Source organism: Trachurus japonicus, chromosome 8 (assembly GCF_045865225.1).
Source record: "Trachurus japonicus isolate A0001 chromosome 8, Traja_1.0".
Lineage (NCBI taxonomy): Eukaryota > Metazoa > Chordata > Actinopteri > Carangiformes > Carangidae > Trachurus > Trachurus japonicus.
Window position 1 is genome coordinate 7,527,605 of NC_140914.1, and position 69,410 is coordinate 7,597,014.

Consider the following 69,410-nt stretch of genomic DNA (forward strand, 5'->3'; position numbering starts at 1 on the left):
AATGAAGTGCATTGATGGCTAGCAGGGTGAAATATAAAAGTATATGTATAAAAATATGAAAAATAAAAGTAAAAAATAATGAATATAACTATAGGCTGTCAGTTCATATTTACATTCAGTATTGTAATGGCTACAGACTAAAATGAATAGATATTAAAATTGAACAGCTTTAAGCTGAGATATTAACAAGGATATTATTTTTTGCTTCTCTCACCTCCTCTCTTTCATTTTCTCTCTGTTCATTTGGTTTCTGTAAAGAATAATAAGACAGTGAAGGATTCAGGATATAAACAGTCAGCTGATATTCAACATTGTCAGAGGCCTTTTACCTGGTTATAATAGATTTTAAATGATGAACTTCAATTTTAACTTTTTAAAAAATAATTAATATTTGAATGATTCATCCATAAAACCGTGAACATGACAGAGTTCCTGGGTCATTTGTGGAATAAAGAATATTTATTATCTAATCTTATTCTTTATCTTTTGTGTCTTTTTTTCCCATAATGCCTTTTAATGTACTTTTGCATTGCATTGAACTGATTTTATTATCTGACCCTGTGTGTGTGTGTGTGTGTGTGTGTGTGTGTGTGTGTGTGTGTGTGTGTGTGTGTGTGTGTCCTGCTCAGTCAAGTCCAGCTGCATCGTCTCTCCTCTTTAATCCCTGCGAGTCCTGAGTCAAGTCCGGCTCTCCCTGACCCCTCGGCTCTGTGAGGTTTCTGTGGTTGGCTGCTCCCTCGCTGACCTCTGACCCCTGCTGGAGGTGCAGCGATGGAGGTGGGCGGAGATAAAGAGGACGACGTCCGTCTGAGGCCGGTCGGCCCTCCCTCTGACATGAAGGAGTCTGTCTGGTCTGGTCTGGAGCTCAGACCTGTCAGGGTTCGAACAATAGGATGAGAGGAACAACAGGACACAAAGACACAGAGCAGCAGCACTGAAGCTGAGTCAGTGAGCGGACTTCACCTCACAACACGTATAGACGTTGTTTGTAGTGGTGTAAAGGGATGTGTCTATTCCTGTCAAAGTTTCAGGACAGAGAAAATAGTATGTAAATAAATAAGAGAGACCATTACATCACACGTCACCTGATTCATAATTAACACACTGCAAAAACTCAAAATCTTACCAAGAATATTTGTCTTATTTCTAGTCAAAAATGTCATTTCTAGTCAAAACAAGTCTCATTATACTCAAAATAAGACTCATCACATTAATAAGTAGCTTGTTTTTAGACACGTTTTACTTCTTTCAAGCACATTTTCACTTGAAATAAGTAGAAAAATGTGATAGTCGATAAAGTTTTTCTTCCTTATTACATGCACAAAAAAACTTGCTTTCAGTGGCAGATTTTTCTACTTATTTCAAGTGAAAATTTGTTTGAAAAAAAGAAAATTATCTAAAAACAATTTCATTTTCAGGTGATGAGTCTTATTTTAAGTGAAAAGAGTTTAGCTTTGACTAGAAATGAGACATTTTGACAAGAAATAAGACAAATATTCTTGGAAAGATTTTGAGTTTTTGCATTGCACAACCACAACCACAACAACAATAACAATAATCTAATGTGTGTGTGTGTGTGTAGAGGTGTGTGTGAGTCACTGCAGGCAGCGCTCGGTGCTCTGCGTCAGCCTGCAGGAGGAAGCCTTTTTATTGCTTTACAGTTGTCTTTGTGAGGGGCCTCAGGAAACCACTCAGCCACACTAATACAACGTTCAAGGGGCCAAACCTTTTTGTTTCGCCTTTCTCTCCCTCCCTGTCTTATGAACAAAGTGCATTCCTTCACACATACCCCCCCCCCCCCCCCACTCCCACCCCCCAAACACACACACACACACTCCCCTGTAAGTCCAAACAGTGGGTTCAACTTTTATATTGTCACTGATCCAGTGGATTCAGAGGTGACGCTGCTGCTCATGGTCACATGTGAAGGTCAGAGCAGCGGTGGTGTGTTCACTGAACGGGAAGTAGAAGAAGTACAGTAAAAGTAAAGTGTTGATATCAAAGTGCCACAGCGTCTGATGCAGGTGGAGCTGGGTTTAAATACTAATTATACTACTTAAATACTAAAGTAAGTTTTTGAGGTTTTTATATTTCACTTTTTTGTGACTTTATTCTTCTGCTAATGTAGATTACTGATGGAAATATTTGCTTATTTATTGATGGTTGTCAGTATCAGCGGAGAGAGAAGGATGGTTATAACATCTCTGACTTTTAATCCAGTGAATTCAACGTTTAACACAAAGTAAAATGTTTGTTTATTGTTTAAACCGTGCTGCTGTTACCCATATGCAGCTAAAACAACTAAAGCATTAGCTCTGGCAACTGATATGAAAAATATCTATCGAACATGTGAGAGGTTTTAATATTTTAATTACAGAGCTGTTACACAAATAGTAATATACCAAAAGAGTAACACTTTATATGACACCTATCTCTATAACGCAGTATAACCATACTTATAATGAGTTATAATGCAGTCATAGCACTGTATAACTATAGTTATAAACACTCATAAATGATTATAACGCACTATAAAGCATTTTATCATGACAGGTCAGGTATTATTACGTTATAATTGTTAGTAACACACACATCGATATTGCATTATAAATATAGTTATGTGCTATAATTGTCTTATAAACGTGTATAACTCTCATTATAAACACTCATAAATTATCATAAGACTTTATAACAATAAGCATAACACATCATAGAGCATTTTATAATGGCTTATAAGTTCAAGTATTATAATAGAGTTATAATGCTCTATAATGTGTTATGTTTATTGTTATAAAGTCTTCTGATAATTTATAATGATAGTTATACACGTTTATAAGCCAATTATAACACATTATAACTATATTTATAATGCATTATCGATGTGCAAGTTACTAACAATTATAACATATTATAATACCTGACCTTATAAGTCATGATAAAATGCTTTATAATGTGTATGATTATTGTTATAAAGCATTATGATCATTTATGAGTGTTTATAACTATAGTTATACAGTGCTATAACTGCATTATAACTCATTATAGGTATGGTTATAATGCGTTATAGAGATAGGCGTCAAATAAAGTGTTACCAAAAAAGGTTAGAGAAGAAGAAAAATCGGACCTCTAAAACAGTCAGTGTCTGTCAGTTACCCTGTAAATTCACATTAACACAAAATTGATAAGTAAATTAAGACATATTACTGTAACCTGTCTTGTTATTTTAATTTACCCCCCAGTGTCGGCGTCAGGCCCCTCTGAAGTGCCATCACATAAACCACGAGAGGAAAGATACAGAAAATATAATTTATATAGTAGCTGAATTAGAATGCATAAAATACAAAGACAAATGACAAGACACATTTATTTGTATAGCCAATTTTTTTACAAATGCTTTGTCTCAAAGGGCTTTACACATCATCATAACAGCATCTTCTGACCTCTGACCTTCACATCAACTGAGAAAAAACTCAGGATGAGCGACAGAGGAGGGATCCTTCATCCAGACGTGACATAGATGTTGTGTACAGACAAGAAAACAGTTAAAACATGGAATATAGGATAATGGGGATTGATCAGTCAACAAGAGGCGATGGAGGCAGCTTCTGGTGGGACGACTGGTTTCTTGAGCAGGGAGTGCAGGCCGGTTTATCAGCAGAGGAAAGGAGGTGATGCAGGCGGTGGTTGGTGCAGAGGGATGGAGCTAAATAGAGGTGGAAACAGAGAGTGCGAGACACCAAGGCCAAACTGAAAATTACAACAGATAAATGACAGTTCAAAAAATGTGCAAATTACAAAAAATACACAGGTTTTGATGATGCAAATAACAGCGAGAGGTCCCAGATAAAAGTAAATATGTTCACTCTGCAGTATAAATGTGAGAAGATGTGAAAAGTGACAAATGACAAAACTGCTTTAATCCTGAACTCTGTATTTAATGTGATGAAGTCATGTGTAGTTCAATGTCTCAAGTTTTACTCAAGAGTCTGTTCTGTGTTTTATCAAATTAATCGAGTTAAATCTCAGTTAAATAAGAATAAAAGAGACGTGAGCTGGTGCCCTGCAGGGTCCCCGGGCCTCAGCTTGAGAACCTGCAGCACAGTTCACTTGAGAGTGATTAAAAATGAAGCGCTATAGAAACCAGCAGGCCAATGGAGGAGCGGGAAGCTGTTTACAAGGGGGTGTACCGTTTCTATGGTTGCTGGACAAACCTCCTGCACCAGGTATTAAACTGCCTCCCCGACGGATCCTGCAGCCCGCTGACACCCGCTGTAAAGACCTCACCGAGGAGCAGAGGCGGCCGACACAGCGCCAAAATCCCTCCACAGGAATTTCTCTCTTTCTTTCTTTCTTTTTTTTTTCTTTTCTACTTTTCTCTCGGTCACCAGTGGACGACAGGTGCTGAGCGGTCAGACCGAGGCTGGACGCTCATCCAGGGGCTGATCGTTTGGGATTTAACGGATCAACAGCTCAACGAAAGGTGAGTTTAATGTTTATTCTGAGTAGATAAAAAAAAAAATTCTCCTGAATCTATTTGACCTGAGTTCAAAAGACCTGAAACTTCCGAGCCAGCATTAAACACTGCACTTGACAAATTAAACCTGTCTCTTAGAATAATTCTTTAGGCCTATTTAATAAGTACGTTTTAATACAAAATATACACATATATAATGCATCTGACATTTATTTATTTGATATAATAATATATATGTTTTAAGTTTTATTTTAACGATTTAATCGCCTGCTATTGGCTGAGCGCCTCACAGGTCGTTAAGTGCGCTCCTGTGCGCGTCAAGTGCGCAACGGGAGTTTTTCAGGAATGTTCTGTGACCTGAGAGAGAAAAGAGCTGCAGCTCGACCAGATGAGAGGTTTTAGATTTCCACAAGTTAGACTTCTAGTGTTTTCTCCTCTCTCATGGCTCCATGCAGCCAGGTGACAGACGGGAATGAGAATTGAAATCCACAGACGTGAGAGTCTGTCACTTTACGCACACACAGGGCCTCTGTTTTCAAATAAGGCATCATTGTCCTGTTCCTCTTCGCACTTCGTTGACGCTGGGTGTATATTTTCGGTCCTGTCAGGCGGTGGCAGAGGAGGAGGAGGAGGAGGAGGAATTGGAGATTAGAATAGATTGGATGCAACTTTATTGATCCCGATGGAAATTAGCTACACGTTGGTCAGCTGCTCATTCACACAATAAAAAACACCACAGAATCAACATTAATAATTAATAACAAGTTAAAAGAATAAAAAAAGTTATAGTCCAGCTCAAAAGTGCTCTAGTAGTGCACCATAAAGTGCCGTAGTGTCATGTCATGTCTCTGTACTTCCCCAGCCTGTCCGTGGAGCACCTCTGGGGCAGCAGCAGTCTCTCACTGAATGTGTGAGAGTAGAAGGAGCTGGGGTGACAGAAGAGAGCGGAGACACACAGAGGGAGAGAGAGGGAGCTGGACAGAGTCATGCTGTCTCTGAGCTGCGCCGACCCCTGGCCCGAAGGCTCGGTGGGGCTGGAGGAGGAGGTGGTGACCGCTGCGGCCCAGGCGGAGGAGCGGGACAGCGGCGGCAGCATCCACAGCACTGACAACAACAACATCAGCAGCATCAACAGCCTGGACGACAGCCTGACCAGCCTGCAGTGGCTGCAGGAGTTCTCCATCCTCGGTGCCAACGTGCCGCAGCAGGCCCACCACCACCACCACCACCACCACGGGCCGCTGATGGGCTCCGACGCGCCGGCCTCGCCTCTGGCCGGAGACCCCGCCTCCATCGGCATGCCCCTCACCCCGGGGAAGCCCACGGCGGCGGCCTACAGCAGGATGCAGCCGCCCCCTCCTCCTCCTCCCCTCGCCGGGATAGTGGCCCACGGTCACTGCCCCGACGAGGTGGACTACAAGACCAACGCGCACATCAAGCCGCCGTACTCGTACGCCACGCTGATCTGCATGGCCATGCAGGCGAGCAAGAAGAGCAAGATCACCCTGTCCTGCATCTACAAGTGGATCACTGACAACTTCTGCTACTACCGCCACGCTGACCCCACCTGGCAGGTAGACACACACACACACACACACACACACACACACTGGACACATAATACACTTATACAAAATGTAAAGGATGCTAATTTCCATCACAATTTCCACTGTGTGTAATTGGCTTCTCTTCTCTCTCTCTCTTTCTGTTTTCTGGGGTCAAATCTCAGCTTGGTTGCATGGTTTTAAAAAAAAAAAACTTTAAATGAATCCACTGCAGCACTGACTGAGCGCTCTGGGCCCGCTGCCACCCTCTGATGAAGTATTAGTGACTTGGCTGTGTGTAATTAATAACTCCTGAGGGACAACAACACCTCCACCAGCTGCACTAAAACCCTCTCAGAAAACCTTAAACACAGTCGCTATTACCCTTTAAAAAATGCATATGTGGTTCCCTGGTTTTTCTGCTTCAGCAAAGAGAAGCGATGGAGGAAGGTGGAGGAGGGGGCAGCAGCAGATTCCCCCCTGATGAATGTGCAGGAATTTTGAAGAAAAGTTTAATTTTGCTGGATAAATGATTGATGGAGCCGTTAGCTGTACTCCCGTGTTTCAGCGTCTGGCTCAGACATTTCAGAGCGTTCTGTTATTGTAAGGCCGAACATGGAGCAGATAATATTTAACAAAGGTCAGCAGGTCACAACTCGACTTAGACTTCAGGGGATGAGGCAGGAGAAAGAAAGGGGGAGGGGGGCAGCAGGGTGGATGTAACGGTGCATAGTGCATTAAAGCAGAAATAAGCGATCCGGTCGTTTTGGCTAACTTCTTGTCAGCCGATGGAGTTAGCAGTCCCCGCCCTCGTTCCTACGTCACCACATTCACACGCATCCCTTGGCTGCACACACAGAGAGGACCGCCCCTTTATGCCGTTCTCTCTCCTCATTGGATAAAGGTTGTAGGATACAAGGAAAGTTTTCTCCTGGGCTTACAGCAGAGCAGAGGGACTGACAGACCCGTGTTTCAGACCAAACACTCTATATAAGTGATTGCTGTCGGAAGATATAACTATTTAAGACTTAGATTAACACAAACATTCTGCTTACTTCTGCTTTAATGTGATATATCTGTCAGTTTAAAGGAGGTAAATGTGTAAAATCTGTGTTTGCAGAACTCCATCCGCCACAATTTGTCGCTCAACAAGTGCTTCATCAAGGTGCCGCGGCAGAAGGACGAGCCGGGGAAGGGCGGGTTCTGGAAGATCGACCCTCAGTACGCCGAGCGCCTCCTGAGCGGCGCCTACAAGAAGAGACGGATGCCGCCGGTCCAGATCAACCCGGCCCTGCAGAACCGGCTCCGGGTGAACCTCCAGCCCCAGTCCCGAGGCCCCTGCGGCCCCATGGGGGGTCAGATCGGCCTGAGCATCAACCCCGAGTCCCAGCGGCTGCTCCGGGAGTTCGAAGAGGCAACCGGCGCCGACCAGAACTGGGATCCGCATCTGGCCGAGGGGACCATGCTGGGGTCGTGGCCCGTGGTCCGGGGAAGAATCGGGCTCAAGAGGAAACAGTCGGTCAGAGGCGGCGCCGCCAAAGCCCCCCGGCGCTCCAGCTCCCCGCTGCTCTCCGTGGACGAGCAGAAGGAGATCGGACCTCTGAAGGGCGACTTCGACTGGGACGCCCTGCTGGACTCGGCCCTGAGCGGAGAGCTCAGTCTGGACGGAGGAGAACCGCTGAGTCCCATCATGAAAGAGGAGGACCTGACGGTGCGGGGGACTCACATCTCCCCCGTCGAAGCTCCCGCAGGGACGGCGGACATCCACGTGCTGGTGGAGACCCAACGGAGTAATGACGTGTCGGACTTTGACGAGGAGACCTTCCTGGCCACGGCCTTCCTGGAGAGCCCCTGGCCCGAAGAGGAGGAACAAGGCCGCAACGATTTCCTCTGTAGCTCCACAGTCAACCTGGACCAGCTGTTTGACCTCGGAGACTCATTAGGTGGAGACCCCAGCACACGGATCGACACCCTCCTTTGAGGAATAGTTGCTCCTTCACCCTGAAAACTCTTCACAGTGACACTGAGGAATAAGAGACTTGTTATTGTTTTTTTTTTTACACTCGATCAGCCCTTGTTTTCCTTTTCAAGTTGTATTTTTAGACATTTACGTTTTTGATTCATGCAGGAACTACAAAGACTCCCGACGTCTCCTGAACAAAGATGCCACAACCTACAGCAGCAGCTCACATCATCACCACATCAACAGGGAAAACTGAACTGTGCCGACTGTTGGTGAATCACAACATGACAAAAACACAAACAAGGTTTCAGAATAAAGGCCTGATCACACCAGCAGGTGGCGCTGACATTAACCCATGTCTATCCCATCCATGGACTATCCATCAACTCTCACGACTGTAATCATTCCACTCAATTATGAGTTTTACTGAAGAGAGAAAAGCTAACGAACTGGATAAGACTTTGCCAACTCATCCCTGTGGCCAACCACGGTACTGCAGCTAAATAACCCTCCGCAGCTCAAATAGCGTTATAGTACAAGACACTGTTGACTAGAGCTTCCAATTGCAGCAAGGCTAATGATTACTATAATGATAGAGCCGCTTAGAAAATGTGAAAGAAGTAAAGTGGGAAACCAGCAGGAGAAACACTAACGAACATTCGCTGCTGCAGGAAACCCCAAATTAAAAAACATTTGCTCAATTTTATAGCCGATATATGGCCCATTTCCACTACACAGTTACAGCATACCAGGCTTGACTCGGTTAAAGTTACATTTCCATTACAACAGAGTAATTCATACTTCCTCCTCAACGTGGGTGAGGTTGTCCGCTCCGTCTAGCTCTCTTTGTTCAATCCTCTCGTCAGCTCCAAACTCACTCGATTGCACCTCCTGGTGTGGTTTCCTGTGCAGCAGCCATTTAACTCGTGTGAAAGAATAACAACAGTCTCAAACAGTCTAAAATATATTCTTGTGTCAGACATCATGCTCGCAACTCTGCCAGTGACGACACCCTCTGGTTAATCAGTGGCCGGCAGTCGGTTGACATCACATTTTATCGGCTCTGCTCGCTTGGGACCTCGGCTGAGGCGTTATAAAAAAAAAAGTACCAGGTACCAGGTACTAACCCTAGTGGAAAAAAGCAAAATAAAACAATGAGTAGAGTCGAGTCAAGTCGGGTAGTGCTGGTGGAAAAGGGCCAATAGACTGTTTGCATCTGGTTTCACTTATTAGCAATACAATACAAATACACAACACAATAAACCAAGTTCTTCCACTTGCACCGGTGTGACCAGGCCTTTAGGAGAGAAACAACGTGGTCTCTGTTTACGTTGTTAAAAGTGTGTGTTCATGCATTAAGAGGAGGATTTATGGGCAGGTTTAAGTTGTGGTGTTTATTGACATTTCATGCATTTAGAGTCAAAACACACTTGTGGCTGAGACTTGTTGAACAGACTGAGACGGCAGCACTACAATGATGACACATGATGAGATATTTGCCAAATGATGTTTGGTGTAGGAGTGATTTACTGAATTAGCTTTTAGCTTAATTTTGCGTGGGGTTTTTGGTACTAACTATTCTCTGTATGCATTTTTCAAAAATAACTAGGACCAGTCTAATGAGATTAATAATAATAATGATAAACATGCAGGATATGTTTGAAACAGAGAACTCTTTTTTTTTCATATCAGCATATCGTTAATATTTCTTGTAGTTCTTAGTAGCAGCTTCCTTTGATCCTTTCTAGCTGAACAGTAGATGTAAAGCGAAGTGGAGGGCACACCTGAGCTTCTTGTCTTCAAAGTTTAAATGAACACAAAAAACAGCTTGAGGCTTAATTCTCCAACAAAGAACTATTAAGAAGTTAAAATGTTCACTTGAGAGAGGCTGCGGTGCCTCGTCAATGAATACCTGACCTTCTATGTGCCAAGAACAACACTTGGGAGTCGACGGGGTGGCAGTGTTAAAGAGGCTGTGTTTTTTTTTTTTTTTTTTTCATGATGAGGAGGAAATGTGTTGTTTTTGTATTGGTGAAAATGAGGGAGATTTGAGAGTGACGGGGAAAAAAGATCTAACATAGCACGGACGTGTCGTTGGATGTGGACTTACTAAACCAAATCACTCCACAAGTAGAGCCTTAACGTCATAGATGCAATAATCGCTCGTGTTTTCCTCTAAATTGTGTGAAAGTGCAATCAATGTACAGTGATACCTGTTATATTTTACATTCAGTTGTAGGAGTGTATCATGAAGTTTACTTTAGACAAACCAGTTTCGCAGTTATGTGTTTTATGAGGTGTCTGACTGGAGAAAGAAAACAAAGCAACCACAAAGCCTTTGTGTATTAGCTCTTCTTGATCAAATAACATTGATAAACTACAATAATGGCGTCTTACCTCATGATTGGTTCTGTAAAGTCAGAGACACTGTATGCATCCTTTTACTATGCTGTTTTTATTTTATTTTCCACTTCTCTTTGACAATAAAAAAATAAGACTTACTGGAAGTTGCCTGTCAAGATGTCACATTTTCTGCATCACATTGGTTGGATTGTCTTTATTCAAATATTCAAAGTACATAAAGTGAAATAACTTTACATTTACATGACTTCCCGTACCTCTGACCCTTCCATTAGCATTGCCATGAGGTTGCCATTTTTATTGTTATTAGAGATGGATTATCATGAAATTTACTCCAAGATATTTTTGTTCCCCTCAGGATGAACTGCAATAACTTTGGTGGCCATCTGACTTTTCCTTTAGCATCGTCATCCGGTCAAAATTTGTGATGTAATACCTGCAAAACTTCCACCTGTGTACTTTGAGCTCTCAGCAGCAATTAGCAAATGCTAGCATGCTAATGCTAACAAGCTAAGCCAAAAGGGTTAAACTAGGTAAACAGAAAGTTAAATGAAAGGTCAGAATTTACTGACAAAATGTCAGAATTTAGTTCAAATGAAACGTCTTTGAGCTAAACGACTGGATGTTTCTTGATATGCTGACGACACCCTGATCTATTCGTCCAAATTCACTGAACGAAAAACAACAACAACAAATCTTCTATCCAGTAAATCTGAAGTCATGTCATTTGGGCCACAGTGTTTAATCCCTTCTTATAGTTCAGGATTCAGTCAGTCCCACATTGTCTCCAAACTTAGATCACTTCTCTGAATCTCCTGAGATGGTGAACATATTTCACATTATAAACCATTTTAAGTCTCACAGAGCTGCGAACATGGCTGGAGCACTGTTTTCCTCCCTTTGCTCTTCCCCCCACCTCTTCCCCCTCTGCTTTACTGTGCCTGTGTGTGAGATTTACGTTGGTCTTTTCCTGCTCATCTCTTTGGGGCTCTTGCTGTGATCAGGCAGTGGATGGGTAATAGTAGCAGGGGGTGGCTGGGTTTCTCTTTCAGGGCTTTGTCTGTGCTCAGTCAGACTCTTGTTCCCCATAGCGCTTGGATCTGTGGTCCCTCATTGGGTCGGTGTGGGGTCTAACAGGGACAAGTGTCCCACGGCCCCATATATCACCGCCTGTCTGCCCCGCCGTAGACCACACCGTCTCTCTCTGACCCTGCCGCAGATTAGCAAGGTGGCTCGCGTTCAGAGAGTTCAGATGAATAGCCGCAGTAATCAAATGCAAATACGTAGAATTTAAGAAGCCGCCGTCCCCCCGGGGTCGTGGACAGACGTGGCTGTCTGTCAGCGGGTCTGTGGTCACTGGTGAGGTAACGATGGCTCAGAGATGAAAGGCAAAGATAAAGTGTTGTAACGCTACACCGCTGTATGATGGACACCCAACACTCTGCTGGAAAGGCAGGATCCTGCATCTTCATGCCCAGCCAGAGAGCTTTTTTTCCTAGAGGAGTCCTGACGTTCCCCCTTCCCCCCCCAGCTTCAGCTCCCTGCAGGCCCCCCTGGACAGCCAGTACCTGCTGGACCCTGTCTCTCCAGCTGGATTGCAGGGCTCATAATCATAATGTGGCAGGCTGGTTAGATGAGAGGCCCGTGGTAACCTGATGCAGGTATTATTCCCTGGCCCTGCTGACGGCTGCAGGTAAGAGGAGCCTCCTGGTGAAACGCTAACCCTCACTGCTTGTTCCAGCCATGAAACGCTGCAAACTGAAAGTGCTAAACACCAACACCCAACGTGGCTGGGACAGTCATGGAGTTCAACTGATGGGAGCTATGGAGGACTGATACCGACACCGGTGTTTTGACATTTTGTGCCCATATTTAATATTTTTTACATTCATTGATTCAGCATTTCTATCGGGTATCATGTTCACTTTCTAAAACAGTGAACAGTCCCACGTCAAGTCTGCACGAGTCACTGTGTCCCTTTTGAGTGTGTGCATTAAAATATGTTTTGATATGAGGCTAGCACCTTCTTTGTTTCCATTTTCTCTGATGTGATTTGCTGTTTAATATCTCCATAAACTCAGAATTTCTAAGGTTCTCAACTATTAAAGGGATCTGACCTGCACATTCACCACGCTATGAGATAATAACAGAATGTTACCAGACAGAGTTGTTTTAGAGGTAAATTCATGCAAAACCACTGATGCACGTTTCTGTCGGGGGCAGTTTTTCAGCAAGCAGTCTCTGCATTTACCTCTAAAACAACTCTGTCTCATAACGTTCTGTTATTATCTCATAGCGTGGTGAATGTGCAGGTCACAACTTGTCCACCAGAGCATTTTGGAGTTGTTGGATTGTGTATTTGATGAGTTTGATGAGGGAAACCAAGAAATCCCATTAGCCTCCATAACGTAGCTCTGAGCAGCTCATCGCTCTTCTAAAAATAGCTTGCACCGAAAAATAAAGGTAACAAGCCTACTCCTAACACTATACAGATTATGGCAATGGGCCAATTTGCCAAAATGTCCAACTATCACTTTAAACAAGATGTTTAAAGACTTCATACCATGGGTTTTCAGATATGTTTTTATGGATTTAATGGTTTATCCTTGTGAAAACTGATGACAGTATCAGTATCTAGTTGCCCCCACGACTTCACTGGTATTCAACTGGAGAAAGTATCACAAAATGAAGGTTGGACTGGGAGCTGCTGGGAGCTGCTGGGAGCTGGGGGTCGGCTCTGAAGCTTATCAACAACCAAGAAGTGAAAAAAAGTGGACGGGGAAGAGACGAGGAATACGTCTTTTTTATCACACAGCTAATGAAAGGCTTGTTTCCTGGGTAACTGCTGGTACCATTGTCATGTAGGGCTGGTGGGGTGGGGGGGCGGGTGGGAAGGGGTGACTTTTGCCGGTCTTACCCAGGCTCTGAGGGTTGATTAGGGCTGAGGAGGGATGGAGTAAGCAGAGAAAAAAAGAAGCTGGATGGAGGAGCCCCAGATTTATTGCTCTGGTGGTTTTGTGAAAGTTCACTTACCTTACCAGAGTGAGGCTCCACGGACTCCCCGCTGTCAGAAAAACACATCACACAACGACACTGACCCAGTTACAGATCCTTTGCTGAAGTAGAAGAACCAGTACTTTAATCTAAATAGGTCTCATTTCAGCATCCTAGATAAAGTAAGAGTTTATTCATTTATTTAATTTAAGTATTTCTCAAAGTGTAACCAGGGAAAACTTAGGGTCATCAGGTGATACCAGCATCACAAAGTTTGAACTTCCCTCCAGTGTCTGCTGTTTTGTCTTTGAAATCATGGATAATTTGATTTCTTTATGAATATCTGGTTAATACACACACACAACAATGACAAAAGCAGCTTCTTGTTTCCAGCTGAGCCGTGATTTTACTTGAAGACTTTGTTGTAGCAGGTTAACAGCCTCCATTAGTTCACTGGCAACTGCTCTGGATGGCTGAAGATGCCTGTAGGTCAAAAAGTCACTGTTCCTATTATGTAGCTACCATATCAACACATGTGGAGGCACTGGACTGTGGGAACATAAGAACAGCTCCTACAGTACATAATATATTTAGCTGTAAGAGATTTTTGCTCTTGTATAAAGCCTAAAAAGTCTTTTTATGCGAAGCATCTTTTTATTTCCTTGCAGTAGTTTGTTTATATTGTTTTGTTGTCCAGTAACAGTGAAGGAAACAGATGTGAGCTCCTCCTAACATCTAGACAGTAACAGCTCAGCTCACGCTCTGGGTTTTGTTTCCCTCCTTGTTTCCCTCCAGAGCGCTCGTGTTGCTTTAGCAGTGAAAACGCGTTATCTTAATGTCACGGCAGCGCATGTAAAATCAACATCATAAAACACATGAGAGAAGCTCTCAGCTTTTATGGGCTGATTCTCTGTTTACTTTAACTATACTCTGAGGTGACCTCTGAAACAAGGACGACACTTTACCGAACGGTTTTGCGGTGCGTTCAACAGTTTCAAAACGCTTCAGAGATCCTATCAATCAGCTGATGTAAACATTAACTCTCTCCTACATTCACAGGCATCTAATGAATAATTACGTTCATGTGTGTGTGTGTGTCCAATCTCTTTGGGCCCGTTTCCATCAAAACGCTATGAAAACATCTGCTCACCATAAAAAATAAAGGTTGTGTCGTGTGGATGCTGATGTGTCCGTGGCGTCGGGACAATGATTTGTAGATCATTGTATGCAGGATCTTTAGGACGATGGTGGGTGTATGTTTGGGGAGTGCGTGAGTGTGTGTGTTTGCATGTTTGCCTGTGTGTGTGTGTGTGTGTGTGTGTGTGTGTCCTGTGTGTTGCAGTGCAGGCTGATGCCTTCTTTGTCAGGAAGACACAGGCAGAGGGGTAATCCGACATCCATCACAGGCTTAGTGAGCAATACACACTCTGTGTAACAACAAGGAAACAATACCCAGGGAAACAGTGGGAGGGCCTCTTTATTCATTACACAGGGATGGGGTGGGGGGAGACAGAGGTGGGGAGGGTGGGGGTCTTTTGTAGGTGTTTCAGGGGAAAGAATGAGGCAGCAGAGGAGCAACATGACAAAGCCATTTCTACAGTGACTGGTGAAACCTCCCCAGTGAAGTGGGAGGCTGCAGGAGGAGAAACACTGAGCTGAGGTGATGGAGAGGTTCTCCACCTCCACCTGTCTGTCAGAGCGCTCACAGGTGATAATACACGAGACGTGGTGTTTCATAAGGAGCCTTCAAGTTTTCAGTGTCAGCATCAGTCCTCAAGTCAATGAAGCCCCATTATCAAGTGTCATACATCATCACATGACCTCTGGAGTGGGAAAAAACATCCATAAAACGAAGTATTGCGATATGTTGTGTGGTAATATTGTTTCAATACAAGGATGTCAGTAGCCTAATGTTTATGACTGTGTCCTGTCCTGTTTTGCAAGAATAAAACTGGTGACATGAACAGACTGAGAACTTGAACTACGATCTTGTTGGGTAAAACAAATGTTGACAGATTTTCAGTTTTTTCTTTCTTTTTTTTTTAAAGTTTATTTAGGGGATCTTTTGCCTTCAATAGACAGGACAGCTTAGAGACAGAGAGTGGGAATGGCATGCAGCAAAGGCTCACCAGGGGAATCAAACTGGGGGCTGCTGCAGTGAGACTATTGCCTCTGTATATGGAGCATCTTAACTTTAAGGACACAGTTGAAAAAAAAAGAGGTAATAAATCAGTAATCATGTAATTATGTATCACAGGATATCGCAGGATAATATAATGTCACTCAGTAGTTGAAACTCAGTGACAACAACATCGGTTTAAAATGTTCTCATTAGTTATTGAGCTTGTTACATAACAAAACATAGGCAGGTTACCGTAATTGAACCTATCAGATCCAAGACTGTCACTCCACAGTAAGTGGATTCTTCCTGTTGCTGGATAAAAGGTGTCTAATAATAAATTTAATTGAATCTTTATTACTAGATTTTTTTTTTTTAATCTATCATATGGAGGGTGTGTCTGTTAGAAATGTTTGACTTTGGTCTGGGTGTTTTTCCTCCCTGTTGTCTTCCTCGGCTCAGCAGTGTTATGCTGTCCAGGTAACATAAAGGTGAGTGACTCACTGCAGTGACAGAACAATGGTCTCTAAATACCAGAGTCAGTTACCAAACATATTCTCAGCTTACACTCCCGTCTACGACATTTCACACCAGCTCTGTGCATTGTTGGTCGGTCATCTCTCATGCAATGACGTGGCAAAAAGGAAAAGGACTTCATGCCATTAGTGAAATAACTCATAGATTAATGAACTTAAACTTGAAGCTCCAGTATAAAGGTAGATGTTTGTATCAAAGCTCCATACGGTATAAAGGTAGATGTATGTGTTAAAGCTAAATACAGAATAAAGGTAGATGTTTGTATTAAAGCTCCATACAGTACAAAGGTAGATGTTTGTATTAAAGCTCCATACAGTACAAAGGTAGATGTTTGTATTAAAGCTCCATACAGTATAAAGGTAGATGTTTGTATTAAAGCTCCATACAGTATAAAGGTAGATGTCCATGTGTAGTGTGATTATAAAGCAGCTCTAGGTTCTATATTAATACTGTGAAAGTATCAAAGCCTCAGTCCAAAGAGAAATGCACACAGCCTGTATTCAGAAACTATTCAGCCTTAATATAAAACCAGCCGTCAGGACTTCCTGTCACTTTGTGATGTCACAGAAAAACAGCCACTCAGAGCCTCCTCTCTTCTGATTGGCTGACACCAACCTATTGTTACTAGAGCTCTAGAGAGAAGCTGAGAGAGGAGATGGAAAACAGTTTTTTTTTTTTTCCAGTTTTTGGCTTAAAACTACAAATACATCATACACATACCTTTTATGGATTAAGCCATTTCAACATTTTAATATATATTATATATATTATATTATATAATATTGATTTGTTTCTTCCATATTTTTTTTTATTGTGCAACAAACCTTTCTTGAGGCATTTGCATCAACGGTTTTTGTGTTTCAGAGTAAAACAAAACAAATTTCACTTTCAAAATGTGATATAGAAAGGTGGTGGTGGTCATATATGCATTTGGGGTGTAAAGTATCACATATAGTTTTATATTAATATCCATTAATGCACTCTGTTGGTCCTTATATAAGATTATTTATAAGGCAGAGTTGTTGTTGTTGTTCCTTGTTTAAAAAATATGAGTCTTTTAAATTCTGTGTCCTCAAAGACAGTCGACTTGATGTCTTTGGTAACATATACTGATGACCTACATCCAGTCAGTGTGATACTGAGACTGAGCAGCACCACCACCACCTCACCTGGTTCTGGAGGAGCAGGGCTGCGTAAACCGATCCATCCAGAGAGCGTGAGCCCGAGCTGAGTCGAGGCAGAAGGAGGGAAACGGACAGAAAAAAACAAAACAAAACAAACATAAACAGAGCGGTGGCAGCTGGGGGCAGGCTGAGCCGTGTGCGTGTTCTTGGCGGCCACAGTTTGACCTTGGCTGGGCATGCCCGGGCCTGCCTGTCAATGCTGGGTGGGAGACTCACCAAGCCGCCTGCAGGACTTGGACCGGCTCAATGAGAAAAGAAAATACCACTTTGGGCAAACAAGGGCATAGCAGCCTCCCTCCACCTCGCTCCGTCTTTTTAATGATTCCTTTCTTTTTCCATTTCTCAACACTCATCGGATTCCAACACATGGCTTGGCCCAGCGCGTAAGCATTTAACACAGAGGATACTTTCTCTCTTCTTCGTCTCTTTTTTACCGCTCTTTACTCACTCCTTTCCAGACTTTAATTTGATTTCTTTATTTCTTTGTTTGTTTCACAGCGGAGGGAAAGCTTTGAAACGCTGCTGCTTTACATATCTTAGACTCTACCCTCAATAGGTGAGCTGCCGTGGTGACAACAGTGACAAAAGCCTCCTCTGCACACACCCGGTCAGGCCCGGTCCAAGACCCGGACCCCCTCGCTGCTCGGCACAGCCAGGGATTTCTCCCAGCAGTCTGAGGCCGCTCCATTCACTGGTGCAGCCTCGCACCCCCAGCAAAGAGAGAGAGAGAGAGAGAGTTCCTCTGTTGTTTCTGCATCGGGTGCATCCACAAAATGACTTGATGAGAGTGGACGTGGGACAGAGCGGCAGAGCGAGTCTCCAGGACGGTTTCCAAACAGCTCACAGTCGGGATGTTTCTGGCAGAGCTCTGTCTGCAGCCCGCTCTCTTTCCCTCCGCTATCGCTCCGCTGCAGCTCGGCCCGTTAACGGCAGCTGGATGGATTTACGATTTCACACGTTTCACAACCAACACAGCAGCAGACGTCCAGCGATGTCACATTGAGTGTCTCTCTCTGGGTGTAGAGGCGGTCAGTGAGGCCTTTCCCTCAAGTGAACCAAAAAGTGAAAGTGAAAAATCAAGATACAAGATTTACTTTTTTAACGTCCATATGATGTTTTTAATACCGTACAAGACACATGATGAATGAAATAATCAGTCAACAACATGATTGAGGGTTTCCATCCTGAACTGCAGTGACAGACATACCTGACCGATGAACTTGCAACTTGCAATAGGGGGGAAAAATTGTATTATTTTGGGTCATGCATTCACAGTTGAGAGAGACAGGGCATTTGGAAAGAGAGAGGAAATTTGACAGGCAGCATATGGTCAGACAGGATGGGAATCAAACCCAGTGTTAGAGGCTATAAAAAAACCCCCAAAACATAATTAAACAAAGAGATGCTAACTAGGCCTATGCTAACCACCGTTCTGGTACGTCTGCTAGTCTCTGATTTTCAGGAACAATCAGATTTGCTCAAATTTGTTGAACTTTAAACCTCAGCATTGTGGGCGGAGCCAATCACTGTAACTGACCAACGGCAGACAGAGGAGACGACACTGGACATTGGAGCATTCAGTCTTTTTTTTTTTTGCTGTAGTATAAATCTAACTATCCATGAGTGGTTCTCAAACATGTTCACCACGCCGCCCTTCAGGAGTGACCCCCAACCCCACAAAATTTTATCTATCGTTATCAATAAAAAGAGAAGCAACTTTTCTGTGGAATAGAAATCAGAACGACAGAATCAGGAAAGTCTTGTTTGTTCGTTTTCCCCATTATAAATTGTTCTACTTTAGTTTTACCACAGTTTTTCACCCCTGAATAAGGAGGAGGAGGTTTCATAAGTCTCAACATGAATGGTCCCAGTCCGTCCACAGGTGGAAACTGGTCCCATAACCTGAGCCAGTGGCCACAGCTGGAGACTGATCTTCTTAAAATGAGGCTTAAGCAGCTCCAGGTTTGGGTTTAATATGTGATCTAATAACCTCTGCAGCGGAGGAATGATTGACTTCACAGGAGGGAAGTGAAGCTGTGGCCAGTTTGAAAGGTTTTCAGCTGCCAACATGTTCATCATCATCCACACAAGGAAGCCGTGTCCAGTTGTGTTGATGTGTGTTGTGTTTGTTATTGTGCATATGTGACAAGTGTGTTGCGGCCTAAAAGTTAATGGCTGAGCAGCATGTCTATGAAATTTACGACCGCCTCGTCTCCCCCTCCTCCTCCTCCTCCTCGTCCTCCTCTCACAGCAGCATCGCTCCTGTCGTCTTTACAGCTGGGTGAGTCGGGGCGGGGTGGGGTGGGCCGAGTCGCTGCTGTGTTTGTGTGGGGTGATCTTTACACCCCCCGCCGGGGATCAGACAAACACTTATTAACTGAGAGGAATGCAAACAGGCCGGAGCTGCTAAGACGCGGAGCAGCGGTGCAGGGTGGAGGAGGGTGAGGGGTCAGGGTGGGAGGTAACGGGGAGGGAGAGGGTGAAGAAAGGGAAAGGAGAAAGAGAAGAAGACAAGAAGACAAGACGACGACCCCCCCTCCACTTCTCGTAAACTCCCCACCCAGGAGACTGATCCAGAGTTTTCTAGAACAAAGCAGCTCCAGTGACAGAGACCTTATGGACCACAGACCTGAAAACGTATGGACAACTGACCTGAGACCTTATGGACCACAGAACTGAAAACGTATGGACAACTGACCTGAGACCTTATGGACCACAGAACTGAAAACGTATGGACAACTGACCTGAGACCTTATGGACCACAGAACTGATAAGATAAGATGAGATTACACTTTATTGTCAGATCACTCTGAAATTTGTCTTGCGTCCCATGACGTCCAAAGTTTCACACAAATAATAACAAAATACCAAAAGCATAACATTTACAGAAAGCATAAATGTTACTCTCACATTTAAAGAAAAACACAAACTACCTCCTAACTCTATTCACAACATAAATCCAACATTACAATGTGTCTTTGGTGCAACACCCAGTGCTCAGTCTGTACATGAACCCTGAGGGACCTTATGGGCCACAGACCTGAGACCTTATGGAGCAAAGACCTGAAAACGTATGGACAACTGACCTGAAACCTTATGGTCCACTGACCGGAGGCTGCAAGACCTGAGACCTTATGGGACGGCAGACCTGAGACCTTATCGGCCACAGACCTGAGACCTTATGGGCCACAGACCTGAGACCTTATCGGCCACAGACCTGAGACCTTATCGGCCACAGACCTGAGACCTTATCGGCCACAGACCTGAGACCTCATGGGACGGCAGACCTGAGACCTTATCGGCCACAGACCTGAGACCTTATCGGCCACAGACCTGAGACCTCATGGGACGGCAGACCTGAGACCTTATCGGCCACAGACCTGAGACCTTATCGGCCACAGACCTGAGACCTTATCGGCCACAGACCTGAGACCTTATGGTGCCACAGACCTGAGACCTTATCGGCCACAGACCTGAGACCTCATGGGACGGCAGACCTGAGACCTTATGGTGCCACAGACCTGAGACCTTATGGACCACAGATGGATTTGGACTTAAAGACAAGGCCACGACTCATCAGTGTTTTGACTGTTGTGCATTTAAATCTGACTTCATTAACTACTTCCTGTTACTATCAATATTAACAGTACTGTACCTTTTTGTACCGTACTTATATCTTACCTTACCCTATTGTACCTTACCTTACCTAATTGTACCTTACCTTACCTGCCCTCTAGTGAAGGATCAGTGCAACACAAGAAGTCGTGGTCTGATTATTTGCCACAGTTTAAGACTGATTGTTGGATTTCAGCTTCACACCACCCCTCAAAAACATTTAGTTGTGAAATTCATCTTATTACACTTTTAATGTCACATATCTACAGTGAATCCTGAATGTTTGCATGCAGTTTACTGTTAAAACATTTTTAAAAAAATGCAATCTATTGAAATTAGCAAAAATAAATATGATGTTTACAAAATGAGTAGATGCAAAATAGATGTAATAGATATAAGAATTCTTATTTAAACAGAGAGAAAGGAGGAAAGCTGAAGTAAAAATCAGTGTCACTGGGGAAAAAGTTGCTGCTCATGTTCACCCTCACAGTGACACCCTGGTATCTCCTCTGACCTCTGAGGGGTCTCGATCGTTTGCAAACAGATCTGAAGAGCTGCTGGAAGAAGCCAAACCATTAGCAAACAAAGCCACCAGCACCTGACATCCTCCACATCATTCACTGCTCCGCTCGCTGCAGCTTCACCGGCACTAATCTGCTAAATCTGTTGTCATTTGTCCTCAGTCACAGAAACACCATCCCACCCCTCTACCCCCACCTCCCCTCCTACACCCACCTACTCTCTCCATGTGTCCTAGTAGTTTACACATGGACGTGAGGACACAGAAAATCACCAATAAAACACTCACCTCTGGACTTTGGGGTGGTTAAAGTACATGGACTTTTCCTACCGACCGCTCAAAGAGCTTTACAACGCACGCACACACGGTTTCTCAGTAGTTTAAAACATATATTTGCCTCTCTGCTGATACGATGAAATGAAATAATATGAATGACTAGGGTAAGATAATATAAGCTGAGTGGAGATGATGAGATAATATGAGATGCGATGAGATAAGATGAGACTTAATTTATCCCTCAGTTGGGAAATTTACAAGTAAAAGGCAAATAAAAGGGAAAGAAATGAGAGTATGATAACATAAAAAGATAAAACTACAAAAACACATGAAGTTCAATAAGAGAAAATAATATAGAAAGTACTGATGAAAAAGGATTATTACACCAAGTAAAGATCAGGACAAAGGTGTTATAATATTGCACATCACTCTGTATGATGAGCTGCTGTTGAAAGGTGTTACTGGTGCAGCTTTGATCAGCTCTTATTGATCAATAATCTCAGTCCAAACCCTTTAACTCGTTGTCGTCTCCGGTGCAGATCTTGTTCCTTTGCACTGTCCACATGTATGTTGAGCGGTGCGACTGACCTTTCGCCGTGACCTTGCTGGCAGTCGCCCCCCTCAGTGGATCAGTCACTTGGCGTGTTTTGCAAGTCAACAATTCACATAAAAGCAGAAGCACCCCACCACCCTGGGACTGAGCATACAAATGGCCGAGTTATTCAGTGCCTTAAAAACCAGAGGATTAAGGAATCAGGGCTCCTGAAAGGCCACAACGCAAACTCGGACTCAGGAGTTAAGCGGCCGTGAATGAGATGTGGCGACTCCAAGACAAAGCTACTGTGTCACTCTCGTAGCGCTGAGGGGAATGCTGACGTCACGGCTCACAAAAGAGGGGACGCTGAGGCTGTAAAATATAGTACACCATGATCACAAAGTGAGTTTTTTTTCTCTGTTTGAGGCTGGTTCTCCAGTCAAATATGCAGCTGAGTCGCTGCCAAGTCTTTTCTTTGGGGGCACAGAGAGGAGCATTTACACTGCGTCTCAATGGAGATCCACATTTTGATCCATTTTGGGTAAAATAAAATATAGACTGTCTCTCTCTCTCCTCATGGGTGGCCTGGTTTGGCCCGAGGACACAGGCCTGCAGACTCTCGTAGTGGTCTCCATGGGGATGAGCAGGACTTGGGGAGGTATCTGGCTTACTGGAAACGTGGTTTATTGTTGACTTTCAGGAATGGGGAGGGGGCTGCTACTCTGACTGGAGCAGGGAGGGGGGGTGTTAGTGGAGATGGAGTTTGGTGCAGCACTTCCTGGTAATGTGAACTTTTACATTATAGTCCAGCTCACCTCAGACAATCAGGTGAGATGCTCATGATGGTGGTTGTACACAAATACTTCTTGTGGAGGAAAAAAAAAGCAACTGGACTTCTTTTCTTGCTTGAAGACTTTTCACCCCTACACAAATACTCTTATACAAAGCAGCCAAATACTTCCACTTTTGTATTTATTGAAGTACTTTTACTTTTTTCTATCTTTTATAGTTTTAGTAATTGTTTTTTTAACACTATAACAACACTGAAGTGTGAATTAATGTCTTTATTAACAACTCAAACTCCTGTGGACACTCATCAGTCTGATGTATTAACAGCAAATGAACAACAATGTAATTAAAAACAGCTGCATTATTAACATGTGTCTTTGGAGAAATGATCATTGTTGACAAATATCAAATATTCTACACAGAGTGTCAAAAGGGATTGCATTTATTAAATGTATATTATATACATTTAATAAAACTGCATTTAATGCAAATATATGATATCCACAAATACTGTAGAAAATATCTGGTAAAATTTCCTTTGGTAAAATTTTATACTATATAATATGATTTATAGTTGTAAGTATATACAATATAAAGTAACAGCAACATTCAAACATCATAGTCAACAGATGTCAGGTCAGGTTTGTGGGTGAAATGTTGTTTTATAGCTCCATCTGCTGACCATGTTTGGGAGTTAATTCAATACAGGTAAAAGCCATGTGTTCAAACCACTGCTTCAGTAAAAGTACACAAGTATCAGGTACATGTAGATAAAGTACCAACTGTAAAAGGAAAAAGTATCATAAGCTTCATGTAGTTTATGGTTCTGTAAATATTGTTGATAAGGCACTGGACCATCAGCATCTACGACGTCGGTAGTCAGTAAGTGCTGAAGTTGAAGGCAACTGGACTTAAGTCACTAAAGTTGACATATTATTTTTTAACATACATTGAGGATCAGATGAAGTGTGATTTTAAACATTTGTAGGAGGGACAAGATGAGAAAAACATACAGTCCAAATGTTTTAAAATCTGAATAAATGTGTCTAATTAGCAAACAGTTAAGAGATAGACATCAATCATACGCAGAAATGAATATGGCTAATTGACATAGTTGATCTGACACCCGATCATAGTCCCAGAACCTGCTAAAGCACTACTGTATAACACAAGGCTGTGTTTCATCATCCACCTCATCACCTGCAGTTTCATCGTCAGTGTCATCTTCTTCTGGATAAAAATGTGCCTCCAAGAGAGCTTCGTTTCTCTTTGACGTCTGCAGACCTTCAGACAGAGAGTCGTGGATCTTCTGCCATGAGTCCATCTCTGAGCTCCAGAGAGCAGATCTGGCTCTGATGAACTGTGAGACTTCAGTCTCGCTGCCTTGGGCCAATCCGATACTGTCTTTACAGATGAAGAAGATATCCACGCCCAGGAAAAGAGCGTTGACAGCAATGAAACCTGCCCTGGCCGACTTGGAGAGAGCGAGAGACCCTTTGGCTGCTGCCTGACCAATATCTGGGATGTCTGCAGCCACGTTACCAACATTTCCCAATGACTTTGCAGCAGATGCAGCATCAACTATTGAATCAATGCCTTTTCCAATAACACCAGCTTTACCAATAACCTTCCCCACCCCCATCAACACCCCAATACTATCTGATTCCATTTTGGAGACCGATTGACTGATCGCTTCCTCCAATTGATTTTGGAGAACCTGCACATCCTCCATGAAGACTTTCAAGACTTCATTGGCTTTATTTTGTTGTGTAGCGTTCACCCCGAGCTCTGTGGCTGTGGTGACAACACTGTTGACTCCACTGGCGATTCCCATTCCCGCCCCTGTTATAGTCAGACCCAGAGACACTCCTGCTGTAAAAGGAATTAACGCCAAACCAATAATGGAAAGCACACTCCCAACTGCCCCCACTGAGCTTCCTGCCACACTGGAGATCTTTGACCCCAGATTCATCCTGTCGAGCTGAACAGCACACTCCTCCAGCTCCTTCAGAAACTCAACCATTCGGGGATGTCGCTCCTCAAACTCGCTGATGAAGGGAGAACAGGCCTCTTCCTGAAACATGAAAACTGTCCGGAAGTGTTGGTTCATCCTGATGGGGAAAAACAGAGGAAAGTAAGCATATTTTCTTAATTGACCGATCACTGGCTGGGTTTCCTAAGGGAGTACGTCTCATGTTTGAAAAGCTCCGAAACACCCAATGACCCAAGGATACATCACTGATGATGCACCCTATTTAACAAAACGAGTTTTTCTCCTCACTGTGCATCCGTTTCACCAGATGGAAATTTCACACCCAATTCTTTTTGTCTGTAGATGTAGGTCTTCTTTGTGGATAAATCGATACCTCCTGTCCATAATACTTAAATTTTTCCTCTGATATCAATACTTTTTAAAGCCCCAGTATGTAGGAATTACCTCCATCTAGCGGTTGTTGTTGTTGTTGGACTATTTGTAGCTTGTTGACTTGCTGACATGGGTTTGAACTGTTGTTGTCGCTACTGAATAAACAAATTTATTTAAACAACTTAAAGGTATAATGTGTAGGAATTCCCCCCATCTAGCGGTGTGGTTGCATATCGGAACGTATTCTTGATGTTGCATTCACGTGAAATCGGGCAGACGTCAGACAGACAACAGACGCTGCATGTAACAGGATAAACAAGCGTCTATGTAAACAAGTGGTCCGCCAGCACGAGGCAAAACAATACAGGCGTGACAACATGTTGTCATGGTGATGTCGTATTGTTTACCTGACCCACGTTTTACCGTCTTTCTCTCGTCGAGTAAAATGACATCCGGTTGGTTTGCCGACGGCCGTCTGCCTGACTGCACCTGAATGCAACACCAGTGCCTCCGTCCTTCCTCACACTACAAAGTGGTGACAGTTTTAACAGGCGTTACCTGGAAAACTTTCTCCCCGAGCCGACAGCTCCGGTGAGTTTCCGTGGTTACCTACGGTCACGCTGCCACTCAACATAAAAAATGGCGATGCAACATGGCCGCCTCAGTTCCGTGCGCCCCCCCTTGTATATTTGCAACGACTTGTAACAACTCGTTCTAAGGTACGAGAAACCTTTCATTTGTATGTGGGTGTGATTCGACTTCAGTGAAATACGTATTTATGAAAGCAATATTGGATTTTTGCTAATAATAAGCCAAATAAGTTACATACTGGGGCTTTAACACGAAGAGCTGTGGATCTTTTCCCATGACCCATTAGCAATTCAGGGTCCAGAGCTTTTTGAGGTTGTATCTGAAGACCGATTGCATCACACCAGTGCCACGAGACTGACCCATTTCGGAGGCCCCTTCAAACACGGCCTTAATTTCCTTGGAAACTAAGGATCCAACTGTCAAATCTCAAGTTTTGTGTTTTGTGAGGAAAAAAAACTACATTTTGTCATGGCTAAGTGACAAACACACTTTGTTCGTGATGCAGTAGCAGTAGCATAGGTAAGTTTGTCTAAGTGTGTCACTAGTATCCTAATTTTGAACTCAAATCAAAGGATTATACTTTCAGCCTACTTTTTATATACAAGACTAGGTTAAAGTATAATATAATAGCGACAATAAAATGAAATAAAATAGAAATGTGAGAAAATACTTGCCTGATTTTATCCAACTGATTGATGTGGTTAAGCATCCTCTGTATATCGTCCTCAGACACGTCGTCCACATCGAGGTCAACCTGAGTTTCAATAGGCATCTTCAGGCTAAAGTCACCAAAGAAGCTGCAAAAGAGATTTAAATTTAGTTTCTACACACCTACATCACTGAAGGTCCTTTATTTTGTTTGAAAAATGTCTGTTCACCTTTTTGCTAGCTCCTGGCAGATTGTCTGGGTCGTCTCTATGTATATGTCCAACTGATTCGACAGCACCTCCACATTCTGAAGTTTGGGAAGGAAGAAGACTTGTGCATCTCTTTTAAACTTGAGGAGGAGAGGGCAGATCATTCGTGCAACACTTATAACGATCTGAGCGTGTTGTAAGCTGGTGCCATCAGTCAGGTATAGCACCTGGTTCTCCATGAACACATTAAGTGAGGTGACCGCCAGCTTCTCCACTGCATCCAGGAAGCAGTGGAGCTCCTCCAGGCCTCTCAGAGTGTCCTTCAACACGACAGCAAGCTGCTTCCCCAGGTCTGTAGGTCTGCTGTCTGCATCCAACTCAGTCACTTTACTCTTCATATATTCCTCAAAGGCCTGAACTTCATCTTCTGGCTGGTCAACACTGGCAGCCTTGTTTTTAATGTGTGTCATCATTTTCCCTTCTGTCTTCCTCATGTTCACCCATTCAGAGATCTTCTCACAGAAACCTCTCACTGAGTCGATGTAGCTGAGGGTATCAGCGATGTAGCAGCACAAAGCCTCTTGTAGCTGCTTTCTGTAAGACAAAGCATTGACCGGTTTGTGAAATTTCAAAATAACTTTTTGTTTTTCTTTGCATTTACACTGGCCAGCAGATGCCACCAGAGCAAGCATAGCTTCACAGCTAGAAGCAGCTAATTTGAGTGCTATAAGCCTGTGTATATTCTCATTGGTCCAAGTCATAGTATCTCAAAGGAATTTTAAATCGAAAGCAACTGGACTTGGTTATTTGTCTAGGAAGACGTTTCACCTCTCACCCAAGAGGCTTCATCAGTTCATGCTTGCATCTGACCAGGCTGGGACTGGTCCAACTATCGGGTGTGGAGACCCAGGTATTTAACCTCTGGGAGGGGCTTTCACAAGGCTGACGATGTCACTGGTTCCCTTTTGTGCTCCAAGTGCCAACGACAGTCGTTTGAGCGACTGTCTTCGGTGGAAAGTTGGTTTCGACTTCGTTAGTGCCCTATTGTGTTATAACGACAGTCGTTGGAGTCACATGCCACGGGCAGTCCCAGCCTGGTCAGATGCGGGCATGAACTGATGAAGCCTCTTGGGAAACGTCTTCCCAGACAAATAACCAAGTCCAGTTGCTTTCGATTTAAAATTCCTTTGAGATAATTTGAGTAATTTTAATTGTACTATCTTTGTGTAATATTCTATAGATACGCTGGTCAAGATTATGCATTATGACAGTATTTATTTCAAACAATTAAATAGTTTTACAGTGATGAACAACATAATAATTAGAATGACAATATAAAATCAACAAGGCAGTTGTGTGTGTTTGCATGTGTTTTCTGAGGTTATAGTGTGTTGAGCCCTCACAGCCTATGTAGTCCGTACTATAATGACATAAATTATCTTGTTGATTGTGTGATTGAGCAGTGGCGTTAAGGAAAGGACGTGTTAGGACAGGAAAAACAAACAAGTGTGAGTCACTGAGGAAGTAACAAAAGTATGAAACTGATGAGACCGCGAAAGTGCAGCAGAAACCTAGTGTTGTTACAGCTCGTACAGTTTCACATACAAATAAACTCATTTAATATATGGGCTTTGTGAATTACCCATAGTCAAAACATTGAGGAATACTTGATCATTTTATACTTGGTGACCACTGGCTTAGGTATGTGTAACTAAAATGTCTAATTTATTCAGACAAAAACAAATCACATGTGCAAAAAGAAGTGAAACTATCAAAACATGTCACATCAGTCAACCACTTTAACACTGTGGAATCAAACTTAATCAGACACAAACTGTACTACAACAGTAACATGTTAGAAAAAGCAGCTTAAAGTCAGACTTTACCTTTCAGACATGTTCTCCTCTTGGTGTAAACTCTTCATTTTCTGTTCGAGGCCAAAAATAAATAGATAAAAACGGAACAAGGTCAGAGAACAACGGAGTGTCGTGCTGAACTGGCAAACACAGCTAAACTAATCAGATGTTTCTTACTTTCATTTCTCCTTAAAAACAGCGAGTTGAGCCACGCCCATTCCTGCACCTTGTCGCTCCAGGCTCTGACGTTGGTAGACTATTTGCTATTTATCATTTTATCACCTTTATCGCCTCTGTAACGGGTGTGGACGGGAAATAAAAGGTAGGTGCCAAGTTGTCAACACATGGACTGGTTTCCAGCATTTAGCTCGCTCTGCAGGAGACAGAGTGAGTGACTTCTGGTTTGTTTTGCCCCTCAGCTTAACAAAAACATTACACAACGACGTGATAACGTTATGTTGACAAGTCAGACTTTAAATCACTCACACCACTGAACTGTGTATGTATGTGCACACATTTATTTTCCCCACTTTTCACGTGTTTTACACAATAATAACAAATCGAGAAGAGGTGGGCTACAACTCCACAGGACTCTACAGATAATAAAAACAAATGACTGAAAATAGTCACAAAGCGACAAACTCTCCACGAAGAGGAAGAATAGAAACACAAAAACTGACAACAAAAATCACTTAACAAACGTCAGAAAATGATTAAACCGAAACCAAAACTTTTTTTTGTTTGTGTTTGTGGTTGAATGTTTTTGTCCACGTGCCATCGCGCAATAAGTGGACAAGATTCAACAGCCCTCGACGCCCTGTGGGGAATGCGACACGAATAAAGAAATAGAAGTTACCTTGTTGTCTTGTCCTGGAGCTGTTGTTTGGTTAAATTCGACATTTTATCACAGCAGACTTTTCTGGCGTGTCTTCTTCTTTCGCCCCCTCCTCATCTTTGTTTTAAAGTCGGCCTGTATCCAGACTGGTGCACTACCGCCACCTGCTGGATTTAAATACTTCCGGTAGTAGTCAGCCCTGTCTTTTCTCCTACCGTAACTAAAAACCTGTCCTGAACTAGATCCTTTATTCTTTTCCTCCGTTTTTCCTTTTTCTGTATGAATTTCTTTGACATTTCCCTTAAAAAATTACATTGTTTTCTCAAATAAATAAACAGACCAAAATTTCTGTAAGCTATTACCTACCTGTGAATAGTTTATTTCCATAATTGATTGTTTTGTTTCTTTTGATGTAGCCTACAGTTATTCAAATAGCTGAAGTCAAATATTGTCTTATTTTCAAGAATTTGAAAATAGTGGTTATCATTTCAAATAATCATACAGAGGTTGTAGTGGCGGATTTCTTGAATCCTTAGTTTTTAGAGGACCATTTACATTTGTGAATGTAGTATTATATTATATAAAATTAAAACACTGCAAAAACTCCAAATCTTTCCAAGAATATTTGTCTTATTTCTTGTCAAAATGTCTAATTTCTAGTCAAAACTAATCTCTTTCCACTTAAAATAAGACTCATCACCTAAAAATTAACTTGTTTTTAGGTCATTTTCACTTGTTTCAAACTAATTTTCACTTGAAATGAGTAGAAAAATCTGCCAGTGAAAGCAAGTTTTTTGTGCTTGTAATAAGAAAGAAAAACTTGCTCCACTATCAGATTTGTCTACTTATTTCAAGTGAAAATATGCTTGAAAGAAGTAAAGAAAGTGTCTAAAAACAAGCACATTTTTATGCGACGAGTCTTATTTTGAGTATAATTTGATTTGTTTTGACTAGAAATGGCATTTTAACTAGAAATAAGACAAATATTCTTGGTAAGATTTTGAGTTTTTGCAGTGAAGATTCAACAAAAAAAAGTTTCCCTGCCCTTAAGGGTTTTCTCATCATTTCGGAGAATTAACCTATATCTTTTCCTTCTACGTTTAAGCTCCTACACCAGTTAAGGTTTCAAACAAATGTCCAACTTCTACCCAGAACAAAAATGGGTGCTTCCATGGACACCATAACTTTAAAAAAGTGATCTCTTCCTCATTTGAACATTTGAGAAATTATGTATTATTGTTACACAGTAAAATCTAACATTAAACTGAGACTTAATGGTAAATCAGAAGGAAGGAAAAAGCTAACTAAACTTTTAATTTTTACCCGAGTTAGTAAATCAGTTTATTAGGAGAAATAAAACTTAAACTCGTTAAGATTTGAATAATACCTGATAATGATTGCTGATTCAGCTCTTGACTGAACTTTAATTTGTGATTCACTTGTGTTTATTGAAGTGTATGAAAAGGCACCTTACGAGAGCTGACACTGTTTACTGAGGACTACTAAAAACTTGTTTGTATTTTTTTAACTTTCCAACTACCTAATACGCATTGTCATCTGTTTCTTTTTGTCTATAGATCTACTTCATATTGATGATGTTTGAGTTGTACACAGAGATGAATATGCTTCATTCACATAATGAATGTAACACCAGATCAGAGTCCCAGAACCTGTAAAAGCACTACTGTACAACACAACAACAACCCTTTTCTTCATCCACCTCACTGACTGCAGTTTTTTCTTCTGTATTTTAGTTTCTTCACATCCAGTTTTGGATAAAACGGCGTCTCCAGGAGAGCTCCATTTTTCTCTGACCCAGAACTCTTGTCCCAGAACCTACTAAAACACTACTGTACAACACAACTGTCATTTTCTGGCACTTTCTCGTCCACCTCATCAGCTGCAGTTTCCTCTTCTGCGTCTTCTTCTTTCTTTAGATCCAGCTCTGAATAAAATGGCGTCTCCAGGAGATCTTCATTTTCCTCTGACGTCTGCAGGCCCTCACACAGCGAGTCGTGGATCTTCTGCCATGAATCTATCTCTGAGCTCAAGAGAGCAGATCTGGCTCTGATGAACTGTGAGATTTTGGTCTCGCTGCCTTTGGCCAGACTGATGCTGTCTTTACAGATGAAGAAGATATCCATGCCCAGGAAAAGAGCGTTGAGTGCAATGAAACCTGCCCTGGCCGACTTTGAGAGACCGAGAGAACCTTTGGCTGCTGCCTGGCCGATATCTGGGATCTCTTCAGCTGCCACACCCACAAACTTAACATCAGAGGCTCCAAGAACAAGTGAATGAATGCCTTTCCCAATACCACCAGCTTTCCCAAGAATCTTGGCCCCATCCATCATCATATTGATCTTGTTTAGGTCTATTTTGGAGACAGCTTTATTGATGACTTCCTCCAGACAATCTTGAAGAACCTGCACATCCTCCATGAAGACCTGGAAGACTTCATTGGCTTTCTTTTGTTGTGTAGTGTTCACCCCAATCCCTGTGGCTGTGGTGACAGCGCTGTTGACTCCACTGGTGACCCCCAGGCTTGCTCCTGCGATGGTCAGACCCAGAGACACTCCTGCTGTTACAGGAATCAACGCCAAACCAATGATGGAAAGCACACCTCCAACTGCCCCCACTGAGCTTCCTGTCACACTGGAGATCTTTGATCCTTTATTCATCCTGTCAAGCTGAACAGCACACTCCTCCAGCTGCTCCAGACACTGAAGCATCCGAGGCTGTCGCTCCTTGAACTCATTGATGAAGGTAGAACATGATTCCTCCTGAAACAGGAAAACTGTCCGGAAGGGTTGGTTCATCCTGATGAAGAGATAAAGAGGAAACTAAGCTGGGTTTCTGAATTTTACTTTAATTTCTCAATATTTATAGGCTACACAACACATTGTTAAAAGAAATTATTGTATGATTTTTTTTCAAAGAAAGATTTTAATTATGCTGGATTAACAAAAACTGTTTTTCTCCTCACTCTCCATGCACTTGTGAATCTTTTTCTATGACTCTTTAGCTGTGCCTGAGTTCAGGGGCCGCAGCCTTCGGAGGCTGCTCTATACGAGCGCTGTAGGAGCCATTATTCAAGAATGAAAAGTAAGTTAAATATATGTAGGGTTGTTTAAATGTACTACATTCTATATTTGATTTTAATTAGTTAGTGTAGTGCAGTGACATTATGTGCAGCAGAGTAGATGATAGCTACATTTAGAAGGGGATCTACAGTCTTTCTACTGTATGACTGATATATTTTTATGTTTTTGTCTCAATAGGCCTAAATACCCTAATCCTCAAATCAAATTACACTTCCTCTCATTCGTATCAGACTCAGATATTGTTCTTGCCATAGATATAGAAACGTTTCTATATCTATGGTTCTTGCAGCTCATTTGTGGGTTTTTGACACCCTAGACTGACTGTCCTGTTTCAGAGGCTCCTTCAAACTTGGCCTTCATTTCCTTGGATCGTTTGTGACCCAACATATCCCAAGATTCATTGCACACTGATAATGAAAGCAAACAACATGTGCAGAGAGTCACTACATATTGTCATGGTTGCTAGGTAACAGGAGCCCTACTTTGTTTTGCAATAAACTAGAAGCACATAGTTTGTCCAAGTGTGTTATAGTATATTCAATTTGAAGCAAAATCAAGTGAGTGTACCCAGTCTACATTTAATTAATTTGAGATATAAGTATATATCAATCATAACAATGAAAAAAAAACATAGACACATGAGGGAACATTAGGCTACCTGATTTCATCCAGCTGGTTGATGTAGCAAAACATACTCTGTATGTCGTCTTCAGACACGCCATCGAGGTCAACCTGAGTTTCCAGATTCATCTTCGGGCAAAAGTCACCAAAGCTGTAAAAGAGATTTAGATTCAGTGTCTACTCACTTACATCACTGACTGTCTTTTATTTTGTTCATAAAATGTCTGTTCACCTCTTTGCTAACTCCTGGCAGATTGCCTGGATGGTCTCTATGTATATGTCCAACTGATTCGACAGCACCTCCACATTCTGTAGTTTGGGAAGGAAGAAGACTTGTGCATCTCTTTTAAACTTCAGGAGGACAGGGCAGATCATTCGTGCAACACTTATAACGATCTGAGCGTGTTGTAAGCTGATGCCATCATTCAGGTATTGCACCTGGTTTCCATGAACACATTAAGTGAGGTGACCGCCAGCTTCTCCACTGCATCCAGGAAGCAGTGGAGCTCCTCCAGGCCTCTCAGAGTGTCCTTCAACACGACCGCAAGCTGCTCCGCCGGGTCTGCACGCCTGCTGTTTGAATTCATCGGGGTCTCCTTACTCTTCATATATTCTTGAAAGGCCTGAACTTCATCCTGCGACTGTTTGACCTTGTCAGCCTGGTTTTTAATGTACATCATCATTTTCCTTTCTTTCTCCCTCATGCCCACCCATTCAGAGATATTCTCACAGAAACGTCTCACTGAGTCGATGTCGCTGAGGGTTTCAGTGATGTAGCGGCACAAAGCCTCCTGTAGCTCCTTTCTGTCAGACAAAGCATTGACAGGTTTCTGATATAACTTTTTGTTTTTCTTTGTATCTACATAGTTTGACCAGCAGATGTTGCCAGAGCAAACATGGTTTTACATCAAGAAGCGGAAAGTTCAAGTGTTTAGTAAGTTAAATTTTGCTATCTTTGTGTGATATTCTACAATCGATTCTTTGACAAAGATTATATGCATTGTGACAATATATATTTCAAACAGTGCTTATTTCTCTGTTTGTTGGCTTTGTTTACAGAATACATCAGAGTGCAGGGAGGTAAAACAATCAACAGTGTTGCATATTTCTAGGTTTCTAGGTTTTATTTATTTGTGTTTTTAACTATTTTATTCCTCAAGGTCACCACACTACAATAATATAAATGATATTGTTTCATGTGTGACTGAGCAGCTCTGTAAAGTCAAGGACATACAGGGTAGTAAAGCATGAGTCAATTATAAAGTAACCGGAACAAAATATAGTCACCAGAGAAAAAGTACAACAGAAACCTTGTATTGTTAAGGCTTTTTCGGTTACTAGTGAAAACAAACTCACTTGAATTCACAAGTTGCAGTTTCATCTGTGTCAAAACATTCAGGAATACTTCATTTATTTTGGCTTTAAAGGGGAAGTAAGTCCAGTTGCTTTTCCTCTGTTTTGCTAAACCTCCTCCTCGCCATGTGCATTTGATTACAACGAAGCCGGCGAGAAATCAGTCTTATAGAGTGGTAGATAACATTATATATGACGTTACAACGTGCATATTTGTGTAGTTTAATCTGTCAAAAACAAGATATTATGGGTTACGGGGGCGTTTGTGTCACAGTGCTACAGATACAGGAGCTGGGACACCGGGGCGGCGGCCCCGATCTTGCAAAGTTGTTTTTCAGCCAAGAGACACGTATGTGACACACACACGGAAGGCAGAGAGCCTCCACTCTCCATCGTAACAAGCTAAGCCGTTTATTAAACTATATATGTTTAATTTAGGCAAAAATGTAGCACAGTTAAGCTACAAATCCTGCATAGTTAGGTGACCACGGGCCCAAGTATGTGCAAGTACAAGCGCTCACTTTGTTTAAAAACAACAGTCAAACTTTACCTTCCAGACATTTTCTCCTCTCGGTGTGAAGTCTTCTTTTTGTTACTGAGGACAATGAAGAAATAAAATCCAAATGAGCTCAGAAAACACCTGTGTACTGTGCTGAACTTGATGTGGACTGAAGAGGCTGAAAAAATCACTTATCAGGTGTTACGTACTTTTATTTTCATTTCTCCACAACACTGAGTTCCTGCACCTTACACGTTGGAGGTTCTGACTTCAGTAATTACTCACCATTTTATGATCACTACGTGATACTGTCTTTGTAGCAGGTATAGATAAGGTCTTCTGGTTGTTCAGTGTTTTATTTATTTACCCAGCTGTAAGATTTATGCTCGTCCATGACTGTTAGGGACTAAAACCTCTGTATAGATCAGGGCTTCAGACATGCTGGGGGTTTCACCCAGCTCAGATTTCACCCATTAAATGCACAAATTTGATCCAATTTCCTAGTAAAACTGAAATAAGGAAAAAGTTGTAATTTCTGCAGACAGCAGGAGGAGAAAAGTATGTATTTATTGATGAAGCAGTAAAACAATGGTTTTCAATGATTTTGGGAAAGTGTTGAGTTTATCAGTGATTGCTGTTTTAGCTGCAGTTGGACTGAGTAACCTTAATGAGGTTTGAAACTGTTTGCTGTTGTCCTTGAGGTGCAAACTGTGAGGTCAGATCAGATCATATCTGCAGAACAAACAATGACTCCTGTGGGTTTACAAGAAGTGACAAAGATTCAGGGAAACAGAATCAGGTGTGAGGTCTATGATGTACGGTGGCGCTGAGAGCTCAAAACACTGCAACTTAGGAAAAGACATGCAAAGACACAAATGTGCTACAAATTCATCAGTTTAACAACACATTCACTACAAAACTCACAACTCAACAGGAGTGATTCCAGGGACACAAAAAAGTTGCATCTTTACTTTTTTATTCAGGTGTGCAAGAAAAAAATGTAAATTGAATTGATACAGATAGTAGTCGAAATAGATTTTTAACAGACAGTACTTTGATTTTCTACTTACATTTATTATCAAGTGAACTGTGATTTGAAACATGTGGTCATGATGATAATAAAAAACATATCATTTAAATGTATTCATTAAGTTGGCTTAATATCAGACCAAAGCACTAGCACCGGTTCATATATAAAAAGGATCTGACAGTTATGGTGCCAGGACTCAAGAGCTCATCTCAGGGGTAAGCAACAGAACCAGGTTTATTGGTGCTGAGCAGGCAGGAAGTTAAGCAAGACTTAGAACACAAGACCTGACGACTGGGACGCTTGACAAATACACCTAAATACACAAGGGAAGGAGAGACAAAGACACAGGTGCAAACATTTAGGGCAGGGCTTCTGCAATCAGCACATGGGAGAACATGAGGGCAGGAAGTTAAGACATGTGAAACGACAGGAGAAGGTAAGCACAACAAAATAAAACAGGAAGAAAAAATACAAGAAACGAGAAAACATGACCTCTATCAAGGACAAGGCTTGACACTGGATAAGATGGTGGCACCTCGCAAGAATTTTTTCTCTTTGACGTTTTTTCATCCACCTCATCAGCTGCCGTTTCCTCTTTTGTGTCTTCTTCTTCCTCCTCTGGATAAAATGGCGCCTCCGGGAGAGCTTTGTTGCTCTTTGACGTCTTTTCATCCACCTCATCAGCTACTGTTTCCTCTTTTGTGTCTTCTTCTTCCTCCTCTGGATAAAATGGCGCCTCCGGGAGAGCTTCGTTGCTCTTTGACGTCTTTTCATCCACCTCATCAGCTACTGTTTCCTCTTTTGTGTCTTCTTCTTCCTCCTCTGGATAAAATGGCGCCTCCGGGAGAGCTTCGTTGCTCTTTGACGTCTTTTCATCCACCTCATCAGCTACTGTTTCCTCTTTTGTGTCTTCTTCTTCCTCCTCTGGATAAAATGGCGCCTCCGGGAGAGCTTCGTTGCTCTTTGACGTCTTTTCATCCACCTCATCAGCTACTGTTTCCTCTTTTGTGTCTTCTTCTTCCTCCTCTGGATAAAATGGCGCCTCCGGGAGAGCTTCGTTGCTCTTTGACGTCTTTTCATCTACCTCATCACCTACTGTTTCCTCTTTTGTGTCTTCTTCTTCCTCCTCTGGATAAAATGGCGCCTCCGGAAGAGCTTCGTTGCTCTTTGGCGTCTTTTCATCTACCTCATCACCTACTGTTTCCTCTTTTGTGTCTTCTTCTTCTTCCTCTGGATAGAATGGCGCCTCCAGGAGAGCTTTATTTTTCTCTGACGTCTGCAGGCCTTTACACAGCGAGTCATGGATCTTCTGCAATGAGTCCATCTCTGAGCTCCACAGAGCAGATCTGGCTCTGATGAACTGTGAGATTTTGGTCTTGCTGCCTTTGGCCAGACTGCTGCCGTCTTTATAGATGAAGAAGATATCCATGCCCAGGAAGAGACCGTTGAGTGCAATGAAACCTGCCCTGGCCGTCTTGGAGAGAGCGAGAGACCCTTTGGCTGCTACCTGGCAAATAGCTGGGATTTTTTTAGCTGCCACACTCACAAGCTTAACATCAGAGGCTTCAAGAACAAGTAAAGAAATGTGTTTTCCAATACTACCAGCGTTCCAAAGAACCTTGCCCACATCCATCATCATATTGATCTTGTTTAGGTCTATTTTGGAGACAGCTTTATTGATGACTTCCTCTAGACAAGCTTGAAGAGCCTGCACATCCTCCATGAAGACCTCAAAGACTTTATTGGCTTTCTTTTCTTGTGTAGTGTTCACCCTGAACTCTGTGGCTGTGGTGACAGCGCTGTTGACTCCATTGGTGATCCCCAGGCTTGTTCCTGCGATGGTCAGACCCAGAGACACTCCTGCTGTTACAGGAATTAACGCCAAACCAACAATAGAAAGCACAGCTCCAACTGCCCCCACTGAGCTTCCTGCCACACTGGAGATCTTTGACCCTTTATTCATCTTGTCAAGCTGAGCAGCACACTCCTCCAGCTCCTTCAGAAACTGAAGCATCCGGGGCTGTCGCTCCTTGAACTTACTGATGAAAGCAGAACATGATTCCTCCTGAAACATGAAAACTGTCCGAAAGTGTTGGTTCATCCTGATGAAGAGATAAAGAGGAAACTAAGTTGGGTTTCTGAATGTTACTTTAATTACTCAATAATGATAATAACATTAGGCTACAATTTGTTAAAAGAAATATAGGCTACTTTATGAATCCCTCAAAAAAAGATTGAATTTTGTTGGATTTTTCTCTGCACTTTCCATACATTTAACCTGATGTAAATATCATATCTGATTTAGTTATTAATAGGCTTTGACATAAAGAGACGTGGATCTTTTTCTATGACTCTTCAGAGTTCAGGGCCCACAGCCTTTGGATGCAGCATACGAGCGCCATAAGAGCCAGAATTCAAGAATGAAAATAGTTCATATTTTCAGTGTGAGACAGGGTTGTTTAAATGTATTTTAATTTTTAGTTAGTGATTTCATGTGCAGCAGAGTAGATGACAGCTACATTAAGAAGTCTTTCTACTGTTTGATCAATGTGATTTAATGTTTTTGTCTCAGTAAATACTTTCCTCTCATTCATATCAGACTAAATTATTGTTCTTGAAGCTCATTAGTGTTATTTGACACTCAGAAGAGGCTCCCTCAAACGTGGCCTTCATTTCCTTGGATCCTTTGTGACCCAACATATCCCAAAATTCATTGCACACTGATAATGAAAGCAAACAACATGTGCAGAGAGTCACTGTGGTTGCTAGGTAACAGGGGCTTCACTTTTGCAATAAATCAGTAGCTCAGGTAAGTTTGTCCAAGTGTGTTATAGTATATTCATTTTGAAATAAAATCAAGTGAGTGTACTCAGTCTACATTTAACTATTTTGAGATATACAGATTGGATTTAAGTATATGTCAAATAATAATAATATTAGTAATAGCCTATTAATAATAAAAAAAAAACATAGACACATGAGGCAACATTACCTGATTTTATCCAGCAGATTGATGTGGTAAAACATACTCTGTATGCCGTCTTCAGACACGTCATCGAGGTCAACCTGAGTTTCCAGATTCATCTTCAGGCAAAAGTCACCAAAGCTGTAAAAGAGATTTAGATTCAGTGTCTACTCACTTACATCACTGAAGGTCCTTTATTTTGTTCATAAAATATCTGTTCACCTCTTTGCTAATTCCTGGCAGATTGCCTGGGTCGTCTCTATGTATACGTCCAACTGATTCAACAGCACCTCCACATTCTGAAGTTTGGGAAGGAAGAAGACTTTTGCATCTCTTTTAAAACTGAGGAGGACAGGGCATATCATTCGTGCAATAGCGATGACGATCTGTATGTGTTCAAACTTGATGCCATCAGTCAGGTGTAGAACCTGGTTCTCCATGAACACATTAAGTGAGGTGACCGCCAGCTTCTCCACTGCATCCAGGAAACAGTGGAGCTCCTCCAGGCCTCTCAGAGTGTCTTTCAACACGACAGCAAGCTGCTCCGTGAGCTCTGCACGTCTACTGTCTGCAGTCAGTGCATTCAACTTGCTCTTTGTATATTCTACAACAGCCTTGCCTTTGGCATCTGACTTGGTAACATGAGTAATATTTAGGTCGATGTTGGCAGCGCTGTTTTTAATGTCCATCATGATTTTCCTTTCTTTCTCCCTCATGCCCACCCATTCAGAGATATTCTCACAGAAACCTCTCACTGAGTCGATGTAGCTGAAGGTATCAGTGATGTAGCAGCACAAAGCCTCCTGCAGCTCCTTTCTGTAAGACAAAGCATTGACCGATTTGAAACAACTTTTTGTTTTCCTTTGCATTTACACAGAGTGACCAGCAGATGTCGCCAGGGCAAACATGGTTTCACATCGTGAATCAGCAAGTTCAAATGTTTAGTAAATTAAATTTTGCTATCTTTGTGTCATCTTCTACAGATTCCTTATAATATATATAATCCTATGCATTGTGGCAGTATGTATAGGTCTATTTCAATCTGTGCTTATGTCTCTGTTTGTTGGCTTGGTGTACAAAATACAGCAAAGTGTAGGGAGGTAAAACAATAAATGGTGATACATATTTCAGGGACTTGGGGCATAAATAAGACTCATTAGTAACATGACAGCCATTGTGGCTGTTAGGGTAACTGCAGTCACCAGCCAAGCCGGTGCGGGAGCGCGCATGAACTCTCCACAGCAGTGCAGCTGATACTGTGACACTGTGGCTGTATTTGAAACCGAATATTATACTGCTAGTACATAGCCTTATATGGCCAAAATGTAGTGTGTATTCCCAGATGTCATACTAATTCAGAAAATATTGCTAGTGTGCATCTGACCAGTCTACAATGTGTACTGTATCCATAGTGCGAAATACGGGGGGGTTTGGGGGGGTCGGACCCCCCTGATTAACCCCTTGAGACCCCCTGAAAGACTCAAAAGCAAAATCTGAGGGGGGTCTCAATCTTGTCAAAAAATAAATAATATAATATAATATAATAATTTTATTGTGGTCAATTAAATGTGTTTAAGATCACCATGTCCAGTATTCATAATTCAAAACATTTATTCGTTTAACGTTAAACTGAACCGTGTCACCTGCGCATTATGCAAATTAGCCATGTGCGCCAGCCCAGCGCAGGAGTCGAGCCCACTCGCTATCAGAACAGAGGATCCCGTTCCTCTCCCACCCTCTGCCGAAGAAAGTGAAGTTGAGGCCGAGTGCTCTGAAGACGTAGCCGCAGCCCCTGCTGCTAGCACTGGTGATTGGCCGCTTTTCTTTTTCTTTTTTTTTTTTTACACCTAAGCAGGTGAGGTAATGGAAATACCGCAACCCTTGGTTTGACATTAAGGCAGGAAAATAACTTAAGGTAAGAGGCTAGCCTGCTTCAGCATACTATGGCCTGAACCCCCAGTGGTGTTGTTTGGCCAGGCGCCTGTTGTGAGCTATTTGTCTGTGCTTTTTCAATTTTTATGATGGCCCGTTATACGAATGTGATTTGTGGATGTGTTCAATGCTGTGTTTAAACGTATTTGCTAGATGGATGGTTAGATAAGGCTACATGATGGTCATAGTTGCAGGCTGAGGATCTCGTGCACATAATTGCACGTCAGTCTCCGATCTCCAGATTTATACAGTTGGTTGTTATTCGAGTGCACGAGTTTGGTGTCTTTCATTCATTTTAATTATTGTATTTTATTTATTGTCTATTCGTTTCTGCATTGCCCTGATCGCGCGCCAGTCTCCTATACCTGGCATTTATTCATTGTTCAAGTGCGCCAGTGTGGTGCCAATTATTGTCTTTTATTTATTGAATTATCGTCTATTTATTGTCAATTACTTTCTGCATTGTAGTGCACAACTTTGCCTCTCCTTTTTAGGCTATATGCTAATTTTCTTGGCTTATTGTAATGTTATAGTCCTACTTTATAAAAAGAAAAAAAAAATAACGGTATTGCGCAACAATCGCGAGTTAGGGACCCCCCCGAATATTGATGGGTATTTCGCACACTGACTGTATCCTACAATGCATTGCACCCCTGACCTCAAATCCCAATCAAAGACAGTTTAGAGTAAGTATTTTTGCTGTGTACCGTAACCATGTTATGTCACTTAGTAAAATAATATTTAATGTAGACTGATCGTTTCATTGTAAAACATTTATTTATTGATTTAGTGATTTCTGTACGTATGCTATAGAGCCCCGGGGCAGCGTTGCTCTTCTGTCCACACACAAGTTTCACTTGTAATTTAAACAAACTAATGTGGCTGGCATCAATGAGACCAGCATTTATCTTCTAAAAAGAATTTACCCAGCCGGCGACAAACCTCCAAAAACCTGCAGATAAGTTACTCGGCTCATTTTTATGGGATGACAAAGCAGGTTGACCGGCCGATCAGCTCAGGAGAACGACTGCTGCCTCTGTGACTCCCACAGGTGGCTTTGCACTTCTCCGAAACCGTCGGAGCAAATTTCCTAACAGGCGTTATTCGGATAAACTGGCCACAGATTTAAGTCCTCAAGGTCACTGCACTATTATAATATAAATTATATCATTTTATACGTGGCTGATCAGCTATGTGTGTGAAAGCCTTTCAAGAATAACATTTAACAAGTAAAAATAATAATAATTTAGATTAGTGAAATGACCTGGCTACCCTTGGTGGCTGTGAACATTTCACAGTACACATTGTTCTCTGCTAGTATCTTAGAGTCAAACCTTACCTTGCAGACATTGTCTCCTCTCGGCGTGAGGTCTTCAGTCTCTGATTGAGGCCAATGAAGAATGTTGTTTTTCTTTAACTCGTGAGACAGAAAATCATAAGTTCAGCAAAAAGAGGTTTCACTTCAGGCTCGAGAGTGGCAACGAGCCATGCATCAGACCCATACAAGATTACATTTAGCTTACATAAAGCAGATGCGATACCTGTGGTTTTGGAGACATAAACAGCATTCAGAATAGGGCTGCCAGGCACTTAATTTATTTTATTCTATGGTAACCACAGGCCCAGGTATGAGTGTCAGTACAAACTACTAAGACATTGACTCCTCTTAGTGTGAAATCTCTGATTGAGGCCTATGAAGAAATAAAAATTGAACAAGCTCAGAAAACACCTGTGTACTGTTTTGAAATTGATTTGGACTGAAGAGGCAGAATAAGAGAAGGTTGCATAAAGGGATATCAGGAAAATAAAAATAACATTGAAAAAAAAAACCCAAATTTTAATAAAATTCACAAACTTATAAATAAATAAATACAAATTCTCAAATATCAATTTGAAATACAACTTTATCTTAAAGATTAAATTCTTTTACACATTCATTTGATGTGTGATCTGTATCTTCTTCTTTCTTCATATCCAGCTCTGAATAAAATGGCATCCTTAAAAAACCAACACAAAACATCAAGTTCAGACATCCAGGATATGTCTGGATTCTTCATCTGGGTTTTCTCAAACAAGGACTGTCTCAGTTTATCATACAAAGGGCATTGAAACAGAAAATAATCCATCTTCAACAGCATTAAAATCACACAAAACACATAAACGCTGCTCTATACCCAGATCTCAGCTCTGCACGCAGTGACTTCCATCCCCTCCCCAAGTTTAACATCAAATATGGTTCTATACAATAATCTTCTTTAATTTGAACATAAATTTCTAAGTTTAGGTTTGCTGCAAATCTCCTCTTTCCATTGTTTCTCATAGAGATTAACTAGCTTTTGTTTAACTTTATTTACATTACATTGCAAATTATTACCAAAAATATCATACGACTCAGAAAGAGAAAATACTTCAGATGTATCAGCCTCTCATCTGACGTCAGAAGTCTATTCCAGAGCCGGACTATTTCACATCTTTGCTTTACAAGACGACACGGTACCCAACCGTATAATTATTCTCTTATACATATTGCAAGGGTCTTGCTTTAGAAAGTGTAGCCATCTTGCGCTGGCAGCCCCAACAGAAAATACATAAATAGACAGAATGTGACAGGACAAAGGAAGGCCTGGGTAGGGTTTGGACCGCAGTCTCCTGGGTAAGAGACGAGTCATGTGTGCTGACCATTCGACCAAAGGGATTTCCCTGTGGCCAAGTAGCCAGGGCACATGATCAATTGGAGGCATAGTCACAGGACCATCAACTGTCACACAATGAAGAAGAAGGCGGAAGGAAAGGAGAAGGAGGAGGAAACAGCAGAGAGATTGAGTTACTTGTTAGTTGGTAGAGAATAGTGAGAAGAATCGTTAATTATTATTTACTGTACGTTATTGACCGTTATTACGTCTTGGGTTGCTACAAGGTGTGTGACTCTTTACAGTTGTCCAGTCTCTTTTCCACATAGACAGGCAGAATCAAATATTTTATTTCTCTTTATTAAAGAGACATGGTTTTCATTGATTTGTGGAAAGTGTTGACTGTGTCAGTTAAAGTCACTATATGCATGCATGTATACAGTATATTTCAAACAGTTAAAAAACAACAACAAGTTTTTGCTGTGCAGGAAGATGTTTTCCATAACTGCTGCACGTTTCTGTCTTTGCTCGTGTTTTCTGAAGTTGCGGTGTTCTCATGGCCACTGTACTTAAATGATGTTGTTTGTCTGAGCAGTTATGTAAAAGAAATGACATGTTGAACAGTGTAGAAAAGTGTTTGTTACTGAGGAAACAACAAGACACAGGAAACTAATTAGAGTGAAACTGCAGCGGAAACCTGATGTTGTTAAGGCCGGTCCTGAGAAGTCATCTGAAACCACAAGCTGCAGCCTGTGAAGTACTCTGTCAAAACACAAATACTTAATTTTAGCCGTAAGATGCTTGGTGAATACAGGCACGTGTGAGAAAAATTCTATTCAATTCAATTCACACTTTATTTATTCAATTTTAGAATTGTTCATACAAAAACAAATACACTGTGCAAGTCAATCAATTAAACATTATTGTATTAAACTTTTCAGATACAAACTCTGCCACACCAGAATCAAGTTGGAGAAATAAACTCAACAGTGCATTAGTGTTTACCACACTGAACATTTGAGCAGATCACTCTCCAACACTGTATGGAAATGTACATGAGTAGCCTACATGTAGTTCTCTGACTGTGTCTCTGTCACTTACTGTGTTTAAAAGCAACTTATCTCCAACTCTTTCTTACTGATAGTTCCTCGTCTTGGGAAATGATCACTGAAAGTCTCTATGAGAATGACAAACTGAAAAACTCTGATGGTTTAAGATTCAAGTCACAGACTTTGAGATTTTATGTCAGATTTTTAACAGTGCACCAAGGTTGTCACAATAATGTTTCCGATGTGACGTGGGAGAACACAGGAGAATCAAGATAGAAAATCTCATCCCATCAACTCAATGCACAAATTTGACATTATTTCCTAGTAAAACTGAAAAGGAAAAAGTTGTAAAAAATAAATGATTAAACCAAAAACAAAACAAATGCTCCATTGTGCACATGGCCGACAACAGTCAACCACAACAGCCCTCGACAACTTGTGGTGAATGCGACACGAATAAAGAAATGAAAGTGACCTTGTTGTCTTTGCCTGGAGCTCGACATTTTAACACAGCAGCACATTCTGGCGTATCTTCTTGGTTTTAAAATCGGCCTGCATCCAGAGTGTTGCACTACCGCCACCTGCTGGATCTAAATACTACCAGTAGTAGTCAGTCCTGTCCTTCCTCCTACACAATCTCTTAGAAAGTATTTCCTGCTTGTCCTGAGCTAGATCCTTTATTATTTTTCTCTGTCTATCATTTTTCTTTGTGAAATGTTTGGATCCCTTTAGAAAAAACACAAAATGGCTTTGTTTCCTCATATTAATAAACAGACCAACATTTCTTTGTTAATAGTTAAAAGTTTATTATTATAAATGTTTTTTGTTGTTGTTTCTTTTGATACACAGTCAGTCATATTTCAGAAGTTAAACCATGTCTTAAATTTGATTACAGAAAAATACATTTTTAATTAAACATTAATGGTACCATGTTTGTTTGTTTAAGTACTTCATATGCTTTTTTCATTGGTAGGAGAGTCAGAGAGAGAGAAACTGTGACATCCTGCTGCTGCCCACACTGACACATAAACACTCATCAAGTGCAAAATATGGGAAAATGTATGCACTACAAAACAGAAAACAAATAGAAAAGAAGGGTAGTAGACATCATAACTTTAAAAAACTGATTACGTCGTCCACTTAAAGTCTAAATTGTTTGAGACAACACAACAAAATGATGTATTATTCTTATACAGTAAAACTGAGAAAAGCTTCATAGTAAATCATACATATTAATTGAAGGAAAAAGCAAGCTAAACTTTTGATTGTTAGCTGAATCAATAAATTACTTTATTAGGAGAAATAAAACTTAAACTCAAAGATAGACTTGAACGATATCTGAAAATGATTGTTGATCTAGCTGTTTAACTGAATTTTCAGTTGTGATTCTCTTGTATTTATTGAAGTTAATGAAAAGGCACCTTGTGAAAGTTGACACTGACACATCACTGTCTGTTTACTGAGCACTACTGTTATCAAAAACTTTCCAACCAAGTAATCATCAATAAATTACCATGTGTCTTTATGTCTATAGACCTACTTAATGTTGATAATGTTTGATGAAGTAAGTTGTAAACAGAGATAAATGTGTTAAATGTTCATAATGGTTCCAACACCTGATAGTCCCAGAATCTGTTAAAGAAGAACTATGCTATATTTTCACCTTATTTAAACAGCTTCAGAGTAATAGTGATGGTTACATAAATGACTTGCAGGGAGAATGGAGGCTCTCTGCCTTCCACCTAGCGTCTCTTGGCCTAAAACCAACCTTGTAAGATCAGAGCCTCCGACCCGGTGTCTCAGATCTCGTCTCAGCCCCATGACACAAACACGCCATAATCCAAAATCCATAATCTCTCACAAATAAGACTACACAAATATACACATCGTAAAACATATATGATATATAATGTATGTCCGTGAAGGTTCTCAGTCATCCAGGTCATCTCATTATTGTGCAGTTGTAGTAAAAAAGCAACTGGACTTCTTCTGAAGTTCAGTTGCTTTTTTACTACAACTCCACAAGGATATATAAAATTATCCACCACTCCATGGATTGCCTTCTCACCAGCTTTGTTGAAGACAAATGCACATGGATAAGGGGGGAGGAAGGGAGCAGGGTTAGCAAAACAGCGACAAAGCGACCGGACTTACATAGTTTCCCTTTAAATCACTACTGCACAACACAACAACAACAACAATGTTTTTTCTTTATCTCTCTCTTATCCACTTCACCAGCTGCAGTTTCCAGGAGAGCTACAGTTTTCTCTTCTATGTCTTCTTCTTCTTCTTCTGGATAAAATGGCGTCTCCAGGAGAGCTTTGTTTTTCTTTGACGACTGAAGACCCTCACACAGAGAGTCGTGGATCTTCTGCCACAAGTCCATCTCTGAGCTCCAGAGATTAGATCTGGCTTTGATGAACTGTGAGACTTCGGTCTCGCTGCCTTGGGCCAGACCGATACTGTCTTTAATGATGAAGAAGATATCCACGCCCACAAAAAGAGCATTGACAGCGATGGCACCCGCCCTGGCCGACTTGGAGAGAGCGAGAGACCCTTTGGCTGCTGCCTGACCACTTTGTGAGATCTCTGCAGTCGCCCTCTGTGCACCTGAAATCACCCCTTTACGCAACAACTTGACACAAGAGACTTCTTTAATAAGGGAACGAATGCCTTTTCCAACACCATAAACACCAGAAAAAAGATCTTCCACAGCCTGAAATACACTGATATTATTTGCTTCCATTTTGGAGACAGCTTGACTGATCACTTCCTCCAGACAATCTTGGAGAGCCTGCACATCCTCCAATAAGACTTTAAAAGCTTCAATGGCTTTATTTTGTTGTGCAGCGTTCACCCCGAACTCTGTGGCTGTGGTGACAACACCATTGACTCCACTGGCGACCCCAAGTCCTAAACCTGTGATGGTCAGACCCAGAGACGCTCCTGCTGTTACAGGAATTAACAGCAAACCAATGATGGACAGCACACCCCCTACTGCCCCCACTGAGCTTCCTGCCACACTGGAGATCTTTGACCCTTTATTCATCCTGTAAAGCTGAACAGCACACTCCTCCAAATCCTCCAGACACTGAAGCATCCGGGGCTGTCGCTTCTTAAACTCACTGATGAAGGAAGAACAGGATTCCTTCTCAAGAAGAAAAGCTGTCCTCAAGTGTTGGTTCATCCTGATGAAGAGATGAAGAGAAAACTAAGTCATCCTTCTGAATGTTACTTAAGGCTCCATCGTGCACTGGTAATGAAAACAAACAACACCACATTGGGTTTGCGATACATTCGGCAGCACAGGTAAGTTTGTCCAAGTGTGTTACTAGTAGTACTAATCCAGAAATCAGATCAAGAGTGAACTTTCAGTCTACATTTCTAAACTAATTGGAGATAAAGTTAGATTTAAGTGTATAATTAGTGATAGATAATAAAGGGTATAGACAAATGAATCAACACTTACCTGATATCATGCAGCTGATTGATGTGGTTGAGCATCCTTGTTATGTCGTCTTCAGAGATGTTCACATCCAGGTCAACTTTAGTTTCAATAGTCGTCTTCAGGCAAAAGTCACAAAATAAGCTGTTAAAGAGATTTACACATTTAATTTCATCTTTTTTTAAAGATAATTTTTGTACATTTATGCTTGTATTTGTGGCAAATGTAGCCTATAAGTGTAGAAAGATAGGAAAGCAGGGAGAAAGACTGGACATGCGGTGATCATCGTCTCAGTTGGGGGTCGAAAACAGTTTGCTGACATGGGATGTGCTCTCTAACCACTCACCCACCAAGCACCACATGTCTACACATTTCCAATGTAAAATGTGCATTTTATTTTTGGTTAGTGTCTGTTTACCTCTTTTTTAACCCCTTGCAGATTATCTGGGTGGTATCTATGTATATGTCCAACTGATACGACAGCACCTCCACATTCTGAAGATTGGGAAGGAAGAAAACTTGTGCATCTCTTTTAAACTTGAGGAGGAGAGGGCAGATCAATCGTGCAACAGCGATGACGATCTTTATGTCTTCAAACTTGATTCCAGTCAGGTGTAACACCTGGTTCTCCATGAACACTTGATGTGAGGTGACCGCCAGCTTCTCCACTGCATCCAGGAAACAGTGGAGCTCCTCCAGGCCTCTCAGAGTGTCCTTCAACACGACAGCAAGCTGCTCCCCCTGGTCTGTAGGTCTGCTGTCTGCATCCAACTCAGTCTCTTTACTCTTCATATATTCTTTAAACTGAACTTCATCCTCTGGCTGGTCAACACTGGCAGCTCTGTTTTTAATGTACATCATCATTTTTCGTTCTGTCCTCCTCATGTTCACCCATTCGGAGATCTTCTCACAGAAACTTCTCACTGAGTCGATGCAGCTCAGGGTATCAGCGATGTAGCAGCACAAAACCTCCTGTAGCTCCTTTCTGTAAGACAAAGCATTGACCAGTTTCTCAGACTTTGAAACAACTTTTTGTTTTTCTTTGCATTTGCAACAGCAAAATATGGTTTCACAGCAAGAAGCAGCAAGTTCAAGTTTTTAGTAAGTTTCATCTTACTATCTTTGTGTAATATTCTACAGATTATTTTGTCAAGATGAGATGCATCATGACAGTATATTTCAAACAGTGCTTATTTCTGTTTGTTGCCTTTGTTTACAAACAGCAGTGTGCAGGGAAGTAAAATAATAAATGGTGTTGCAATGGGTTAAATATAGGGATAATGCTGCTCTCTGTTATAGCTAATTAATGCCACTTTTCACTTTCTTGTGTCCATTAGTGTTCTGTTGTGAGTTTTTGCTGAGCATGTGTTGTCAAATTGAAGAAGTTGTTTGTTTTTATTGCTGAATGTTAGCGTCTGTTTGAGCCCTCATGGCCACCATACAATACTGATGTAAATGGTTCATTCGAATCCACAAGTTGCAATTTCATCTGTGGCTTTGTGAATTACTTAGTCGACATTTAGGAAAACTTTCAGGTTTATTCATACAAAACCAGATCACCTGTGCAAAAACACTTGAAACAATCAAAACCTTGTTCACGTGTCAGAACATGTAAAGTCGGTCAGTCACCTCACATTGTTCAATCAAATCTTGTCAGACACCAACTCTCCACAACAGAAGCTGGTTGGGAAAATATACCACTGTTTCAACAATGCATTAGTGGTCATCACACTGTGAACATTTTAGTATGGAAATGTACATGAGTATACACATTATTCTCTGACTGGTTTGTTTCTTGTTCTGTTTAAAAACAGCTTAGAGTCAAGCTTTACCTTCCAGCCATTTTCTCTTCTTGGTGCAAATCTTCAGTTTGTGATTGAGGCCAAAGATGAAATAAAAACAGGACAAGCTCAGAGAACACCTGTGTACTGTGCTGAAGTTGCTTTTGGACTGAAGAGACTGAGATATGAAACCCACATTTATATGAGCTTGCATACCTTCACTTCTTTTGTTTCTCCACAACAACAAGGTGAGCAACATTCCTGCACATCACCTGCTCCAAGCTCTGACTTTAGTATTTATTATTTTATCTGCATTTGATGCAGCATGGATGGGACATGGAAGGAGGCCAGCACGGACAGGTGTCCAGCTCGTAATGTAGTCAGCAGAAGACAAAGTAATATATAGATTAACATCTGCTGGTCTGTTCAGCACTGCACTTCAGCTCGTAACAGATTGTTCACCTGATAAGGTGGAACATTTCTTTAGTGATATGGCATCAGGATATCTACCAACAGATCACGAACAAAGTCACATGAAAACTAAAGCTCATTCAAACTACTAGGACGCCGAGTGGCGCAGTAGGCTGAACAGGCACCCATATGCAGAGGCTATAGTCCTCACTGCCTCGGTTCGAAAGACTCAGCCCTGCACCCGGTCCACGCTCGCCAGCACAGTGCGGGAATAAAGGAGAAACAGAATCAGGTGTGGGGTCTATGATGTACGGTGGCCCTGAGAGCTAAAAACACTGCAACTTAAGAAAAGGCAAGGCAGGGCAATTTTATTTGTATAGCCCGTTTTTACAAACAGTTTGTCTCAAAGGGCTTCACATAGCATCATAACAACATCCTCTGCCCTTAGACCCTCAGAAAAAAAGAAAAGACACGCAAAGACACAAATGTGCTACAAATGTATGAGTTTGACAGCACATTCACTACAAAACTCAACAGAAGTGATTCCAGGGACACAAAGAGTTGTATCTTTACTTTTTTATTCAGGTGTGCAAGAACATTTTTAAAATTATACATATAAAATATAAAATAAAGTAAAAATGTAAATTATACACACGATTGATACAGATTGTAGTCTAAAAAATATTTGATAACTGTGATTTGAAACATGTGTGGTCATGACAAAATAATAATAAAAATCATATAATTTAAATGTATTCATTAAGATGGGTTAATATCAGACCAAAGCAGTTGTACGTATAGATATAAAAAGGATCTGACACCTCAGGTGCCAGAATCTGCTATAGCACTACTACTACTTTTTCTTCTGGACGTCTGCATCCTATTTTCACAGCAAGTCTTTTGTTTTGTAAAGATACACCTGCCTCACTGAAGAGCACTTGTCTAAGACAGTGATCCAAGCAGCGCTTCCTCCTCTCCTTCTTTTTTGAATTTGTGTATAACAATAGAAACACAGTCTCTGAAACTCAGAGTAATTTTATTTTTCACTTCAATCATTTTCAGGTAAAGTGAGATTTGAAAAATGCATAGTCCTGATAAAACATGGACGTCCAAAGTGTTTTCCAAGTGTTTGAATATGGATCAGACATAATGGATCTGACACCTGATCATAGTCCCAGAACCTGCTAAAGCACTACTGTATAACACAAGGCTGTGTTTCTGGCACTTCCTCATCCACCTCATCAGCTGCAGTTTCCTCTTCTGCGTCTTCTTCTTCCATCATATCCAGCTCTGGATAAAATGGCCTCTCCAGGAGAGCTTTGTTTCTCTTTGACGACTGAAGGCCCTTACGCAGAGAGTCGTGGATCTTCTGCCATGAATCTACCTCTGAGCTCAAGAGAGCAGATCTGGCTCTGATGAACTGTGAGACTTTGGTCTTGCTGCCTTTGGCCAGACTGATGCTGTCTTTACAGATGGAGATGATATCCATGCCCAGGGAAAGAGCATTTAAAGCGATGGCGCCCACCCCGACCGACTCGGAGACAGCACAGAGAGCATCTTCGGCTGCTGCCTGACCGATATCTGGGATGTCTTCAGTTGACCTCTGCACACCCTCAAACACCTGTGCTTTTGGCAACAACCTAAACTTAGAGGCACCAAGAATAAGTGAATGAATGTCTTTACCAATACTACGACCGCTAGATAAAATCCTGCATGCATCCTGGAATACATCCATATCACTTGCTTCCATTTCGACATCTTGACTGATCACGTCCCCCAGACGAGCCTGGACAGCCTTCACATCCTCCATTAAGACCTTAAGGGCTTCATTGGCTTTCTTTTGCTGTGTAACGTTCACCCCGATCCCTGCGGCTGCGGTGACAGCGCTGTTGACTCCACTGGTGATCCCAAGCCCTAAACCTGTCATAGTCAGACCCAGAGACACTCCTGCTGTTACAGGAAGTAACGCCAAACCAATGATGGACAGCACACCTCCAACTGCCCTCACTGATTTTCCTGCCACACTGGAGATCTTTGACCCTTTACTCATCCTGTCGAGCTGAACAGCACACTCCTCCAGTTCCTTCAGACACTGAAGCATCCGGGGCTGTTGCTCCTTAAACTCATTGATGAAGCCAGAAAACTGTCCTTCCGAACAGTTTACCTGAAACAGGAAAACAGTCCGGAAGTGTTGGTTCATCCTGATGAAAAGATAAAGAGGAAACTAAGTCAGCCTTCTGAATGTTACTTTAATTTCTCAAAAGTGATTATAATTATAGACTATAGTTTGTTCAGAGAAATATAGGCTACTTTATACATTTCTCAAAGATTTAAATGTGCAAAATTTCGTGCATTTTGCAGTGGGCAACCGCCATTCCGACATCCGACCAGTCCCACATACAGTAGGCCTCTATGTCTAAATGGCAACACTTAATCAAATGCCCCATCAATCCGACAATTCTTGCCTCCTATGGTCGGAATTACGGTATTTATTTTTCTATTTTTAAACATCCCGCCTTTCTGACAATTCCTTTAATAGCGTATTGTTTTTCCCCAAAAGATTTTGCACTGGTTGGGTTTAGGCAATGGAGAAAGGAGTTGGTTAAGTTTAGTAAAAAGACCAGGTAGAGGCTATACAGGCCAGATAGATAGAGAGAGTCCAGATCAAGTCCAGAGGAGGGAGTCACCTGTTGAGTAACGCACATTTCCTTAGATTGAAAGCCTTGTCGGAATGGTGGGACGATGGCATGTTGGAATAGTGGTACAGTATGTCGGAGTGGTGGGATGTCGGAATGACAGCATGTAATCGCATTTTGCAGTTTGGGAAAGGGGCCAAATTGGTGGTTAAATCAAAACAGTACAATTTCAATAGGGTCCTCGTTGGATGATTTGCAGTTGTCAGTCAGCCCTAAAAACACACAGACAAATGATAAAAAGATACACACAAGGCAACTCACCTGATTTCATGGAGGTGTTCGATGTGACCAAGCATCCTTGGTATGTTGTTTACAGACACGTTATCGAAGTCAACTTGAGTTTCCACATTCATCTCAAGGCAAAAGTCACCAAAGAAGCTGTTAAAGAGATTTAGATTTACTGTTGACTTACTTCACATCACCATACTGTTTTTCATCTTGTTCAAAAATTGTCTGTTTACCTCTCTGTTAATCCCTTGCAGATTATCTGGGTGGTCTCTATGTATATGTCCAACTGATTCGACAGCAGCTCCACATTCTGAAGATTGGGAAGGAAGAAGGCTTTTGCATCTCTTTTAAAACTGAGGAGGAGAGGGCAGATCATTCGTGCAGCAGCGATGATCTTCTGCACATGTTCAAACTTGATGCCAGTTATGATGATCTGCACATATTCAAACTTGATGCCAGTCAGGTGTAACACCTGGTTCTCCACGAACACTTGATGTGAGGTAACCGCCAGCTTCTCCACTGCATCCAAGAAGCGGTCCAGCTCCTCCAGGCCTCTCAGAGTGTCCTTCAACACAGCAGCAAGTTCCTCCGTGAGCTCTGCACGTCTACCGTCTGCAGTCAGTGCATTTAACTTGCTCTTCGTGTATTCCGCAACAGCCTTGCCTTTGTCATCTGACTTGGTAACATGAGCAATATTCAGGTCGATGTTGGCAGCGCTGTTTTTAATGTCCATCATGATTTTCCCTTCTGTCTCCCTCATGCCCACCCACTCAGAGATATTCTCACAGAAACCTCTCACTGAGTCGATGTAGCTGAAGGTATCAGCAATGTAGCGGCACAAAGCCTCTTGTAGCTCCTTTCTGTAAGACAAAGCATCGACCAGTTTGTGAGATTTTGAAATAACTTTTTGATTTTCTTTGCATTTGCACAGAGTGGCCAGCAGATGTCGCCAGATCAAACATGGTTTCACATTGAGAAGCAGCAAATTCAAGTGTTTAGTAAGTTAAATTTTGCTATCTTTGTGTCATCTTCTACAGATTCATTCAAATGTATATAATCCTATGCATTGTGGCGGTATATCAGTGTTTCCCATATACATTCATTTTTGCCGTGTACTGTAACCATGTTATGTCACTTAGTAAAATAATATTTAATGTAGAGTGATCGGTTCATTGTAAAACATTTATTTATAGATGTAATGTGGTGATTTCTGTACTTAGGCTACAAGGCCCCGAGGCAGCGCTGCTCTTCTGTCCAATACACACCTGAAGTTTCAATTGTCATTTAAACAAACGAATGTGGCCGGCACAGTTGTTAGATTTCATCAACGAGACCAACGTTTATCTTCTAAAAAGAATGTAACCAGCTGGCGAAAAACCTGCGGATAAGTTACTCGGCTCGTTTTATCCCCCGGGGATGACGACGCAGGTTGACCGGCCGATCAGCTCAGGAGACTGGCCGCTGCTCTCAGTTGCTGCTCCCACAGGTGGCTTTACACTTCTCCGAAAACGTCTGAGCAAATTGTCTAACATGAAAAAATCTTATAGTGATGTTATTTCTTTACTTGCTGTTCACGTGACTGTTTACTGCAAGACCTCCGCGATTTGCAAGTCAAAAGCGCACATTCAGCGCACATTCAGTCTACAGGACATTTTGTGTCCACAAAACCACTTGTGCTGTGTTGAGAGTTTTTTCTGTGCATATGTTGCCAAATTGAAGAAGTTGTTTTCTGAAATTGCTGCACATTCATGTGTTTTCTTAAGTGTTTAAGTCCTCAAGGTCACCGCACTATTATAATATAAATTATATGTGTGTGAAAGCCTGCCTGTGGCCTTTCATTTAACAAATTCAACAAATAAAAATGATAATAAATTAAATAAATGAAATGACCTGGCTATTGGTCAGATGATCTACGTAGATGTCAACAATATCACACATGTATGAGATAATGTTATATTATTGCACATGTAAAATAATTCAACTTAAAAAATTACATTGGCTTCAGCAGTGTGAGAACAGTATCGAGGGTTAGGGAGGAGCTTGGAAAAAAATATTATAAATAATATTGTTTTAGCCTATGTGTGACTGAGCAGCTCTGTACAGTAAGGGACATATAAAGCAGGGTAGATAAGTAAGAGTCACCAGAATCAATAAAGTCACCAGAGCAAAAGTACAGTGGAAACCTTGTATTGTTAAAAGGATAGTTCAACATTTTGGCAAATTTGCCATAATCCCTATAGTTTTAGGAGTAGGTTCATTACTTTTACTTTACTTTTTTCAGTCTACACTTGGTGACCACACACCCAGGTATGGGTGTCAGTACAAACTAATAAAATTGACCTTACTACACTCCGATTCAATACTGCATTAATGTTTATCATGCTGTGAACATTTCACAGTATTGTTCTCTGCCAGTGTGTCTGTCCAGGTTTGTTTCTCATTCTGTTTAAAAGTATCTTAGAGTCAAACCTTACCTTCCAGACATTATCTCCTCTCGGCGTGAAGTCTTCAGTCTCTGAGGCCAATGAAGCCTTTCTTTAATTCGTGGGAGAGAAAATCCATCAAAGAGAGGTTTCACTTCAGGCTCGAGAGTGGGAAGGAGCCATGCATCAGACCCATCATAGTACAAGATTAGTGCTTAAGACCTTAAGACGTGGTTACCGTCAGATTAACACATGTAAAAGAGAACGAAAAAGCAGATGCAATACCTCTTGTGGTTTTGGAGACAGAAACAGTTATGTTCTTAAACACGACCACAGCAGGAACAAGGACTGCAAGAGTGCAACTTGCCCTTTCTCACGAAGTTCATCTAAAGGTTCATACTGTAGACACAGATCTTCCAAAGTTCATTCAAGGGTCATGAACATAAAAATTTTTATTACACCCCCCCCCCAAACATATTGTAGCGTCCGACCGGACATCAGAAGAATGACAAGCAGTTGGTCTCACCTTTCTTTATTATTAGAAACGCAACAGTTACTGTCGGCCATAACCACACCAAAATAATAACAGCACCGAGTTTGTCTTACAGCTCTCTTTCATTTTCTCACTCTTCTATCCACACACACACACTCACTACACTCAACCCGCCCCCTTGCTTACTCATCCAACCACATACCTGTCTATACCAAACATGTTCACTGACAGTCAGAAAGCACAGAACTTTAGAACACAGAACACATTACTGCTGGGTGGCTACCCCCCCCCCCGGGGGGTGAGTTTAGGGGCAGGGGGGAATGTGGGGAGTTGACAGGGGAAACAGTCATTAAACCTGGGGGTGTGGCTGTCTTGTTTCTCTGAGAAGGTGTTGAGGGTCCTGGGCGCTGAGGTGGACATGCATCACCTCTGTGTGGGGCCAATCTGTCCCTGTGGAGGATCACCCGTCTCCCCCTAGGGGGCAGCTGGAGCCCATATACCACCTCACCCAGCTTATCCAATACCTCACAAGGCCCCACCCAGTGACTGTCCAGTTTTGGGCACCGGCCCTTCTTTCTCCTTGGACTGTACACCCATACAAGGTCTCCAGCCTTAAAGTCTCTCCCTTTAGCCCTCATGTCATAGTTTCTTTTCTGTCTCATGCCCGCTTTCTGCAGCTGGTCACAAGCGAAGACATGAGCTGACTCCATTCGGTCCTGGAGCCTTCTGACGTATTCTGGTCCTGGTGGCACCGCTGGTGAGTCTGGGGGTCTGCCAAAAGCCATTTCTGCTGGCGTCTGCAGCTCTCGTCCCAACATGAGCAGGGCAGGTGTGCATGAGGTGGAATCCTGCACTGCTGACCTGTAGGCCAATAAGACGAGAGGCAGGTGCATGTCCCAATCACGTTGATGTTCTGCAGTGAGGATAGCGAGTTGTTTTGCCAGCGTTCTGTCAAATCGTTCGACGAGTCCATCACTCTGCGGATGTGAAGGAGTAGTTCTCAGACATTGAAATAACTTTTTTTTCTTTGCATTTGCACAGTCTGGCCAACAGCAAAACATGGTTTCACAGCAAGAAGCAGCATGTTCAAGTGTTTAGTAAATTTTATTTTACTATCTTTGTGTAATATTCTACAGATTCTTTTGTCAAGATGATATGACAGTATATTTCAAACAGTGTGTGTTTCTGTTTGTTGCCTTTGTTTACAAACACAGCAGCGTGCAGGGAGGTAAAACAATAAATGGTGTTGCGATGGGTTAAATATAGGGATAATGCTGCTCTCAATTAATGCCACTTTTTCACTTGATTGTGTCCATTGGTGTTCTGTTCTGTTGCTGAGCATGTGTCGTCAAATTGCAGAAGTCGTTTGTTTTTTTATTGCTGAATGTTAGTGACTGTCTTTGTATATATTTTCTTAAAGGAGGACTCCGGTCATTTTTGACCCCTAAATCGTTGTCCTGATGGTCACCCGGTGTTAGGGGGAGCAAAAAACGCGACTAAAATTGATGCAGGCAAACCGGAGTTACACCATGGCTAGACGGCGCTAGCGATAGCCACAACGCTACAGTATGGGGGCAATTTTTTCAACCACAACAAATGTAGCCGATATCGATCTGGCCCTCTGCATTGTGTTGCTCACGGCCTGCCCTAGGTGGGGTTCGATCCCACAACCTCCCGCACCGGAGGCAACGATGCTAACCTCTTCACCAAGAGGTTGACAACCACTTGGCGGGCTGGTTAGCACGTCTTTTATGGGTGGAGTGAGTGCACATCTATTAGGCTACACAAACACCCAAAAAACAATCAAATATCTATGGTACATGACTCGAATCCTTATGACACACTACTGAACCCATAAACTGTACAGTATAAACCGGTATAAACAGTGTAAACTTTGTGTTTTTGCATGTTATCACTCACCTCAGACAGCCGAACTCTGGAGCATCCTGGAAAGACATTACTATCCGATCGCAGAGCGCCTGCTCTCCCCGCCACAGAAACAAACACTTTCTCCTTGTTGTGATGATTTCTTTACTAAAATAAACGGTGGAGCAGTGCAGTGGTAATATCCAAAATATCTCTATTTTTGTAAAGAAATCATCACAACAAGGAAAAAGTGTTTGTTTCTGTGGCGGGGAGAAGGCGCTCTGCGATCGAATAGTAATGTCTTTCCAGGATGTTTCAGAGTTCGGCTGTCTGAGGTGAGTGGCTACATGCAAAAACACAAAGTTTATACTGTTTATACCGGTGTATACTGTACAGTTTATGGGTTCAGTAGTGTGTCATAAGGATTCGAGTCATGTACCATAGATATTTGATTGTTTTTTGGGTGTTTGTTGTGGTTGAAAAAATTGCCCTCATTTTCAGGTAAAGTGAGATTTGAAAAATGCATGGTCCTGATAAAACATGGACGTCCAAGTGTTTTCATGAACCTGGTTTAAAATCAGGATAAATGTGGCTAATCAGCATGCAGTTAAAAGATAGGCATCAATCACACACAGAAATGAATATGGATCAGACATAATGGATCTGACACCTGATCATAGTCCCAGAACCTGCTAAAGCACTACTGTATAACACAAGGCTTTGTTTCTGGCACTTTCTCATCCACCTCATCAGCTGCAATTTTCTCTTCTGCGTCTTCTTCTTCCATCATATCCAGCTCTGGATAAAATGGCCTCTCCAGGAGAGCTTTGTTTCTCTTTGACGACTGAAGGTCCTTACGCAGAGAGTCGTTAATCTTCTGCCATGAATCTATCTCTGAGCTCAAGAGAGCAGATCTGGCTCTGATGAACTGTGAGACTTTGGTCTCGCTGCCTTTGGCCAGACTGATGCTGTCTTTACAGATGGAGATGATATCCATGCCCAGGGAAAGAGCATTTAAAGCGATGGCGCCCACCCCGACCGACTCGGAGACAGCACAGAGAGCATCTTCGGCTGCTGCCTCTTCAGCTGGCCCCTGCACACCCTCAAACACCTGTCTTTTTGGCAACAACCTAAACTTAGAGGCACCATGAATAAGTGAATGAATGTTTTTTCTAATTCTACGACCGCTAGATAAAATCCTGCATGCATCCTGAAATACATCCATATCACTTGCTTCCATTTTGACGGCTTGACCGATCACCTCCCCTAGATGAGCCTGGACAGCCTGCACATTCTCCACTAAGACCTTGAAGGCTTCATTGGCTTTCTTTTGCTGTGTAACTTTCACCCCGATCCCTGTGGCTGTGGTGACAACACTGTTGACTCCACTGGTGATCCCAAGTCCTAAACCGGTCATGGTCAGACCCAGAGACACTTCTGCTGTTATAGGAATTAACGCCAAACCAATAATGGAAAGCACACTCCCTACTGCCCTCACTGATCTTCCTGTCACACTGGAGATCTTTGACCCCAGATTCATCCTGTAAAGCTGAACAGCACACTCCTCCAGCTCCTTCAGACACTGAAGCATCCGGGGCTGTTGCTCCTTAAACTCATTGATGAAGCCAGAAAACTGTCCTTCCGAACAGTTTACCTGAAACAGGAAAACAGTCCGGAAGTGTTGGTTCATCCTGATGAAAAGATAAAGAGGAAACTAAGTCAGCCTTCTGAATGTTACTTTAATTTCTCAAAAGTGATAATAATTATAGACTATAGTTTGTTCAGAGAAATATAGGCTACTTTATACATTTCTCAAAGATTTAAATGTGCAAAATTTCATGCATTTTGCAGTGGGCAACCGCCATTCCGACATCCGACCAGTCCCACATACAGTAGGCCTCTATGTCTAAATGGCAACACTTAATCAAATGCCCCATCAATCCGACAATTCTTGCCTCCTATGGTCGGAATTACGGTATTTATTTTTCTATTTTTAAACATCCCGCCTTTCTGACAATTCCTTTAATAGCGTATTGTTTTTCCCCAAAAGATTTTGCACTGGTTGGGTTTAGGCAATGGAGAAAGGAGTTGGTTAAGTTTAGTAAAAAGACCAGGTAGAGGCTATACAGGCCAGATAGATAGAGAGAGTCCAGATCAAGTCCAGAGGAGGGAGTCACCTGTTGAGTAACGCACATTTCCTTAGATTGAAAGCCTTGTCGGAATGGTGGGACGATGGCATTTTGGAATAGTGGTACAGTATGTCGGAGTGGTGGGATGTCGGAATGACAGCATGTAATCGCATTTTGCAGTTTGGGAAAGGGGCCAAATTGGTGGTTAAATCAAAACAGTACAATTTCAATAGGGTCCTCGTTGGATGATTTGCAGTTGTCAGTCAGCCCTAAAAACACACAGACAAATGATAAAAAGATACACACAAGGCAACTCACCTGATTTCATGGAGGTGTTCGATGTGACCAAGCATCCTTGGTATGTTGTTTACAGACACGTTATCGAAGTCAACTTGAGTTTCCACATTCATCTCAAGGCAAAAGTCACCAAAGAAGCTGTTAAAGAGATTTAGATTTACTGTTGACTTACTTCACATCACCATACTGTCTTTCATCTTGTTCAAAAATTGTCTGTTTACCTCTCTGTTAATCCCTTGCAGATTATCTGGGTGGTCTCTATGTATATGTCCAACTGATTCGACAGCAGCTCCACATTCTGAAGATTGGGAAGGAAGAAGGCTTTTGCATCTCTTTTAAAACTGAGGAGGAGAGGGCAGATCATTCGTGCAGCAGCGATGATCTTCTGCACATGTTCAAACTTGATGCCAGTTATGATCATCTGCACATATTCAAACTTGATGCCAGTCAGGTGTAACACCTGGTTCTCCACGAACATTTGATGTGAAGTGACCGCCAGCTTCTCCACTGCATCCAGGAAGCGGTCCAGCTCCTCCAGGCCTCTCAGAGTGTCCTTCAACACAGCAGCAAGTTCCTCCGTGAGCTCTGCATGTCTACTGTCTGCAGTCAGTGCATTCAACTTGCTCTTCGTGTATTCCGCAACAGCCTTGCCTTTGTCATCTGACTTGGTAACATGAACAATATTCAGGTCGATGTTGGCAGCGCTGTTTTTAATGTCCATCATGATTTTCCCTTCTGTCTCCCTCATGCCCACCCACTCAGAGATATTCTCACAGAAACCTCTCACTGAGTCGATGTAGCTGAAGGTATCAGCAATGTAGCGGCACAAAGCCTCTTGTAGCTCCTTTCTGTAAGACAAAGCATCGACCAGTTTGTGAGATTTTGAAATAACTTTTTGATTTTCTTTGCATTTGCACAGAGTGGCCAGCAGATGTCGCCAGATCAAACATGGTTTCACATTGAGAAGCAGCAAATTCAAGTGTTTAGTAAGTTAAATTTTGCTATCTTTGTGTCATCTTCTACAGATTCATTCAAATGTATATAATCCTATGCATTGTGGCAGTATATCAGTGTTTCCCATACATTCATTTTTGCCGTGTACTGTAACCATGTTATGTCACTTAGTAAAATAATATTTAATGTAGACTGATCGGTTCATTGTAAAACATTTATTTATAGATGTAATGTGGTGATTTCTGTACTTAGGCTACAAGGCCCCAAGGCAGCGCTGCTCTTCTGTCCAATACACACCTGAAGTTTCACTTGTCATTTAAACAAACAAATGTGGCCGGCACAGTTGTTAGATTTCATCAACGAGACCAACATTTATCTTCTAAAAAGAATGTAACCAGCTGCCGAAAAACCTGCGGATAAGTTACTCGGCTCGTTTTATCCCCCGGGGATGACGACGCAGGTTGACCGGCCGATCAGCTCAGGAGACTGGCCGCTGCTCTCAGTTGCTGCTCCCACAGGTGGCTTTACACTTCTCCGAAAACGTCTGAGCAAATTGTCTAACATGAAAAAATCTTATAGTGATGTTATTTCTTTACTTGCTGTTCACGTGACTGTTTACTGCAAGACCTCCGCGATTTGCAAGTCAAAAGCGCACATTCAGCGCACATTCAGTCTACAGGACATTTTGTGTCCACAAAACCACTTGTGCTGTGTTGAGAGTTTTTTCTGTGCATATGTTGCCAAATTGAAGAAGTTGTTTTCTGAAATTGCTGCACATTCATGTGTTTTCTTAAGTGTTTAAGTCCTCAAGGTCACTGCACTATTATAATATAAATTATATTGTTTTATGTGGCTGAGCAGCTACGTGTGTGAAAGCCTGCCTGTGGCCTTTCAAGAATAACATTTAACAAATAAAAATGATAATAAATTAAATAAATGAAATGACCTGGGTCCGTGTACCTTTTGTCAGTTTGATATTCCGTTTTAATAAAAAAACGGGAAAACGGAAATACCGTGGTTTTTTACTTTTTTACTTTTCAAACAAAAACCAATAAATGAAAAAACAGAGTCGTTTTTCCGTTTTTGGTTTTCTGAATCAAAAACGAAAAACGAGAAAACCACAGTCAAATAACGGCCCGAATTTGGTTTTTGTAAATTCATTTGTTCGTTTTTCGTTTCATGTTTATCAATATAACGGCGGGCAGAACGGAAGCGGAAGTGACACGTAATAACTTCAAAATAAAAGCATGCTTATTTTCATCCAGACTACCGTTTTCTTTATACACTCATTTTTATTTTTATTTTTACAGATTATGCTCATAGCCTACATTTATTTCAGTGAACTATAGTTGTAGATGCCATGTACTAGTGTTTTGTGTGTGTGTGTGTGTGTGTGTGGGGGGGGGGGATGATACGTCACCAAGCGTAGTAAAATCAGCTATTCTTCACCTGTGACCTGCTATGTTTTAGCTTATCGACATTCCTCTGGAGCTCAGTTTTTATTGTTGAAGCGCGTCCGGCCCTATTAGCCATTAATTGTTCCATCCAGTCGCCCTAACAAGTAGGTTATTTTTAGCTGAATGCATATTGTGGGAAAGTTTTACCCTGCGAACGTCACCAGCAGAGGTCCCCATCACACACAAAATAAAAGTAGCGTGCTGCTTACTTTCCATGGATGTTACTTTCATACAGCCAAACGTTCACTTTATAGCCTAGCTACAGCCCTACACCAATTAAGCATTATACAACTCCGACCATGAGTGCTGATATACAGTATAACAGCAGTGGGACTTTTTACAGGCGTGTGTGTGTGTGTGTGTGTGTGTGTGTGTGTGTGTCTGTGTGTGTCTGTGTCTGTGTCTGTGTCTGTGTCTGTGTGTTAGGTTACACCTAACAGGGCCTAATGAATTTTAAACAGGAAAAAGGCTCCACATACATTGTTGTGAACAGACCCAAAGAAACGGCCTATTTTCGTTTCTTTGGGTCCATTCAAAACAATGTATGCTGTAAATCTCTGGGCAGGGCTATTATGGGCTGGCGTTGCTAACGGGAGGAGTGCAGAGAGTCTTCTACTGCAATTAAACCAGCACTAAGTAACTTTTCAACCTTCATGAAATATTTTCATAACTTTTGAGATGATACATCGACTTATAACAAGTTGAATGACACCTCTATCGTGGTCTGAGGGGGTCTGTATCTCTTTCTCTGGCACTAAGCAGCTTTGAGGAGCATGGTAGGAACCCTGCTCTCACTTAAGTTTCACTTTCACTTTTGCGAGTCACAACAAGGAGGGAACAGGCAAAACGGCACTTTAGCAATGGATTATGTTTGTGTTTTCACTTTGAAATGATCCACTGGAAACAGAAACTTAGTTTTGATGTCTTCTGTTAATTTTAATGCAGGATATTTACAGGGCTTCACGCTAGTGTTCATGTATGGAGGTTATTTTCTATCATAAATCAAGAGCATATTATGTTGATTTGAGAGCATTACTTTTTGATTTGACGTTCAGAAAACTCTGCTCTCATATTCAAATTTACTCTGCTCGCGCTCAAACTATGTGCTCGATGTTTAAACCTGTGCTCTCGGATTCAAAGTTGCCCTGCTCGTGCTCAAACTTTGCTTTCGCATTCAAGTTTGCCCTGCTCGTGCTCAAACTGTGTGCTCGCACTTGGTCACAGCTGCCTGCGCAGAGTGTTTCCTCTTGCGCGGAGGAAAGTCCTGCTCTCGGATCTCTGCTCTGCTCACGGAGTTTCTGTCAACTGTCAACCAATAGAAGACCGGCTACTGTTGACCAATCAGATCATCCCTACTTCTATGCTTCTTTGTGGGTGCGTTCACTGTAATTCAAGGAGCGTCACATACGGGCGGGCACTCTTTCTACCGGGTTTATCTATTTCCGCCCCACAGGCTGTTAAATGTGGCGGCTCCCTTTATGTTTTGACAACTTTTGGAATAAAATATCAGTTAATTAATACACGAGCGCCCGTGCTTTTCATTACAATAGGTAGCTATATAAACATAAACTAGCAGTAGTAGCGGATGGGTGCCTTATGTATGTTTTTTTTTTTATCCACGTTCATCGGTATATATGTTTTATAGTCTAAATACCAAAGTCACTTGTAAGTCCTGTGATGGAACAGTGGTTAAGGCAGATGACAGTAGCTCTTTTTGTTGATCATGGGACCGTTGGTTCGAATCCCGGCCCTGCCGGCACCCTCATGTTATGCTATTTGATTTTTATGATTTTTTTTTTTTCATTGAAATGCTTAACAAGAGATGGTGGGTTACCATGCGTGATTAAAAACATGATGAAATGAAAATTAAAACGGTAACCCACCATCTCTTGTTAAGCGTTTCAATGAAAAAAAAAAAATCATAAAAATCAAATAGCATAACATGAGGGTGCCGGCAGGGCCGGGATTCGAACCAGCGGTCCCATGATCAACAAAAAGAGCTACTGTCATCTGCCTTAACCACTGTACCATCACAGGACTTACAAGTGACTTTTGGCATTTAGACTATAAAACATATATACCGATGAACGTGGATAAAAAAAAAAAACATAGGGTGAATTCAGGTATATTGGGACATCAGGTAATTTGGGACAGATAAGGAAAAACACTGCTTCCACTTGCCTTGAATGGGCGATGGCAAAGTTAAAGGTGCTGATACATTCCTTTGGATGTCTACATTAAAAGTCACATTAAATATTTTGGGTGACATCACACAGGGGGGCGGGGTCAGCATCAAACAGGACGCTGACCCCAAATATCAGGAGGTCAGCAAAATGGCATGTGCTTTTGTTGGAATTTAATATAAGGCTATTACATTTGTATGACTAATTTACTGTAGGTATGAAAGTTATATTAAGATGTGTGATGCATTGGTGTACTAAAATAAACAAACATTGGTTTGTGAGGATGTTTACATTTTCTTAATTTGGACATTTTCTTGCTGTCCCAAATTACCAATAGTGGTATGGTAATTTGGGACAGCATGTTCAGGTTATTTGGGACAGTGTTTCTGGGTTTATATTGAAATATTTCAATAGTGTAGTCATATCTTACATGCTTAAAAGTGAGAAATTCTTACACATATAGGGAAAACAAGTACCTTTGTACATTTCAGAATATCAAATCAGCGGTTAATGTGGAATAGGTGAAGTGACGTTCAAAAATAGGTCAGATTGTTTTATCTCTTATTATGTCATGAGTTATCTTTATTTTATATATTTATATTTAACAAAATATAAAAATAAATGTATTTTTAAAAACATGCTTGCTTCTCCTGAGGTCAATAGTCTGCTCACAATATGTTTTAGGCTATTAAATCTGCTGTATGTTGAAATAATTCGTATATTTGGTTGATTTGGTTACAAATCACGAGATTATAAACAATACACAACATAAAAATAATAGGCTATAGGCCTAATATACATAAATAAGCAATCTATTCATGTCTTTTTTAATGTAATTGGAGCTCCATGCAATATCCCATTGCACAAGCCTGTGTCCCAAATTACCAAACCTACTGTCCCAATTTACCAAACAAGTTGCGAAAAAATAGTTTTGTGTCAAAACCTTTAAAATAGAGTGCTGTGCTCTCACAAAAGAATTTTAGCACATAATTGTTTCACATAAAGAACGCAGACACGTAGAGGAATCCAGATATATCTCATTTGTTGGGTTATTTATTAATCTTGATGACAAAAAATGGCTCAGAAAATGAATTTACAAAAATTGTCCCAATATACCTGAATTCACCCTACATAAGGCACCCATCCGCTACTACTGCTAGTTTATGTTTATATAGCTACCTATTGTAATGAAAAGCACGGGCGCTCGTGTATTAATTAACTGATATTTTATTCCAAAAGTTGTCAAAACATAAAGGGAGCCGCCACATTTAACAGCCTGTGGGGCGGAAATAGATAAACCCGGTAGAAAGAGTGCCCGCCCGTATGTGACGCTCCTTGAATTACAGTGAACGCACCCACAAAGAAGCATAGAAGTAGGGATGATCTGATTGGTCAACAGTAGCCGGTCTTCTATTGGTTGACAGTTGACAGAAAATCCGTGAGCAGAGCAGAGATCCGAGAGCAGGACTTTCCTCCGCGCAAGAGGAAACACTCTGCGCAGGCAGCTGTGACCAAGTGCGAGCACACAGTTTGAGCACGAGCAGGGCAAACTTGAATGCGAAAGCAAAGTTTGAGCACGAGCAGGGCAACTTTGAATCCGAGAGCACAGGTTTAAACATCGAGCACATAGTTTGAGCGCGAGCAGAGTAAATTTGAATATGAGAGCAGAGTTTTCTGAACGTCAAATCAAAAAGTAATGCTCTCAAATCAACATAATATGCTCTTGATTTATGATAGAAAATAACCTCCATATTCATGGGAAATGGAGTCTTCCTTCAGACAAAACACTACCGCTTTGGTCCACCGGCACCGCCAAACTCAACCAAAACGGAAAGTTCTTTAGTACTGCTTTAAAGTACTTAGGGGCTATTTGTAGATCATACAACCCCACTTTAAAAAAAATGATACTATTCCTTTAATAATACTCTATCATCAGCTTTTACAGTCACTAAAGTTAAAATTCAAATTCTTCAAAACATTCTTCAGATTTAAATGTGATCTTTGGTTATGAAAAAAAGAAGAAACATGTCATACAAGATGGATCAAATAGATATTACGGCTAAACCAATAAAACCAATAAAAACAATCAGCCGCGGTGGGCTGAACACGGGAGAAATTGTTGACGCGCACACTTCGCTTTACTCTTGCTCTCAAAGCACCTTTATTTCCATATCATGGCAACACAGAAGCTCCAACTGCTTACAAACGTCCGCGCAAGGTTAATAAGGGAAGCACAATGTGATGTGATAGCGCAGCGCTCAACAGAAAATTTCACCCCCGTGGCTCATCCCACGCCATGTTCAAACGCCAACTGATGGGACCAGGTGAGTGCAATCACAAGTAACCACGGATCACACGCCCACAGTGACACACCCCTACCCACGCACCAATGCAGTGTTCACAACCACAAACCAAACACACACAGACTTACATACGGCTCCTACAATAGATATTTCTAATATAAATGAAGTTATGAATCTGAATATTAAAAATTGAAATCTTTAACATTCATTGTCTTACCTTACTCAGGAGCTAGATCAGAGCAGTGTCAGAGTCGTTATGAACATGCACCTTCAGGTCATGTGCAACTTTTCTGTGATCATTTTCATCTGTCATGCAGGACACATGCAGGAAGTTCCTCTGATTCTTACCCTATAGGCTGGTAAACGGCAATCTGAACTTCCTCTATCTGTTGTCTTAAATGCAAGTTACAGGACAGTCAGCAAGTGTTGTTTCTGAATTAGGATGTAGGAGGGAGGGAAGGAGAACTTACAAACAATATCAGTTCACTCTGACGCAGTATTTTGTGCTCTGGTTGCGCGTGCACATCTTTGTAGCCTACATAAGAAATCTGTCTATTGAATGAGAAATCCATTTACCAGGATCCATAGGTTCTGACATGTTCAAATTCTCCTGACACACATTTCTCTATAATACCCACATGATCATAATCCTATAGTAAAGAGAGAACATAATCAGCATTTACAGTAGCTGCCATTCACTATTGTCAAATATACATATTTGAATGTTAGTGCCTGTAGACACTTGACATATTTGACAATATACATATCACAGTGACAATACCTTAAACATTTTCTGCTTTACACTTTGCTTGCAATTCTTCAACACACTTTTTTGCAGAACATTACACACAGTTTCCTAGATTAGACACGTCACTCAAAATTGAAATGGTAAATGGTAAATGGTAAATGGTCTGTATTTATATAGCGCTTTACTATACCTGAACGATACCCAAAGCGCTTTACAGTACATCACATTCACCCATTCACTCACACATTCACACACTGATGGTGGTAGCTGCCATGCAAGGCGCGAACCACGACCCATCAGGAGCAAGGTGGGTAAGGTGTCTTGCCCAAGGACACTACGGCAGCAACCGGAGCGGGATTCGAACCGCCAACCCTCTGATCATTGGACGACCCGCTTGGACGACCCGCTCAAATACCTTGTTATCACAGACACATGTATTTACAAACACATCTGGTAATTGGAAATGGACCGGAAATACTTGTGCACAATTTGGTCAAGTTGCATTTGTCACATTTCCCCTATTTAGCCAGAGAGAATTCTGTCTCTGAGGAATGAGGTGGCAAGATCCACACAGAATGAGCCATAACTTCCTCAAAACAAAAATATACCTTTTTTTTTTTTTTTTTTACTTCTCCCAGGAATAAATCCTGTTTTCAATTTTGTTGTGTTTACATTAAAACAAATGTACTGTAATTGTTTTGTATTGTGTTGTAACTGTTACTGTACAGTATTCTATCTTTCTTACAAAAGTTGTTGGAAGAATTTTTCACTTCCTTTTTTTTTGCTGACAGAAAGAAGTGGTGTGTGTGTGTGTGTGTGTGTGTGTGTGTGTGTGTGTGTGTGTGTGTGTGTGTGTGAATGTGGTGCAGTACCTTTCTCAGATTTCACAGGTTGGTTAAGCTTGTCAGCAAGGATCCATTCCCCTCCGACCACCCCCATCCTCAGTCTATGTTTGTTTGCTGGAGTTGATGATGTTCTTGTGGGACAGTTACGTACCCAATGTCCATGTTGGTGACAATGATAGCACTGAAATATTGTAGAAAAAGAGAGGATTGCCCGCACACTCTTGCAGGAGGTCACAGTGATTTATTCAGCACAAACGTTTTCGACCATGTGTGGTCTTCATCAGGTGCCAACAGAACAAAGGAACACTCACGCCCATATATAGGTTCACAGGTGTATGGGTGTGAGGTCCAATTAGGTGAGGAGGGGCGAGCCTGAAGGCAAGGGGCACATCCTTAAGCTTACAATATTGAATGATACACTTTTTAAATATATGGTTTTAAATATACACTTTTTAAATATAGAAAATCTTTTAAATATAGAAAACATCATACACTTATCATTAAACAAATGGGCCCAGAAAAACACAAATATAATCAGTGGGAACCCATTTGTAAT

General features: G+C 41.7%; 7 protein-coding genes, 1 long non-coding RNA gene and 1 pseudogene across 12 annotated transcripts; 2 read left to right on the forward strand and 7 right to left on the reverse strand.

Annotated features, from left to right (window-relative positions):
• Positions 1-5,369: 5,369 nt before the first annotated feature.
• Positions 5,370-8,803, forward strand: foxj1a (forkhead box J1a). Its single transcript, XM_085783514.1, has 2 exons — positions 5,370-6,048; positions 7,139-8,803. The coding sequence occupies exons 1-2, from the start codon at positions 5,461-5,463 to the stop codon at positions 7,997-7,999; spliced, it is 1,449 nt and encodes a 482-aa protein (XP_085639640.1). The 5' UTR covers positions 5,370-5,460; the 3' UTR covers positions 8,000-8,803.
• A 7-nt stretch (positions 8,804-8,810) lies between these two features.
• LOC146982507 (uncharacterized) lies at positions 8,811-10,482 on the forward strand. The gene is made up of 3 exons (XR_015036263.1): positions 8,811-8,909; positions 8,961-9,071; positions 9,141-10,482. It is a non-coding gene; the product is annotated as an uncharacterized LOC146982507 (long non-coding RNA).
• A 12,706-nt stretch (positions 10,483-23,188) lies between these two features.
• On the reverse strand, positions 23,189-29,545 carry LOC146982508 (uncharacterized). 4 transcript variants are annotated; one of them, XM_085783519.1, is made up of 5 exons: positions 29,437-29,545; positions 28,611-28,651; positions 26,746-27,318; positions 26,542-26,664; positions 23,189-25,022 (listed from the first exon to the last, which is right to left on the reverse strand). In XM_085783519.1, the coding sequence occupies exons 2-5, from the start codon at positions 28,646-28,648 to the stop codon at positions 24,068-24,070; spliced, it is 1,689 nt and encodes a 562-aa protein (XP_085639645.1). In that variant the 5' UTR covers positions 28,649-28,651; positions 29,437-29,545; the 3' UTR covers positions 23,189-24,067. The 4 variants fall into 4 exon arrangements, with proteins under 4 accessions (XP_085639645.1, XP_085639647.1, XP_085639646.1 ...); XM_085783521.1 differs by lacking the exon at positions 28,611-28,651 and having other exon boundaries at positions 23,189-24,492; positions 24,532-25,022; positions 29,437-29,541; XM_085783520.1 differs by having other exon boundaries at positions 28,611-28,953; positions 29,437-29,541.
• Positions 29,546-31,262: 1,717 nt separating this feature from the next.
• On the reverse strand, positions 31,263-33,281 carry LOC146982509 (apolipoprotein L6-like). The gene is made up of 2 exons (XM_085783525.1): positions 33,175-33,281; positions 31,263-32,232 (listed from the first exon to the last, which is right to left on the reverse strand). The coding sequence occupies exons 1-2, from the start codon at positions 33,264-33,266 to the stop codon at positions 31,263-31,265; spliced, it is 1,062 nt and encodes a 353-aa protein (XP_085639651.1). The 5' UTR covers positions 33,267-33,281.
• An 84-nt stretch (positions 33,282-33,365) lies between these two features.
• LOC146982510 (uncharacterized) lies at positions 33,366-35,070 on the reverse strand (annotated as a pseudogene). The gene is made up of 2 exons (XR_015036373.1): positions 35,041-35,070; positions 33,366-33,941 (listed from the first exon to the last, which is right to left on the reverse strand). The product of XR_015036373.1 is annotated as an uncharacterized LOC146982510 (transcript).
• Positions 35,071-36,289: 1,219 nt separating this feature from the next.
• Positions 36,290-42,296, reverse strand: LOC146982511 (uncharacterized). The gene is made up of 5 exons (XM_085785526.1): positions 42,256-42,296; positions 39,207-39,800; positions 39,012-39,125; positions 36,580-38,121; positions 36,290-36,332 (listed from the first exon to the last, which is right to left on the reverse strand). Exons 1-5 carry the CDS (start codon positions 42,264-42,266, stop codon positions 36,290-36,292), a joined length of 2,304 nt encoding a protein of 767 aa, XP_085641652.1. The 5' UTR covers positions 42,267-42,296.
• A 1,956-nt stretch (positions 42,297-44,252) lies between these two features.
• Positions 44,253-49,883, reverse strand: LOC146982512 (uncharacterized). The gene is made up of 5 exons (XM_085785527.1): positions 49,873-49,883; positions 48,459-49,025; positions 48,065-48,184; positions 46,831-47,783; positions 44,253-44,308 (listed from the first exon to the last, which is right to left on the reverse strand). Exons 1-5 carry the CDS (start codon positions 49,881-49,883, stop codon positions 44,253-44,255), a joined length of 1,707 nt encoding a protein of 568 aa, XP_085641653.1.
• Positions 49,884-51,400: 1,517 nt separating this feature from the next.
• LOC146982513 (uncharacterized) lies at positions 51,401-56,965 on the reverse strand. The gene is made up of 4 exons (XM_085785528.1): positions 56,581-56,965; positions 53,390-54,071; positions 53,190-53,306; positions 51,401-52,433 (listed from the first exon to the last, which is right to left on the reverse strand). Exons 1-4 carry the CDS (start codon positions 56,963-56,965, stop codon positions 51,425-51,427), a joined length of 2,193 nt encoding a protein of 730 aa, XP_085641654.1. The 3' UTR covers positions 51,401-51,424.
• A 1,673-nt stretch (positions 56,966-58,638) lies between these two features.
• Positions 58,639-69,016, reverse strand: LOC146982514 (uncharacterized). The gene is made up of 4 exons (XM_085785529.1): positions 69,006-69,016; positions 60,586-61,212; positions 60,386-60,502; positions 58,639-59,629 (listed from the first exon to the last, which is right to left on the reverse strand). Exons 1-4 carry the CDS (start codon positions 69,014-69,016, stop codon positions 58,639-58,641), a joined length of 1,746 nt encoding a protein of 581 aa, XP_085641655.1.
• Positions 69,017-69,410: the final 394 nt, after the last annotated feature.

What these genes read in the sequence shown, in the direction of transcription:
- foxj1a (XM_085783514.1), top strand. Translation starts at nt 5,461, where the DNA reads ATGCTGTCTCTGAGCTGCGCCGACCCCTGGCCCGAAGGCTCGGTGGGG. An exon ending in ACGCTGACCCCACCTGGCAG is followed by an intron (nt 6,049 to 7,138) that starts GTAGACACACAC and finishes CTGTGTTTGCAG; the next exon opens with AACTCCATCCGCCACAATTT.
- LOC146982512 (XM_085785527.1), bottom strand. An exon ending in AATCAGCTGCATGATATCAG is followed by an intron (nt 47,784 to 48,064) that starts GTAAGTGTTGAT and finishes TCTCTTCATCAG; the next exon opens with GATGAACCAACACTTGAGGA. An exon ending in TCTCCTGGAAACTGCAGCTG is followed by an intron (nt 44,309 to 46,830) that starts GTGAAGTGGATA and finishes GTGTTTTGACAG; the next exon opens with AGTACTTCACAGGCTGCAGC.
- LOC146982514 (XM_085785529.1), bottom strand. An exon ending in TGCAAGGGATTAACAGAGAG is followed by an intron (nt 60,503 to 60,585) that starts GTAAACAGACAA and finishes TCTCTTTAACAG; the next exon opens with CTTCTTTGGTGACTTTTGCC. An exon ending in GAACACCTCCATGAAATCAG is followed by an intron (nt 59,630 to 60,385) that starts GTGAGTTGCCTT and finishes TCTTTTCATCAG; the next exon opens with GATGAACCAACACTTCCGGA.
- LOC146982511 (XM_085785526.1), bottom strand. An exon ending in AATCTGCTGGATAAAATCAG is followed by an intron (nt 38,122 to 39,011) that starts GTAATGTTGCCT and finishes TCTCTTCATCAG; the next exon opens with GATGAACCAACACTTTCGGA. An exon ending in GATGAGGTGGATGAAAAAAC is followed by an intron (nt 36,333 to 36,579) that starts GTCAAAGAGAAA and finishes TTGTGTATTTAG; the next exon opens with GTGTATTTGTCAAGCGTCCC.
- LOC146982509 (XM_085783525.1), bottom strand. Translation starts at nt 33,266, where the DNA reads ATGAATCTGGAAACTCAGGTTGACCTCGATGGCGTGTCTGAAGACGAC. An exon ending in AACCAGCTGGATGAAATCAG is followed by an intron (nt 32,233 to 33,174) that starts GTAGCCTAATGT and finishes TCTCTTCATCAG; the next exon opens with GATGAACCAACCCTTCCGGA.
- LOC146982513 (XM_085785528.1), bottom strand. Translation starts at nt 56,965, where the DNA reads ATGCACCTGCCTCTCGTCTTATTGGCCTACAGGTCAGCAGTGCAGGAT. An exon ending in TGAGGTATTGGATAAGCTGG is followed by an intron (nt 54,072 to 56,580) that starts GTGAGGTGGTAT and finishes GCAAATGCAAAG; the next exon opens with AAAATCAAAAAGTTATTTCA. An exon ending in TGCAAGGGATTAACAGAGAG is followed by an intron (nt 53,307 to 53,389) that starts GTAAACAGACAA and finishes TCTCTTTAACAG; the next exon opens with CTTCTTTGGTGACTTTTGCC.
- LOC146982508 (XM_085783518.1), bottom strand. Translation starts at nt 29,480, where the DNA reads ATGTCGAATTTAACCAAACAACAGCTCCAGGACAAGACAACAAG. An exon ending in TGCCAGGAGCTAGCAAAAAG is followed by an intron (nt 26,665 to 26,745) that starts GTGAACAGACAT and finishes TCTCTTTTGCAG; the next exon opens with CTTCTTTGGTGACTTTAGCC. An exon ending in AATCAGTTGGATAAAATCAG is followed by an intron (nt 25,023 to 26,541) that starts GCAAGTATTTTC and finishes TTTCCCCATCAG; the next exon opens with GATGAACCAACACTTCCGGA.